At 38.5% G+C, this 72089-nt stretch overlaps 1 protein-coding gene and 1 pseudogene across 7 annotated transcripts; one reads left to right on the top strand and one right to left on the bottom strand.

Moving 5' to 3' along the window:
* The first annotated feature begins 37753 nt into the window (after window positions 1-37753).
* LOC107788046 (acyltransferase Pun1-like) lies at window positions 37754-39073 on the top strand (annotated as a pseudogene).
* Window positions 39074-39437: 364 nt separating this feature from the next.
* LOC107788047 (polycomb group protein EMBRYONIC FLOWER 2) lies at window positions 39438-71625 on the bottom strand. 7 transcript variants are annotated; one of them, XM_016609692.2, is made up of 24 exons: window positions 71411-71623; window positions 71247-71291; window positions 70444-70545; window positions 62637-62719; window positions 62341-62509; window positions 61826-61893; window positions 57289-57406; window positions 57045-57204; window positions 56922-56963; window positions 55706-55845; window positions 55002-55064; window positions 54770-54891; window positions 53902-53966; window positions 53103-53155; window positions 52903-52956; window positions 52758-52817; window positions 52281-52327; window positions 52057-52178; window positions 47799-47985; window positions 46693-46741; window positions 43455-43538; window positions 41493-41572; window positions 40306-40395; window positions 39438-39821 (listed from the first exon to the last, which is right to left on the bottom strand). In XM_016609692.2, exons 4-24 carry the CDS (start codon window positions 62669-62671, stop codon window positions 39698-39700), a joined length of 1932 nt encoding a protein of 643 aa, XP_016465178.1. In that variant the 5' UTR covers window positions 62672-62719; window positions 70444-70545; window positions 71247-71291; window positions 71411-71623; the 3' UTR covers window positions 39438-39697. The 7 variants fall into 7 exon arrangements, 6 of the variants coding, with proteins under 6 accessions (XP_016465178.1, XP_075089645.1, XP_075089644.1 ...); XM_075233544.1 differs by having other exon boundaries at window positions 61826-61881; XM_075233543.1 differs by having other exon boundaries at window positions 71247-71623.
* Between the last annotated feature and the right edge of the window lie 464 nt (window positions 71626-72089).

The following is a 72089-nucleotide window of genomic DNA, read 5'->3' as shown; positions in this document are numbered from 1 at the left end:
AGATCCTCGGCTCAAAAATGCAATAGGAGCCGATATATTAGTACCATAAAATGCATAATAAAATAATAGCAATATAAGAGATATGAAATACAGAATACGAAATACGAAATAGATGGCTGGTATAGTAAAACTAGTAGGTAAAGCCCTGCATCAATAGACGATCAATGCCATTCTTAGTCTAACTTTAACTGGCTAGTCTCACTCTATTGTGTTGTAGAAATATTCACAAGTTTCCCCTAACCTACAACCTTAATGCTCGACCTCCATAATTCCCTGTCAAGGGCCATGTCCTCAGTAATCCTAAGTCGCGTCATGTCCTGTCTGATCACCTCTCCCCAATACTTCTTAGGTCGCCCTCTACCTCTCCGCGTGCCCACTACAGCCAGTCGCTCACACCTCCTCATCGGTGCATCAGTGCTCCTCCTCTGAATGTGTCCAAACCATCTGAGTCTTACTTCCCGCATCTTGTCCTCCATGGGGGCCACGCCCACCTTCTCTCGAATATCTTCATTCCTAATCTTTTCCATCCTTGTATGCCCACACATCCACCTCAACATCCTCATCTCTGCTACTTTCATCTTCTGGATGTGTGAGTTCTTTACCGGCCAACATTCAGTTCCATATAACATGGCAGGCCTAACCACTGCTCTATAAAACTTACCTTTTAGTAACGGTGGCACTTTCTTGTCACACAAGACTCCCAACGCTAACCTCCATTTCATCCACCCCACCCTTATACGGTGTGTGACATCCTCGTCAATCTCCCCGATCCCCTGAATAACCGATCCAAGGTACTTGAAACTACCCCTCTTGGGAATGACTTGAGAGTCAAGCCTCACTTCAACTCCCGCTTCCGTCGGCTCAACTCCAAATTTGCACTCGAGGTATTCCGTCTTCGTCCTGCTCAACTTGAAACCTTTAGACTCAAGAGCATGTCTCCAAATCTCTAGCCTCTCGTTGACGCCGCCTCGTGTCTCGTCAATTAGAATAATGTCATCAGCAAATAGCATGCACCATGGCACCTCCCCTTGAATATGATGAGTCAGTGCATCCATCACCAAGGCAAATAGGAATGGGCTGAGCGCAGACCCTTGGTGCAACCCCGTAATAACTGGAAAGTGTTCAAAGTCGCCTCCTACTGTCCTAACCCGAGTCTTAGCTCCAGCATACATGTCTTTAATCACCCTAATATAGTCAACCGGTACCCCTTTATCCTCTAAGCAGCTCCATAAGACCTCCCTAGGAACCCTATCGTACGCTTTCTCCAGATCAATAAACACCATGTGGAGATCCTTCTTCCTATCCCTGTACTGTTCCACCATCCTCCTAATAAGGTGGATAGCTTCTATGGTAGATCGCCCCGGCATGAACCCGAACTGGTTGTCTGAAATAGACACCGTCCTTCGCACTCTCATTTCTACCACTCTCTCCCAAACTTTCATGGTATGACTTAGTAATTTGATGCCCCTATAGTTGTTACAGCTCTGGACATCACCTTTGTTCTTATACAACGGGACCATTGTACTCCACCTCCACTCTTCAGGCATCCTATTAGTCTTGAATATAACACTAAACAATGCAGTAAGCCATTCCAAGCCTGCTCTACCCACACACCTCCACAGTTCAACCGGAATTTCGTCTGGCCCGGTAGCTCTGCCCCTTCTCATCTTACGCATTGCCTCTATGACTTTATCGATCTCAATGTTCCAATAATTACTTAATTCATGGTGACTGTCGTCATTCCTCAATTCCTCAAGTATAATATCCTGATCCCCTTCTTCACTTAGAAGTTTATGAAAGTAGGTCTGCCACCTCCTCTTAATCTGGTCATCTCCCATCAAAACTTTGTCGTCATCATCTTTTATGCACCTCACTTGGTCCAGATCCCGAGTTGTCCTCTCTCTCTCGCCTTAGCGAGTCGGAATAACTTCTTCTCCCCACCTTTGTTCCTTAGTTACTCATACAGACGAGTAAAAGTTGTCGTCTTAGCCTCCGTCACTGCCATCTTTGCCTTTTTCCTAGATACCTTATACCTTTGACTGTTCTCTCTCTTCTCCTCCTCGTCAGTGCTCCCTACTAACCACAGGTAAGCCGCCTTTTTTTCTTCCACTTTACCTCGGACAACTGCATTCCACCACCAATCTCCTTTGTGGCCACCATTGTGGCCCGTAGATACCCCTAACACCTCTCTCGCCGCCTTTCTTATACAGTCCGCCGTCATCGACCACATTGTGTTTGTGTCCCCACTAGTTTTCCAAGCTCCCATTGTCGATAACCTTCCTTCCAACTCCTTAGCTTTATCCTTAGTTAAAGTGCCCCACTTAATCCTGGGGCGTCCTTGTACTGACCTCTTCTTCCTCCTTATCCTAATACAAATGTCCATCACCAAAAGCCTATGCTGCGTTGAGAGGGTCTCACCTGGGATAACCTTGTTGTCTTCTCACAACCTTCTGTCGCATCTCCTGAGGAGGAGATAGTCAATCTGAGTCTTCGCCACCGAACTTTGGTAAGTAACCAAATGTTCATCCCGCTTCGTAAAACTCGAGTTCGCAATGACTAGATCGAAAGCCTTGGCAAAGTCCAACAGCGAAATGCCCCCTCTGTTCCGCTCCCCGAAACCAAAGCCGCCATGCACCTTAGTGTACCCACCTGCAGATGACCCAATATGACCATTGAAATCTCCTCCTATGAATAACCTCTCAGAAGGCGGTATACTACGAACAATCTCATCCAACCCCTCCTAAAAGCGCCTCTTAATATCCTCATCCAAGCCTGCTTGCGGTGCGTATGCGCTAACGACATTTAAAGTACCCTCACCCACCACCAACTTAATAGTCATTAGTCTATCATTCACCCGCCTGACCTCTACCACGGACTCTCTAAGATGGCTATCTACCAGGATACCCACTCCATTCTTACCCCTCAGGACACCAGAGTACCACAACTTATACCCATCCACGTTTTTCGCCCTCGATCCGACCCACCTAGTCTCCTGGACATACGCTACATTAATCTTCCTCTTCTGCATGATTTTCGCCAACTCTATGGATTTACTCGTTAGTGAACCTATGTTCCTTGACCCGATTCTCAACCTATAGGCTCTCTTGCCCCCTCTACCTCCCCTGCTACCCGACCCACCCCCTGACCCCAGCCCCACACTCTGCCCCACCCGAGGACATGCCCTTATTCTATCATCCCAGACTGTAGCCACTATACCTACAACAATCTAGAGAAGACTCTCTAGTGCACAACGGACAACAAATCAAACTAGAAGGAAACAAGTGGTAACTAGTATCCTAGTTGAAAGTTTTAACTATTGCGAAGTAAAGTAACAGTAATTTAGCTAACACCAAAAGGGAAACAGTAAAACAGGAGGTACCAACTCCCGATAACAAAACCTGTGGCTGATTTGTTGTACTCGATGTAGCTGTACGCTCACGCACCACTTCCTACCGCCCTTTGCTGACACTCGCCCATGTTGCTTTCCTTTGTCAGTGCTCATGCGCCCAACTTGTCTCCAATACTCCGAGAATTCCTGAAAACATAGAAAATACCACGACCCAAAAACCAGAAGGAGCTATCACCGCTACCACAGGTATAGCCCCAACAATATAAAATGTACCAAGAAAGGAGAAGAAAAAAACGAGAATATAAGAATATAATAAGAGAGACAAGTTTAACTTAGGCAAAAATACACGCATTGCCGAACTTTCCAGCTATTAGTTGTGCATTTACTCTTTTAAGGAAAGAATCAGTACGAAAGATGAAGACTTGATAAAAAGAAAAGAACAAAAGAAAAAAGAGAATTCTAACCGGAGAATCAAGAAAAGCCGATCGGCGGCCCGCGATAATGCCGGAGATAAATTGGACTAGTACATGGAAGAAATTAGAAATTGAAAAGAAATCGTAGATCTCGTGAAAGACCCAGAAACGCAAAAGAATGAAATGGGGTAGTGCCAAATTTGCCAAAAATAGCGAAACTGACGGGGCAAATCCAAAATAAACCGATTTGTCCGATAGAAAATTTTGGACTAGAATGGATTTTAATGTTCCGAACACTTCAAAAACACAAAATTAAATCCACCAAAAAATTGAAAAAGAAAGAAAAGAAAAAAAATTGTATTGCTATGAAAAAAATATTCCTTGATAAGTGATAACTCTTGATGTAATTGTGCTTAAAGAAGTATGGAGTTAATATATATTGATGTGAATGTGGAGTTATGGTTTGACATAAGTATGAATTTGAATGTTAAAGTATATGTATTAAAGTGCTTAGAGAGGTGTAGTCACTCTTATAGCCCAATGTATCATACCCGACCCACAACCTACACTACAACTAATTAAAGTCCTACTTGATCCCAAATTGAATGAGCTCGATTAGTAGAGTAGTACACAACGGACAAGCCTATGGAGCATCTTTTGTAGCATATGAATGTTATTTATGAGAATGAGTGAATTCTTTCTATCTTGAGTTCCTAATTGCTCTTACATGTTATTGTGTGTGGAACTAGTCTCTTTTGTTGTGTGAGGGCACTTGATTCATGAAGAAAAGGTAATGTCATTGACCTCTATGTTAGAGTGAGTGAGTGAGTTGTGAATAATGCATGGTACTTGTGAGTCAAATCTTGAGGTGAAGATGTTACACTCTTATGCTTAGTCTATTTTAAAGATTCTTGGTGTAATGAGTTAGGAGAATTGTTTAAAAAGGTCATGTTTACAAAGTGTAGTTTGATTGCTTGAGGACGAGCAACATTTAAGTGTGGGATAGTGATGTTTGGCTATAATTTTATATTTTTAGTACATTGTTTATTTTATATTTAGGTGTTTTAATGCTAAACTATACTATATTTGTACTTAATTGAGTTTATTTTATATATAGGTACTTTGGAGATGAAGTTCGAACAAAATGATGAATTTGGAGTGTATGGTTAATTAATATTAAATAGAATCCTTATGATTGAAGATCAAAATTATTCAAGGTGGAAAAGAAACATTGCAAAGAATTGAAAAAGAAGAGAACAAAAACGTGACTTGGAAGTTAGGCAGCAAATAAATATTGTAAGCTGCAGCAGGCGAGGCAAGCTTTCTTGCTCGTGTTTGAGCATGCGCCGCGAGGCTCACCGCGAGACCAAACGCGTGACAGAGCTTGCGAGGCACAGGCTGCAGCGAGGTGGAGCGCGCTATAGAGGTTACGGGACGAGGCTTATAGCGAGTATGTTTTGAATTTTTAAAGACTATTTTGTCTCCTATTTAGTTTTGGACTTGATTATTTCGTTCGGGTTTTTTCCCTACACATATAAATAGTCATTAAACACCATTTTTAGGGGATTTGACCTAAGGAGGCAAGAACACACTAGGAGCAAGGCGGGGAATTCTTCTACGAGTTTTTCACTTCCTTCTTCCTATTTCCATTATTGGTTATGAATTCTTGTATTGTAGTTATGCATACTATTATGAATAGCTAATTTGTTATCTAGAGTTTTGATAGAACCTTTTGTAAGATAAATTCTTGTTATATTTTTATATAATTGAGCCATTGGATTTGTCTACATGTTCAACTACGTGTTTATTGTTGTTGATTGAATGGTCATCAATTGACTGTACATATTTAGTATGTACTGCTTGGAAATGGATACATACTTAGGTAGTTATTGAACAACATCACTCCTGACGTATGTGAGGAATCAATACGATGGGTTTAAAGGTGGGATTAGGAATCACGAAACCTTGGTGCGATCTTAGTGAGCGGTAAACTAGTGCCAGCTAGCGTAGTTCGGAAGAACATGTCTAGTAAATTGTGGTAGTTGCTCGGAAGAGAATTATGACACCCGAAGTACTCACTATCGGTAGAGAATACTTAGGCGAAATTATAAAGGCATAGCGGGAAGGATTCCGATAATTGGGAAAATCATAACTCTAGACCTCCTTAGGCTTGTCTCGAAGTATCTGAGACGAGCTTTCCGATTGTAATTGTCACAACCCAAACTGAAGGGCCATGACTAGCACCCGACCACACTTGCCGAGCACCAACGTACATTTCATCTAACCTTCATTATTATCTTTTAAGGCTGACGAGATCAATATAAATGGTAGACCTAGATCATGGACAACCAGCAATAAAATATGACGGCATGAACATACATAGCAGGGGATGACCAGACAATCAAGAAACTACGTATAAGGTATGAGCTACCACGCTACTATGAAAGACTATACAACAAAAACTAGCCGACAAGGCATACCAAACTATACATGAGCCGACACCTGTCTATGAGCCTCTAAAAGAACATAAGTGTTGCAACATAGCCGGAACAGGGCCCCGACATACCCATAATGTCTATAACAAAAATTGCATACCAAGACCAAGGCAAGTCCGGAGAAGGGATCTCGCCAATCACCGCTGAACTGGACAGTCTACTGTGGTGGGGGAGCTGCACCTGCCTGTCTATCAGGACCTGCAGCACGACATGCAGCGTCCACAAATAAAAGGACGTCAGTACGAATAAAGTACTGAGTATGTAAGGCAAGGAACCATAAATACGATCAGTAATGTAAGCAAGGATAGAGAATATACAATCTGTAACATCTTAGTACCTCTGAGGGCTACTTACATGAAATGCATGATACATATGTATAAATACATAAACCTTTAAAGCATTCGCCTCTGTGGGCATCATCATCATCATATCGTACCCGGCCATAATAGGCTCGGTAAAATCGTACCCGGCCACGTGGAGCTCGGTAAAACCCAACTGATTAGTGGTTGCACAATAGGTGTCGTACCCGGCCAACTATAGCGTGGCTCGGTAGAGTAAAATAGATACATATATATAATGCATGCTCGACTCATGGAATCACATTCTAAACCTTTCGGAGTGACGTAAGGTCAGTATCCTCTATATACGTTATTAGGACTAACTCTTCACTATGAACCTTATAAGATTTAGGAAGTACGAACAACATTTATAACATAAGAATAAGATAAGTAACATTAACATCAATCGTTCCATAAGAGGGAAAACAATGTAAGTACTGCTAGCTTCTAAGAGTAGAGTATCTTTGGAAGCTCGTTCATTACATTATGTACAATCGGAGTCGTGCAAAAGAAGGAAAGGGATAGCCTCACATACCTTGTATATACTGCCCCAATCTCAAGCTATGCAATTGTCAAAACTCCTTAGTATATAATAAGAGAAACGATACTATCGTTATCATTTAAGCGTCATAACTATTATGTATCGACCACAACCTATTTTACGATGAAACGGACAGCACCTCCCCTATATATATGACCTCACACCATTCAAAACAGTCACCAAACAGCCCAAACAACATCAATAATAAACGTATTGAGCCTCCCAAAATAGTCCACACACAGCCTAATCACTCCATACATACGACGACCACCGTAGTCGTGTCAAACAACCTGGAAATGTTACGAATAACTATCAGCCCATAACCCTACATATATATATGATGTTTCTCCACACCCTTCCTCATCCAAAACTCCACAAGATAGTAGTAAAATACGCAGCCCAACAACAACGCAAAACAGTCCACAAAATAATAACATTACTACCAAACCTTTCGATATATATCTCACAAGTTCTAGCTTCAATGGCTTAGCCGCAACTTGGATAATCTTAAATACATATAGAGTAAGAGGTTCCTTACCTTTATACAGAAAGAACAACTCCAATTTTACCTTAAATTTCCATGAAATATCCCTCCAATGCTGCCACAACAACAAAAGAGCGAAACTAGCGATCAATTAGTGTTTTTCGGCACTAGAATCACTTTAGAAGGCTTGAAATCACCTAGGATTGATATTAAGAACATGAGGGAGTATTTACAGAACATAAACCCTTTAAAACAACCTCCCACACGAGCTGAAACGACACAAAAATGAGCAACAACAAGAAGAACAAGAGACTTACTAGCGCCACGGAATTCCCGACACTTGATTTGTGTTGTTTGCCCTTTTTTGGGTCTTGAATCTTGAGAGAACCTTGAGAGGATGTTCCTAGGGTTCTAAGGTCTGAAAATAGTGAAAATAAATGACTTAAAACGGGTTGGAGGCATCCTATATAGGTCCAAATATCTTAAACCGACTTAGTGGGCCCCATAGAGAGGTGCTTGGCGCAGTCTCGCGAAAACGCGAATATCTCTCTACTCCGAGATCGTATCGATGAACGGTTTAATGAGTTGGAAACTAGACTCATAGATCTTTAATTTTGTTGGTATATCACCCCGTAATTCCTTTTAAATTATGAGAAAAGATTAGAAACATTTGACCTAATGTTTAAGTAAAATTATGAACCTAAGTTGCGACAACTTTTGTCGACTTTTGTTTCATAACTCGTTTGACTTCAAGACTTATGATACGGATATTATATGATTAAAATACCTTCATAAATGACCTCTTGAGTGTATTAAGCACCGCTAGATTACCTGAAAATTCGAGTTACAACATCCTTGATTCGTTTAACTTCTAATACTGGTTAATCACCCTTATACACTCTTGTATCACTTAAGACCAATAGGATAGACTTCTTATCATCTCAAAGATAATTCCTTCTTGGATTTATGTTAACTAATATATGGCATGAACTAACACATGTGGATATGGGTTGTAACAATAATATTTATTAGTTAATTATTTAGAAATAAACATTATAATATTTATAATTAGTAAATTATTTGCACTTGTGTTTCTTATCAATATTGAACAACTGTAGCTAAGCCTTAGTTCTCTGTGAGATTCGAATTTGGACTTGTAAACCAGATTATATTTGCAATGACCGCTTAGTCCTTTTTATAAGGCATAGTTGGGCGTGATCAGATGCTCTTCAAAAGAATTATATTTGTATGTGAAATTTGAAAGTTCTATTAATAAAATAGAAGGCTCTAAGCCTTGATTTTTGTTTTTATGAATTGTCTTATACTCTTATTGAATTACTTAATATAACGACTCTGCCGGTCATTTTGAGAATTTAAGCTCTGTTTAGCGGCATAAGGTCTTGAGTAGCTACATATTATGTGTTATGACTTGCATCCATGGTCGAGTTCAGTTACCGGATGATTCAGAGTCAAATTAGAAGAAGGATTCTAGTTTTGGAAGCTTAAGCTGTGAGAGTTGACCGAGATTTTGACTTTGTGTGAACGGCTCCGAAATGGGTTTTGGATGAATTCAACAGCTTCGTATGGTGATTTGGGACTTGGGCGTGCGTCCAGATTTGGATTTGGAGGTCTGTAGAGTAATTTGAAGCATTTCAGCGAAAGTTGAAAAATATTGAAGTTTTGGAAGGTCGAGATGTTTGACCAAGAGTAGACTTTAGTGATATCGGGGTCATATTCTGATTCTAGAAGTTAAAGAAGGTCCATGATATTGTATATTACTTGTGTGCAAAATTTGGGGTCAATCGGACGCGGTTTGATAGTCGGCATCGGTTGTAGAAATTTCAAGTTTCAAGTTCTTTAAGTTTGATTGGAGGGTGATTAGTATTTTTAGCATTGTTTGATATGATTTGAAGGCTCGACTAAGTTTGTATGGTATTTTAGGACTTGTTGGTATGTTTGGTTGAGGTTTCGGGGGCCTCGGGTGTCTTTTGGGGTGAGTTTTGAGCGAGTTTGGGCATTTTGGCACTCTGATGTTGTTTTGGAACGTTGGAAGTGCGGACCACACAATTCCATGTGCTGAGGCACATTTTTGAGTGTTGTAGCAGATAAAAAAGTGCGGACCGCAGAGGAAAAATGCAGACCGCATGATCTTGTCTGCGGCCGCACTTCTGGTGGTTCCGAAGGTTCGCTGGTCTGACTCCGGAAGATTATATCTTTTGATAGAGAAGGAATTTGGAGATGATTTAAAAATGAAAGTTATAGCCCTTCGTATTTAGTTTCCAGAAAGGTATAGGAATCACCATTTGGATATTTTTAGAGAAAGCTATGGTCAATATACTGAAACATGGTCTGCACAAGTTGCAAAAGTGCGGCCGCAGAAGCTAGGATGTGCGACCGCACTTGGAATTGTGTAGAGCGCACATTGAGAGGTCATATTGGGAATTAACCAAGGTTTAGGGTATTATTTCATTTTTGGACTTTGGGAGCTCGATTTGAGATGATTTTTCGTGGGTTTTTTAAGAAATTCATTAGGGTAAGTGATTTTAACTCGGATTTGGTTAATATACATGAATATATCACTGATTTCATCATTTAATTAGTGTTTTGAGATGGAAATTTGGGAAAACTTGTAGAAACTTCATAAACTGTAAATTGGGGATATGAAGATTTAGATGTCGATTTGGTGTTAGATTTTGGTATGGTTGGACTCGTGGTTGAATGAGTATTCGAATTTTGTGACTTTTACCCGATTCTGAGACATGGGCTCGGGACCCGACCTTTTTGTTGACTTTTTGATTTTTGACTTAAAGCTTAGTATTTTCTTATGGAATTGATTCATTTAGCTCGTGTTGATTGTATCGAATTGTTTGTGGCTAGATTTGGGCCATTCGGATTAGGAAAATAGTGGAAGAAGCATTCTTACTGATTGATTGAGCTTGGTTCGAGGTAAGTATCTTGCCTAACCTTGTGTGAGGGATTTCCCCTTAGGATTTGAGTTTTCTATGTTGATTGTAGCCTGTGTACGCGAGGTGACGAGTGCGTGCTCGGACCTATTTGTAGAAAGTTGGCCTTTTAGGATTCTTATGTCCCTATATTCACGGAGTATGAAGTTGTCCTGATACGATTGAGTTCCTAATTACTAGTTTAACCCCTACATGCTTTAGCGAGAATTAATTGCTTTAGGATTCACTCTTGATGCCTATTTGACCCTTATTTGACTTAATTGAAGATTTTACCTAATCTACTGTCATGCTGTCACGACCCTAAAATGGACCCGATCGTAATGATGCATATCGTGAAACTAGGCCAGCCGACACAAACCCCAAAACAACCAAAAATTTATAATAAGTCATTTAAAACTATTGCATAGATAAAATCTCATAATATAAGTTAAAGTAGATAGTGCGGAAACACAACACAATATGACATCGGAGTGTCACCAGTCATGAGCAACTACAACTCATCTAGGAATAAGAAAAGACAACATAGTCTGAAGGAAAATACTAATACAAAGCTAAATAAGATAAGAAGGAGAAGCACTAGGCTGCGAACACCAAACAACTACCTAGTCAACTTCGGATACCTGCTGGAAAGCTGGTCAACACTCGCTATCGCGACTCGAGACTCCTGGATCTACATAAAGGGTGCAGGGAGTAATGTGAGTACGCCAACTCAGTAAGTAATAAAAGTAAAGGAAGCTGAGTAGTAATAAAACACGTAAACCACATCGTAACGCTATAGAAAAAATAGTATCAGTCCAGAACAATACAGTAAAGCAATAAAACTCATAAAAACATCTCAGTTCAGTAAAACCTTTTTAAAACATCTTTCAATAGTTTCAAACGAGTGATGAAAACAGTGGAAAAAAGGATAGAACCGTAAACAGCCCCTCGGACAAAACATGTACCACAACCGCCCCTCGAGAAAGATGTCAATAGAACTAGCCCCTCGGGCTATCTCACACTCACTCGTAATCATCCCCTAGGGCAATAACATGAAACAACAACAGCCCCTCGGGCAATATCACATTTCACACTAGGTACCCACTCTGACTAGGGGTGTTCAGACTCTGGAGGGGCTCCTACAACCCAAGCGCCATAACAAGCCATCTCGTGGCATAACAAATCAGGCACTCAACCTCTCATATATCACAAATTAGTACACATACTGCGACGCGCAGCCCGATCCCATAATAATCCTCACAATACAGGCCCTCGGCCTCACTCAGTCAGAAACTTCTCAAGCCACTCGGGCAACAGTAAAACATGATGCTCAGCCTAAAATATCATTTAAAATATCAAAACGGAGTAAATACGATTGAGTTATGAAAACAGTAGAATACAGCATGACTGAGTACAAATATGAAGTTAAAATAGTGAGGAATAGTAGTAAAAATCCCCTAAGAATCCAAAACAGTTGGCACGAGGCCCAAATATGGCATTTAGCCCAAAACATGGTGATACTTTCCAAAACACAATGATGTAAAGCAGTTTTCAACCAAATATGCGGCTTAATAGTCATACGGGACGGACTAAGCCACAATCCCCAACGGTGCACGACCCCACACTCGTCATCTAGCGTGTGCGTCACCTCAAAGTAACACAACGATGTGAAATCTGTGGTTTCATACCCTCAGGACAACATTTACAATCATTACTTACCTCAATCAGGTCCAAACTCTAACCCACGATGCTCTTGCCTCTCGACTTGGTCTCCGGATGCTCCAAATCTAACCAAAAACAGATTCATACCATTAAAATATGCTAAGATAACAAAGCCCACTCGAAAATAACCAATTTACACTAAAAATCCCGAAATTGGCCAAACCCGATCCCCGGGCCCACATCTCGAATTCCGATAACAATCACAAAACTAGAATCCTTACACTCTCACGAGTTCATACATATTAAATACATCAAAATCCGACCACAAACGACCCCTCAAATCCTCAAATCTAAGTCTCCAATTTCAAGCCCTAACTCCCCAATTTTAGGCTTAAAATCACATAAATTTCATGTCTAATTAGGTAGAAATCAACATAGAATCGAGTATTGAGTTCAAGAATCTTACTTCCAAGTGTTTCCCTTTGATTCTCTCTTCAATCCTTCTCAAAAAGCTCCAAAATCGCTCAAAAATGGTGGAATATAAACCAAAAATCGCGAACATGGCTATTTAAACATTCTGCCCAGGCATTAAATCCTTAATCGCGATCACGAAAAATGCCTCGTGATCGCGAAGCACAAAAAAACTGACTGCCCTCATTCAACCTTATGCGATCGCAATAAACTCCATGCGATCGCGAAGCTATACCACAAAGACCTACGTGATTGCAATATGCCTAACGCGATCGCATAGAGCAATCACTTCACCCCTCTTCCGATCACTTTCTCCTACGCGAACGCGATTCTGACCACGCGTTCGCGAAGCACTGCCTCATACACATACGCGATCGTGACCCTACCTCTGCGATCACATAGAGAAACTCTACCTCCACCCCCAAATAAGATTACGTCATCGCAGACCCTTCTACGCAATCGTGAAGAACAAAATGTCTGCAACAAACCTGAAGGAAAATCTACAACTTTCAAAACAAGAATTTGATCTGTTTAACCTCCTGTTGATACCCAATTTTTTTCTGTATTTTTATATGCAAAATACCTTTCAAAATAGCATGTATGTGCATATATAAGCATGTCCCAAGGTCCCATTATTTTCCTTTAATTTTTTCAAATATTTTAAAATCAATTTGTTGCCCTATTCTATCAAGAAAACCCCAATAATTGTCCCCAAAACTATCATTTATGATGATTCATTTATTGAGTTCTCATGTTTATACTAAAATATAGCTAACATAAGTTTTTGCATATTTTTACAAATTTATTTGATATTTTAAAGCTAAATTGCATATAATTGCAATAGTATCCTATTTTAGAAACTCATGAGAAGAATATCCTAGACTGATCAGCAAGTGATTGAGCTGCGCACCGAAGCTGATAATTGGAAGGAACAGTTTGAAAGCCTTCAACTTGAAAAGGATGTTCTTGCTGAAGAAAAATGGGCTTTGGAGAAACAACTGAAGATAACCACCACTGAATTAGCGATTTTAAAAGGCCTCTTCCAATCAAGTTGAAAAGGATAAGTGTCACGACCCATTTTCCATAGTAGGTAATGATGGCGCCCAACACCGTTGTCAGGCAAGCCAACACGGAAGTATTAGTGAATTCTTATTTTACTTACCCAAAACAGTTACAACATTTTTCTTAATTTGCAATTAAAAGCTGGTGATAATATGCAACATTCAATAATAATTATACAATCCAAAAGAAACGTCTATTAATGTGTGTGTCAAGACCTGGTGTCACAAGCTATGGGCAACTAGTAAAATATACAAAATAATACATTTATCCTATGTCTGAAATAGAATAGACAGTCAAAAGTAAGGAAGACTCCATCCAGCTGTTGAACGGCACAAGAAGGAAGCAGCTCACCGTGGAAGTCTCGGACTATGATCAAAGATGCTCACTGGTCTGATAGTCAGATGAACCTGCCTCAGATCCTGTACAATTAAGTGCAGAAGTGTAGTATGAGTACATAAACAATATGTACCTAGTAAGTATCATGTCTAATCTCGAAGAAGTAGAGACAAGAAGTCGACTTGACACAAATAATATGAGAGATGAATTATATTGAGCATGGATAAAATAAATAATTAGTAATGTATAGCAAGAACTAACAAGTCCTCTCCTAGATAATGTTACAGCTGGCAACTCTCATTCCAGGACAGATAATAAACTCAAGTTATAGAATAATACTGAGTAAAGCATGCGCAAGTAGTGCTGAGGTCGTACGGCCCGATCCAACATAAAAGTAAATTGTGCACTGCCGATGGTCGAACCGCACGAACCATAGATGCATCTATTACCCCGCTCGCGAATCAACCATGCGACACGGTCAATGTAATTAAACACAGCAACAAGCAGACAAGAATACATAATTGGTGAGAAATTACTCACTGAGCTATCAACTTATCTTTAAAAAAGGCCAAGAAAGATCATGCTCCTCTTAGCTAGTCTCATTTATCATAATCACCATGATTTAAGCAATCCAAATTAAACATAGCATTGCGAGAATACAGCATAAAGCATGCTTCTGGGCCCTAAACTACCCGGACTTAGCATAATAGTAGCTACGCACGGACTCTCATCACCTAGTGCATACGGCCCCCACATTTAATGGCAAATTATTAGATTACATCACCTATGGAATAATTCCCTCTTACAAGGTTAGATAGGAGACTCACCTCGCTCCAAAGTGCACTTCCAATACCAAGAACAAACCCGAACTCTCAATTTGGAGTCGAACGATCCAAAACTAGTTAAATGGGGTAAGAACTAGTCAATACAAGCTCATAAGATCACATCCTAACTATTAAAGCTAGGGGTGGGCATAAAATCCGAAAAACCAAATTCTGAACCGAACCGAATTAATTCGGTATTTCGGTTTCGGATTTTTTCGGTATTTCGGTTCAATTCGGTACTAAATTTTCGGTATTTCGGTTCGGTCCTCGGTATTAGGGTCTTGACAATTCGGTATACCGAAAATTTAATACTTGCAGTGGAATCCCACAGCCCAAGTACCCAAAGCCTGTAGATTGCCCAGTGCCCAGCCTCCCAGCCTAAGTACCCAAAAGCCAAAATTTTAATTTTTGGAGCCCAACCCAATAAGACCAAACCCAATAACCCAAAAGTCTTTCACTTTCTTAATTCCTACCCTAAGTCCTAACATCTGAGAAACCTAAGAACTAATAAGTAAGAACAACTGAGAGCCAAATGCTTTTTTATCCATCTTCGTTCATAGAATGCATATGCCTCTTAATGTTGGAGTCCTCATTTTGATGAACTTAATTTGAATAAGTCGGGACTCCAATATGTATTCCACACTTTGAAGTTTTAATTGTGCACTGTGAAGATATTGCACAGTGTAGGTGCTTTTGCAAACATATTTGCCGAAAAATCTTGTTGAGAAATGTACTTTTGAATGAATACTAAGAAAGCATTCAATTTTTTTGACTTTTCTTTCACTGCCATATTCTGAAGATCTCACGAGGAAATTTTGATGGTCTTCAATGGTAGAATACCATTTCAGCTGCATGCATACCTAGCTGTATATTCATGTTATCAACATTGTTAAAGTGTGGAATACATTGTTAATGTTAATCGATGTGTACAGTGCATTGCACTTGTTTGGTTCTTGCATGAATTCATCTTCATTATATTTGCACGGGTACACAGTTATATTTGCATTGCACGGGTACACAATTATATTTCCCAAGGCTAGAAATGAGAAGAAAGCCACTGGGACAGCGATTTATATTAGCATTTCTTATTTAGCGATTATTAAATCGAAACCATACCGAACCAAAATAAGAAATACCGAACCATACCGAAATACTTTGGCACGGTATTTGGTATACTCAATTGATAAACCGAATACCGAAATACCGAACCAAAATTCTTAAATATCGAACCGAAATACCGAATGTCCACCCCTAATTAAAGCAATTTCTCAACCTTAAACACAAGTTTTCTAAAATCCGACCCTGGGCCCATGTGCCCCGGATTCCGAAATTTTTCGAAGAAAGTTGTTCTTTGTAACATAAGGATCAATAATATATAATTTCTACTTCTCTTCATACCCAATTTCGTGGAAAAATCTAAGTTTTATCAAAACCCTAGGTTTTGCTCTAACCCCATGATTTTACTTAAATTCTAGTGTTTAATCTACCTAAGACACAAGTATAAAACTAAGAATAGGTGGGATAAACTTACCTCAAGATGCTAGGTAGAAGTCTTCTCTCAAAAGCTCCCAAAATCGCCAATGGAGGAGTGAAAAGTGGCAAAAAAGACTTAGAACCCGTATTAAATGAAGCTCACTGCTTCAGCAATTTCCACATCTGCTGTCCCGCTTCTGGGAGAAATTGGGTGCAGCTGCAGAACCAGCCAAGCTGGTTGCGACCACTTCTGCGGTCTTGAAGCCGCTTCTGCGGCTTGGGAGCCGCTTCTGCGATTCTGGGCCTGGCCTACCTTGGCCGCATATGCGATAGACGGACTGCTTTTGCGGTCTCGCACCTGCGGTCGACCAACCGCAGGTGCGGTTATGATAGAAGCAGATGCTTCAGAACTTCTCAACATTTCCAACTTCACTCGAGCCTCTTCCGATTGATGCTCGGGGCTTCCGGGCCCCGCCTGAATATACCAACAAGTCTGAAATCATGAAACGGACCTACTCGAACCTTCGGAATGTCCGAAACAATGCTAAATCTAAGAATCACCCCATAAAACCAATTGAATCAAACTTATAAACTTCAAGTTCTTAATTTTCCTCTAACGAGCCGAAACGCTCTTAAACTACTCAAATTGACACCAAATTTTGCGAGCATGTCTTAAATGTTATATTGGACCTGTACAGAGCTTCGGAACCAACATAAGAGCTCGATACCCATGTGATCAATCATTATTTAGTTTCTTTAAATCCTTAGAATTTCAGTTTAACAATTAGTAATAAAAATTCATTACTCGGTCTAGGGACCTCAGAATTCGATTCCGGGTATACGCCCAGGTCCCATATTTTTCTACGGACCTTCCGGGATCGTCAAAACACAAATCCAAGTCCGTTTGCTCAAAATGTTGACCAAAGTCAAACTTAGCCTTTTAAGAAAATCTTAAGGAATCAAATGAGCATATTTCAACCCAAATTTTCCAATTCCCGAACCAACCATTCCCCCGGGTCATAAATTAGTTAACGCAAGAGCGGGAAGTTTTATTTAGGGGAACGGGGTTCTAAAAAGCAAAACGACCAGTTGGGTCATTACATTCTCCACCTCTTAAACAAACGTTCGTCCTCGAACGGTCATAGAAAAGTACCTGTGGTGCTGAATAAGTATGGGTATCTGCTCTGCATGTCCTCCTCGGACTCCCAGGTCGCCTCCTCGACTGGTTGGCCCTTCCACTAGACTTTTACCGCTGAAATCCTCTTGGATCTTAATTGGCAATCTTGTCTATCAATAATGGCAACGGCTCCTCCTCGTAACTCGGGCTCTCATCCAACTGAATAGTACTGAAGTCCAACACATGGGACAAGTCGGCATGATATCTCTGAAGCATAGACACGTGAAAGACTCGGTGAACTCCCGATAAACTAGGGGGTAAAGTAAGCTCATAAGAAACCTCCCCAACTCGTCTCAACACCTCAAATAGGCCAATAAACCTTGGGCTCAACTTTCCCTTCTTCCCGAACCTCATAACACCCTTCATTTGCGAGACTTTTAAGAGGACCTTCTCGCCAACCATGAATGATACATCGCGCGCCTTCTGATCCGTGTAACTATTCTATCTAGACTGAGCTGTGTGAAGCCTCTCCTAAATCAACTTTACCTTGTCCAAGGCATCCTGCACCAAATCTGTACCATATAACTTAGCCTCACCAGGCTCAAACCACCCGATAGGAGAACGACATCGTCGACTATATAAAACCTCAAATGGAGCCATCTCAATGCTGGACTGATAGCTGTTGTTGTAAGCAAACTCTGCCAAAGGCAAGAACTGATCCCACTACCCTCCAAAGTCAATCACACATGCTCTACGAATGTCCTCCAAGATCTGTACTGTCCGCTCTGACTACCCATCGGTCTGTGGATGAAATGATGTGCTAAGCTCCACGCGGATCCCCAACTCACCCTGAATAGCTCTCCAGAAATGAGAAGTGAACTAAGGACCTCTATCTGATATGATGAAAATAGGCACACCGTACAACCGGACTATCTCCCGAATGTAAATCTAAGCCAGTCTCTCCGAAGTGTAAGTAGTCACAACCGGTATAAAGTGTGTCGACTTGGTCAACCTATCCACGATGACCCACACTGTATCAAACTTCTGCAAGGTCCGGGGCAAGCAACTACAAAACCCATAGTAATGCGCTCTCACTTCCACTCTGGTATAGGCATCTATTGAAGTAGGACACCCGGCCTCTGGTGCTCGTACTTGACCTATTGGCAATTCAAACACCTAGCCATATACTCTACTATGTCTTTCTTCATCCTCTGCCATTAATAATGCTGCCTCAAGTCATGATACATCTTCGTAGCACCCGAATAAATGGAATACCATGAACTGTGTGCCTCCTCTAGTATCCTCTCCCTCAAACCATCAACAGTAGGAACACATAGGCGACCTTGGAGTCACAAAGCACCATCCTCGCCGATAGAAATCTCCTTGGCACTACCCTGTAGCACCGTTTCTCTGAGAACTGCCAAATGTGGATCATCGAATTGTTGGGCCTTGATTTGCCCCAATAATAAAGATTGAGCAACCACACATGCAAGAACTCGGCTGGGCTCTAAAATATCCAACCTTACAAGTCTGTTAGCCAATGACTGAATGTCCAAAGCTAGTGGCCTCTCCTCTGCTGGAATGAATGCCAAGCTACCCATGCTTCTGCCTTCCTGCTTAAGGCATCCGCGACTACATTTGCCTTGCCTGGATGATAAAGAATGGTGATATTGTAATCCTTCAGTAACTCAAGCCATCTACGCTGCCTCAAATTAAGGTCCCTCTACTTGAACAAATTTTGTAAGCTGCGATGATCAGCATAAACCTCACATGATACCCCGTACAGATAATGCCTCCATATCTTAAGAGCATGAACAATCGCAGCCAACTCCAAATCGTGCACAGGATAATTCTTCTCATGGATCTTCAGCTGACGCGAAGCATATGCAATAACTCACCCCTTCTACATCAATACACATCCCAATCCAATACGTAAAGTGTCGCAATATACCGTATACATCCTTGAACCGGAAGGCAACACAAGAACTGGTGTTGTAGTTAAGGTTATCTTAAGTTTATAAAAACTCGCCTTACAATCATCGGACCAACGGAAGGGAGCACCCTTCCAGGTCAATCTAGTTATAGGTGATGCAATAGATGAAAATCCCTACACGAATCATTTGTAATAGCCTGCTAACCCTAGGAAACTCTTGATCTCGATCACCGAAGTAGGACGTGGCCAACTCTGAACTACCTCAATCTTCTTGGGGTCCACCTTAATACCCTCTCCTGACACAATATGCCCTAAGAATGCCACTGACTCTAGCCAGAACTCACACTTGGAGAACTTAGCATATAGCTTCTGCTCTCGCAAGGTCTGAAGTACTACCTTCAAATGTTTCTCGTGCTCCCCCAGGCTACGGGAGTATATCAAGATGTCGTCAATGAAGACGACAACAAATGAATCAATATAAGGCATGAATACCCTATTCATCAAGTCCATGAATGTTGTTATAGCATTAGTCAAGCCAAAGGACATTACCAGGAACTCATAATGGCCATATCTAGTCCGGAAGGCAGTCTTTGGAACATCAGAGTCCCGAATCTTTAGTTGATGATACCCTGACCTCAAGTCCATCTTGGAGAACACCCTAGCACCCTGCAACTGGTCAAACAAATCATCGATACGAGGCAACGGATACTTGTTCTTGATGGTGACTTTGTTCAACTGGCGGTAATCAATGCACATCTGCATAGTCCCATCCTTCTTCTTCACAAATAACACTGGTGCACCCCAAGGCGATACATTGGGTCTAACAAATACCTTTGCTAACAACTCCTCAAGTTGCTCCTTCAACTCCTTTGGGGCCATATGGTACGGTGGGATAGATACAGGCTGGGTTCCTAGAGCCAAATCAATATCACAATCCGGTGGCATGCCAGGAAGATCAGAAGGAAACACATCGACGAACTCTCGAACTACTGGAACTAAATCAATTGTCAAAAACTCTGCAGTGGTGTCCCGAACATAAGCTAGATAAGTCAAACACCCCTTCTCGACCATATGCCGAGCCTTCAAGAAAGAGATAACCCAACTAGATGTATCAATTGTGGAACCCTTCCACTTCAACCTCAACAACCCTAGCATTGCTAATGAAATAGTCTTGGCATGACAATCTAGGACGGCGTGATATAGAGATAACCAACTCATGCCCAGGATGACCTCAAAATCGATCATATCAAGCAACAAGAGATTCTCTCTAGTTTCGAAACCACAGAATGTGACCACGCAGGACCGGTAGATCTAATCCACAACCACAGAATCGCCCACAGGAGTGGACAAATGAACAGGAGTGCCCAAAGGATCAGGAGAAATAACCAAGAAATGAGCAAACAGAGATGATACATATGAATAAGTCAACCCTGGATCAATTAATACCGAAGCATCTCTACTGCCGACAGAAATAATACCTATGATGACGGCATCTGAGGCAAATGCATCTGGCCTAGCCGGAAGGGCATAGAATCTGGCTGGAGCACCAGCTGGCTAGCCTCCACCTGACTGAGCAATGGCTGACTGACCTCTCCCTGCCTGGCCTCCACCTCTAGGGCAGCCTCTAACTATCTGCCCCTCGCGTCTAGAAGGCTGGGCAACCAGTGCTGGAATCATGGGCTGCTGACCCTGCTGTACTACCTTGCCCCAAAGTCTGGGGCAGGTCCTCTTCATGTGACCCAGATCTCCATACTCGTAGCACCCTATCTGAACCATATCTTGCTGCCCTGAAGTCTGAGCCTGCTGACCCGAATACCCACTAGAAGTACCCTAAATGGTTGGTAGGCGATATGAACTCTTTGGCATGGCACTGAAGTGAGCACTGGAAGAACCCTAATAACTAGAATACCCATCGGAGGAACCCTGAATAGCCTGTGGGCGGTAAGAACTCTCTGGCATCGTATTGAAATAAGGTCTCACTGGAGCACCTCTAGGAGGTGGTGGTGGTATTGAATACAGGGGTCTGCTGGGCTGACCCCTCCCGAAGTGACCTCTAGCCCTAGTTGGGGCACCTCTGAACTCTCCTGAGAACTGGGCCCTCTTGTCCTGCTGAATCTACTCTCTACCCCTCTGGCGATATCCCTCAATCCTACGAGCAATCTCTACCACTAGGTGATACTCAGTACCTATCTCTACCTCTGAGGCCATGCTAGCTCGAATATCGGGGTGCAACCCCGCAATAAATCTCCGCACTCTCTCTGCATCTGTGGGAAGTATCATGAGTGCATGGCATGACAACTCAGAAAACCTCGCCTCATAATCGGTTACAGACATCTGACCCTACTCAAGATAATCAAACCGATACCGCAGCTCTTCCCTCTCAGAGGGTGGAATATACCTATCCAAGAATAACCGCGTGAACTGACCCCAAGTGAAGGAGACGGGAACCTGCTGGCCTGCCAATAACATAAGACTGCCACCATCTACGGGCGCTGCCCTCTAGCTGAAAAGTAGTGAAGTCAACCCTATGCGACTCCAATATCCTCATGTTGTGCAGTTTGTCCCTGCACCTGTCTATAAAGTCCTGGGCATCCTCATAACGCTCACCCTCGAAGACAGGAGGGTGAAATCTAGTCCATCTATCCAACAACTTTTGTGGGTCACCATCTGCAGCTGGTCTGGGCTGGGGCGCCATGCAGCAACTAGCTGGGCCCCATAGCGGGTAGTGCACCCGGAGTCTGATACACTACAGCTGCATGACCAGGATCCTGAGCAGTAGGGGTCTGTGCTCCCCCTCCTGCCTGTGATGTAGCTGGATTCACTGGAAATAAACCAGCATGAGTCATGGAATCCATGAACCGTAGCATACGGCCCATGCTCTCCTAGAAACTCGGTGTTGTCATAAAGTCCGTCGGGGTAGGCTCAGTTGCGGGCACCTCACCCTGCTCCTCAATGATAGGATCCTCCACAGGGTCTACTGGTGGTACTACTGGGATAACTCTGGGATGCCCTCGTCCCCTACCTTCGGCCTCTTCCTCCCTCGGCCTCTGGCAATGGGGGGAGCAGCCCCTCTCGGGTCTGGAACATCGACAGTGTGTGTCCTCACCATCTGTGAGAGAATAGAAAAGGGAAATTTAGTATACCAACCACTGCATGATTGAAATGAATAAAGAGTAGTTTTTCCTAACACCTTATAGCCTATCGAAGATAAATACGGACGTCTCTGTATCTATCCGCAAGACTCTATTAGGTTTTCCCATAACTTGTGAGACCTACGTAAACCTAGTGTTCTGATACCATGTTGTCATGACCCATTTTCCATAATAGGTCATGATTGCGCCCAACACCGTTGTTAGGCAAGCCAACGCGGAAGTATTAGTAATTCTTATTTTACTTACCCAAAACAGTTACAACATTTTTCTTAATCTGCAATTAAAATCTAGTGATAATATGCAACATTCAATAATAATTATACAATCCAAAAGAAACATCTACTAATGTGTGTGCCAAGACTTGGTGTCACAAGCTATGGGCAACTAGTAGAATATACAACATAATACATCTATCCTACTGTCTGAAACAGAACAGACAGTCAAAAGTAAGAAAGACTCCATCCAGTTGCTGATCAGCACAAGAAGGGAAACAGCTCACCGTGGAAGTCTCGGACTATAATCAGGGACGCGCACCGGTCTGATAGCCAGATAAACTTGCTTCAGATCCTGTACAATTAAGTACAGAAGTGTAGTATGAGTATATAAACAATATGTACCCAGTAAGTATCTTGTCTAATCTCAAAGAAGTAGAAACGAGAAGTCGACTTGACACTTACTAGGGTCAAATAATATGAGAGATGAATTATATTAAGCATGGATAAAACAAATAATTAGCAGTGTATCGCAAGAACTAACAAGTCCTCTCCTAGATAAAGCTGGCAACTCCCATTCCAGGATAGATAATAAACTCAAGTCATAGAATAATACTGAGTAAAGCATGCGCAAGTAGCGCCGAGGTCGTACATCCCGATCCCAACATAAAAGTAAATTGTGTACTGCCGAGGGTCAAACGGCATGAACCATAGATGTATCTATTACCCCGCTAGCGAATCAACCATACGACGCGGTCAATGTAATTAAACACAGCAACAAGCAGACAAGAACACATAACTAGCAAGAAATTACTCACTGAGTTATCAACTTCTCTTTAAAAAAAAGTTCAAGAAAGATCATGTTCCTATTTACTTGTCTCATTTATCATAATCACTATGATTTAAGCAATCCAAATTAAACATAGCGTTGCAAGAATACAACATAAAGCATGCTTCTGGGCCCTAAACTACCCGGACTTAGCATAATAGTAGCTACACATGGACTCTTGTCACCTAGTGTGTACGTAGCCCCCACATTTAATAGCAAATTATTAGATTACATCACCTATGGGGATAATCCCCTCTTACAAGATTAGATAGAAGACTCACCTCGCTCCAAAGTGCACTTCTAGTACCAAGAATGAGCCCGAACTCTCAATTTGGAGACGAACGATCCAAAACTAGTTAAATGGGGTAAGAACTAGTCAATACAAGCTCATAAGATCACATCCTAACTATTAAAGTAATTTCCCAACCTTAAACTCCTCAAATCCGACCCCGGGCCCATGTGCCCGGATTCCAAAAAATTTCGAACAAAGTTGTTCTTTGTAAGCTAAGGATCAATAATATATAATTTATACTTCGCTTCATACCCAATTTTGTGGAAAAAACTAAGTTTTATCAAAACCAACCCCATGATTTTACCTAAATCCTAGTGTTTAATCTACCTAAGACACAAGTATTAAACTAAGAATAGGTGGGATAAACTTACCTCAAGATGCTAGGTGGAAGTCTTCTCTCAAAAGCTCCCAAAATCACCAATGGAGGAGTGAAAAGTGGAAAAAATGACTTAAAACCCGTATTAAATGAAGCTCACTACTTCAGCGATTTCCGCATCTGCGGTCAGGGGACCGCATCTGTGGTCCCGCTTCTGGGAGAAATTGGGCGCATCTGCGGAATCAGCCAAGCAGGCTGTGACCGCTTCTGCGGTCTTGAAGCCGCTTCTGCGGTTCTAGGCCTGGCCTACCTTGGCCGCATATGCGATAGGCGAACCGCTTCTGCGGTCTTGCACCTGTGGTCGACCAACCGCAGGTGCGGTTATAACAGAAGCAGATGCTTCAGCACTTCTAAACATTTCGAACTTCACTCGAGCCTCGTCCGATTGACGCTTGAGGCTCCCGGGCCCCGCTCGAACATACCGACAAGTCTGAAATCATAAAGCAGACCTACTCGAACTTTTGGAATGCCTGAAACAATGCTAAATCTAAGAATCACCCCCTAAAACTAATTGAATCAAACTTATGAACTTCAAGTTCTTAATTTTCCTCTACCGAGCCGAAACGCCTTTAAACTACTCGAATTGACACCAAATTCTGCGGGCATGTCTTAAATGTTATATTGGACCTATATCAGGCTCCTGAACCAACATAAGAGCCTGATACCCATGTGCATTATTTAGTTTCTTTAAATCCTTAGAATTTCAGATTAACAATTTCTAATAAAAATTCATTATTCGGCCTAGGGACCTCGGAATTCGATTCTGGGCATACGCCCAGGTCCCATATTTTTCTGTGGACCCTCCGGGACCGTCACAATACAAATCCGGGTTCGTTTGCTCAAAATGTTGACCAAAGTCAAGCTTAGCCTTTTAAGAAAATCTTAAGGAATCAAATGAGCATATTTCAACCCAAATTCTTCCAATTCTCAAACCAACCATCCCCGCAGGTCGTAAATTAGTTAAAGCAAGCGCGGGAAGTTTTATTTAGGGGAACGGGGTTCTAAAAAGAAAATCGACCAGTCGGGTCGTTACAATAAGGATAGATTGGAATCTTCATTTGCTGAGCAGCACTCAAAGGCAACTAAAGAGATTAAAAGCTTGAAAGAAATTCTAAATTAGAAGGAGGTGTACGCGGGTGATTTGGTGCAGATGCTCACCCACGCTCAAGAGGATTTTTGTGCCTCTTCTGATAAAATCCAGTTCCTTGAGGGCTCTCTTGAACCTTTGAAGGCATCTTATAAAGCTTCGGAAGCTAAGAAAGAAGACTTGAAGGTTGAGATTGAGCAATTGGAAAAAGATTATGAAGCTCTTAAAGATAAGTTAACACTTGATGTTAACTGGGATTTTTTAAATACCCGTCTCGAGACTTTAACCGAGGCTAACTAGGAAGGTTTTGACCTTAATACTAAAATTGCCAAAGCTAAGGAAGCAATTGAGAAAAATCAATAATGTCAAAGCTTCTCAACACCCGAGGATGAAAGTTCCAAAGGTGATGAAGATGGACTCGCTCTTGGTCAAGTAGATGCCCAACCTTCGTTTTCTCCAGTTAATCCCTCTACCCCCGTTGATGATGCTCCTTAGTATATTTCACCTTTTGTCTTAAACGTGACTTGGTGTTTGTGGAAACTTCTTTTTTTGTTTCAAAGTGGTTTTTGGGAAGTTTTTCCCCCCTTATTTTCGGGATGTTGACATTAATGTCATTTCGCAACATATTATGCTTTTTTGCTCTTTAAGTTTTCGAGCTTATACTTGCATTCAAAAATGCTTTAATAGTCCGTATATTTAATGTGCATGGATTTTTCATAAAAGAGGTCCCTTTTATATTAACAACACTAATTAAGATGACGTCTCACCTTCATATTGGTGCAAATATATGAAATATGACGTAATTCGAAGAAGTTTTATTTTTGAATCTTCAAACAAATATTCATGTACAATATTTTCATAATTGCTTGCTTTATAGCAGGTTTACAAGTAAAGGTGTATTTTCCTGTGACTAAATCTATGGCTTTAACCTAAAAGCTCGTGGGAGTTTCTATAGGTTCTTCAACTTTTTACTGCCTATTCTTTCTGTGAGCTTGAAAATTTAACATTTTCTTCAAGGTTTTTCCTTTGGCTAAACTATGCTTTCGTGGTGTACACAATATTTCCTTGTGTACTTCTTCATATGAATAGTCTCCTAGTGTTTTAGCATTGACGCATGAGAACTTGAACACTGGATCAACTCCTTGCTTTGGTCCTTTTCCTGAAAAAGAAAATACACACAGGACTTGGAGGTAACTTTTTAGATGATGATTGCTTAACCCTAGCCATCAGAATTGTTGTAACCTAGACCGGAAATAATTAAGTATTTCACGTGTCTTTCGGGTCTAATGTCATCATCTGGTATGGGTAAGTTTTTTGCCTACCATTTAAAATGGTTAGTAAAACTTAAACGAACGAAATACAAAATGATGTGATACCTGATCATGGGTATTAGCTTCTTCAAAAGTAATACTTCTTCAAATGAACTGCATTCTAATGGGATGGTAACACCTTTCCATCCATATTTTCCAACTCGTACGCTCCTTTTACAACAATGCCTTTAACCCTGTATGGGCCTTCCCAGTTCGGACTCAGCTTTACTGCATTTGCCGCTTGTGTTGATCGAAACACTTTTTTGATAACAAAGTCACCAAAATTGAAATATCTCAGGTTCGCCTTCCTATTGTAGTACCGTTCAATTCTTTGCTTTTGTGCCACCATCAAAGCTGCCCCCTTTCTCTCTTCCGTCAAATCTAAGTTCGTAAGAAGTTCTTATTCGTTTGACACTTCCTTTATATGAGTGTACCTTGTGCTAGGTTCTCCTATCTCCACTGGAATTAAAGTCTCGATTCCATATACGAGCGACAATGGGGTTTCTCCCGTGCTTATTTTTACGGTGGTTTGTAAGCCCATAATACCCCCGGTAGCACTTCTGGCCACTTGCCTTTTGATCATCTAATAGTTAGGATATCTGACCTTCACCCAAGAGACCCGAGTCCAATTCCCCATAACGGAACCAAACTATTTAACCCAAAAAATAACTTTTAAGGTCAAAGCAACTAATTTTATATGACGGGTCACAAGCAACTTATTCTATCCGAAATATGTAAATTTTTGTTAATACAACGTGATAGAGATGTGTAAACTAAATTTAATGACAGATAATATAGTAAAAGTAAAGCAGAGAAGAAATAATTCTTATTGGATGATCCTTGATAAGATGATGAGTCAAACAGAGCTTGAAGAGCCGAAACATGACTAACTTGGGAGCAAAATGTTATGAATTACAATATATATAATTGTAGAGAAGAAATTAGATGATTACAATGGTGATAAAGTGTGTCTATTTATAGAACTTGTCACGACCCTAAAACGGATCCGGTCGTGATGGCGCCTATCGTAAAACTAGCCAGCGGACACAAATCCCAAACCAACCAAACATTTATAATGAGTCATTTAAAGACATTTAATAAGCTAAAATCCCAAAATGTAAGGTAGAATAGAACAGTGCAGAAACAAAACACAACCCAACATTGGGGTGTCACCAGTCATGAGCATCTACAAATCATCTAGGAATATGAAAAGTCAACATAGTCTAATACAAAGCTAGTACAAAGAGAAATAAAGATAGGAAGGAGAAGCACTGGACTGTGGACGCCAAGCAACTACCTAGTCAACTCCAAAAGCTTGCTAGAAGACAATCAGCACTTGCTAGCGTGATCCGAGACTCTTGAATCTGCATACAGGGTTCAGGGAGTAATGTGAGTACGCCAACTCAGTAAGTAATAAAAGTACAGGCAGCTGAGCGGTAAGAAATATGTAAACCATAGCATAATGCTACAACAAAACAGTATAAATCCAGAATAATATAGTAAAGTAGTAAAACTTGTTAAAAATGTCTCAATTCAGTAAAAGACTTTTTAAAACATCTTTCAGTAGTTCAAACAAGTGATGAAAACAGTGAGAAAAAGGTTAGAAACATAAAACAGCCCTCGGGCAAAATATCAACAGAACCAGCCCTTCGGGCTACCGCACAATCACTCGTATCAGCCCCTCGGGCAATAACATGAAACAACATCAGCCCTTCGGGGAATATCACATCTCACACTGGGTACCCGCACTCACTGGGGGTGTGCAGACTCTGGAGGGGCTCCTACAGCCCAAGGGCTATAACAAACCATCTCGTGGCATAATCAAACTGGCCTTCGGCCTCATAACAAGCCACCTCGTGGCGTAATAAATCAGGCCCTCGGCCTCATAATAAATCAATACAACACTGCTGCGGTGCGCAGCCCAATCCTATAATATCCTCACAACACAGGCCCTCGGCCTCACTCAGTCAGAAATCTCTCAAGCCACTCGGGCAAGAGTAAAACATGATTCTTAGCCCCAAAGTATCATTTAAAATATCAAAACGGAGTAAATATGGTTGAGTTATGAAAACAGTAGAATACATCATGACTGAGCACAAATATGAAATCAAAATAGTGAGGAATAGTAGTAAAATCCACTAAGGGTCCAAAACAGTTGGCACGAGGCCCAAATATGGCATTCAGCCCAAAACATGATAATATTTCCCAAAATAGAATGATAGCAAATAGTTTTCAATCAAATACATGGTTTAACAGTCATACGGGATGGACTAAGTCACAATCCCCAATGGTGAACGACACCACGCTCGTCATCTAGCGTGTGTGTCACCTCAAAGTAGCACAACGATGTGAAATTCGGGGTTTCATACCCTCAGGACAGCATTTACAATCATTACTTACCTCTATCCGGTCCAAACTCTAGCCCACGATGCCTTTGCCTCTCAACTCAGCCTCCGTATGCTCCAAATTTAACCTAAAACAGATTTATACCATCAAAATATTCTAAGGGAACAAAGCCCACTCGAAAATTACCAATTTACATCAAAAATCCCGAAATTGGCCAAACTCGACCCCCGAGATCATGTCTCGGATTCAGATAAAAATCACAAAATAGAATCCTTACACTCTCACGAGTTCACACATATCAAATACATCAAAATCTGACAACAAAAAACCCCTCAAATCAAAGTCTCAAGTTTCAAGCCCTAACTCTCCAATTTTAGGCTTTAGATTCCACAAATTTCATGTTTAATTAGGTAGAAATTATAATAGGTTCAACTATTAAGTCCATAAATCTTACCTCCAAGTGTTTCCCTTTGATTCCCTCTTCAATCCTTCTCAAAAAGCTCCAAAATCGCTCAAAAATGGTGAAAGTTAGACCTAAAATCACGGACAATGGCTATTTAAACATTCTGCCCAAGTGACCTTTTCCTTCTTCGCGAACGCGATCAACGTCTCACGTTCGCGAAGCACAAAATCTGTTGACAACTTAAATCCTTATTCGCGATCGCGACATCCTGAACGTGAACGCATAGCTTCAGCTCCTCAACCCATCGCGAACGCGACCTCTAGCTCACGAACGCGAAGCACAAATGAACCTGGACCCCAGCTGCTCTCATTACTCTACGCGAACGCGGGAACTACATCGCATTCGCGATGAACACAGAACCTAACCCTTCGCGAATGTGGGACCAACATCGCGAACGTGAAGGCTAAACTTCCTGCCTCACCCCACATCCCTTCGCGAATGCGAGAGCCTACTTGCGAACGCGAAGGCCAAATGTCTGAAACACCAACAGCAGAAATCTGCAACTTCTCCAACATGAATTTGATCCGTTTAACCTCCCAAAACTCACCTGAGGCCCTCGGGACCTCAACCAAACATGCTAACATATCCCATAACATCAATAAAACTTGTTCCAACCCTCAGAACTCTCAAAACAACATCAAAACACCAAATCATCATCGGATTCAAGCCTAAGAATTCCAAAAACTTCTAAATTCTGCTTTCGATCAAATAGTCTATCAAACCTCGTCCGAATGACCTGAAATTTTTCACACACGTCAAAAATAACACAATGGACCTACTACAACTTCCGGAATTCCATTCCGACCCCTATATCAAAATCTCACCTATCAACCGTAAGTTATCCGAACCATCGGAATTTACATCCGAGCCCTTTTTTACATAAGTCAACATCTGGTTGACTTTTTCAACCTAAGCTTACTCAAAAATGACTAAGTGTCTCATTCCTTTTCAAAACCTCTCCGAACCGAACCAACCAACCCGATAACACATAATACAGCTGAACAAGACGATAAGAAGCATAAATGGGGGAAACGGAGTGGTAACTCATGAAACGACCGACCGGGTTGTTATAGAACTAGATCTAGGCAACCATTCTCCTTGAATTATGGGACCAATTTGAGCATTTGCTCAATTAATCCATTACTTTTGAAAGACTTGTAACAGCTAAGTAATTGTCACTGATGAGTTAATTCCATAATTGATGAGTCAATCTCGTTCCTGTTGAATCAATCTCGTACCTGTTGAGTCACTTTAATTGATTGCCTTGTTATGCCCGTTACAACTATTTATTGCATTTATTGTATGTTACATAGTTGATTTGTAACTGATGGTGTAATGACGGTAAATCCCACGTAATCCAGAATTAATTGATTCTTTCCTCATTTGTAAGTATGAGCTACACTCTCGTACCTGGTGTGGGGCTATTCTATGATGATCTGTTCCAAGACTAACAGGCACGGTAGGAGTATGTTCAATCCCAATGGTGTTTCTCATATCATCTTTACATGTCATTCTTTACTTTTCTCATAACTTTGCAGACATGTGTCGTCGTTTAATAGACCCATATGGCAAGTCTATTTTTCACTAATACACATGCGAACTGTACCCTTATTTTGTTTGTGTGTCAAAAATCATGCCACAGAACGTACCGATGATTAATGACACTTTATTATTATTTAAAGTTAATTGGTCAAATCACGTAAATGCACACTTGAATTAGGATTTATGCAGGGGCGTATCCAGCCCTTGTACTACTAGATTCATCTGAACCTAGTACCTTCTGCGCGAAATACAAACTTATGTATAAAAATTTATTAAAATTATAATAATAGTATATATGAACACATAACTTTAAAAATATGATAGATTCAACATTAAAAATCTTAAAAGTTGAACCCATAAAATTTAAAACTTGGATCAGTTTCTGATTTTATGTATCATAGTTATACCACGCGAACTATACTCATAACCATGATAATTAGATTAGGCAGGATACATAACTGGACCCTTAAACTTGTTCTTTTTTATCACTTGGACACTTAAACATAGAGTTGTTCCTATCAGACGCTTCAACTAAACCACATTTGTGCCAATTAGACACTTTGTTGACCATCTAAGAAATACTTTTATAAAAATTAAACGTGTGTATTACAGTTGCCTCTAACACCTTAAAATATTCCACTTTATATAATTAATCACCAAAACAAATTGAAACTCATTTTCAGAAAATGGAAAATCTGACCGTCGGCTCTAGCGACTTAGTGCCCTTAAAAGCTCACTGAAAATTTCATCTGTTCAACTTCATCTCACTTCTTCTTGTTTCGATTTCACTGAAATATCACGTTATTCTCTCTATTCCTAATTTAAGTTGGTGTAGATTACAAGTGTCGTGTAAAGAGAACAAGCATGCCAAATGAGAATAGTCAAATCCATGTACGCTAAACTTTCTTTTTAAAAATATTAAGAGGAAAAATGATGGGTTCACAGGAAGAAGAAGAGAAATAGAATGTAGGTTAAAATTTAGCTTTAATTGAATAATATATTAGAATATAATAATAATATTATAACAATATAATAATAATAATAATAATAATAATAATAATAATAATAAAAAACAACCTTTTCTCATGTTCACGCGCCATTTCTCACGCACTCAATCATGTCACTATAAAGTATCTAATTGGCACAAATATAGTTTAGTTGAAGGGCCTGATAGAAACAACTCTATGTTTAGGTGTCCAAGTGACAAAAAAGCCAAGTTTAAGGGTCCAGTAATGTATTCTACCATTAGATTATTAATATATGCCTAAGAGCATACCAATGGTTCTCTCTAGGTTTTGCTCTTCTCATTGAATCTGTCGGGTGAAAAATCCCAACCCCTTTTTCTTAGCCTTTTTCTGCCCCACTCCCACCCCCACACCCCGGGTCCCTTTTTGTCCTTGAGTAACATTTCCAATTACTCGCTTTTTTTATCTTTATTATTGGTCTTTTTCCTAAATAAAGCTTCCTCCCTTTTTCATACGTGATGTCATGGGCTGCTTTCCAGACACGCGCCCATGACCCCTTGGACGCGCCCCATGGCGGCCTAATGAGCCTCACAATACCTAGCGCCATGGTCGGCCTCATGGTCTTGGCTGCGCCAAGTGACAAGCGCGCATGCGCCTCTATCGCCCCACCGATGCCTCTCGCCAGCGCCCAGTGGCTGGCCAATGATAATAGCGTCGCGCGCCCTGGCAATGCCGCGTGCGCAGATTCTGATGCCTTGCCAGCACCCAGCTGCAGGTCCATTCCAACAGCGCCCCGTGCACAGACCCTAATGCCAAGCACCAGCGCCCAGCCTCAGGCAAACACAACAAGTGTCGAGCGCGCCAACAGCACCGCGCGTGCAGACCCTGACCCGCAAGACAAAGTTGCTGCCATCGGACTTGTTTCTACATTGTAATAAACTAAGTCATTTTCATTGTAATTATAGGCAAGTTTACATCATTTTCATTCAGTGTGCTTCTACAGCTTTATTAGGACAAGTCATGTAACTTTGGTTTATTTTTTTTAAGAATTATTAGGGTGGATCAAGCAATCAAACATTTTCAAGCAAACAATTTTCTGTATTGGTGTCTCTCCCCCTCGACACCGCATCTTATCAAATCAGCATTTCATTCATCAATAAAATCATCATCATCATTCAAAACCCAATTCTCTCTCAGCTTCCGCAATTGCTCGTGACATTGGTTCTCCCACACGGCACTGACAATATAGTCTAGCGTGCAGAGGGGACCTCATTGCGGACAGCAACCGCACTAACATTGGTTGCTTAGCCTTATGTTTCCCTTCCAAAGAACATCAGGAAGGCATTGTGTAACAGTTGGTATCAGAGCCTAGGCTCGACATCGGATGAGGGAACACATTTGCCATCATCACCATTTCTTACCATGGTGAATCATGGGGAGCGCCTAGCATCCCTAGAAGAGACGGTTGATCGATTACGACCCATCATGGATACGGTGCCTAATCAAAACAACAACCTAGTGAAAAGGTTGGACGACCTGGATCGCCGAATGCGGCAGGCGGAAAATGACATTGCAAATATCAGTCATGACTCTGAGGATGACCGACAAACGGCAGCCGTTAAAACTGCCAATATTCATGGCAAAATTTGAGGACCTCCAACAGGAGCGTGCCGACGATTTAGCCCATCGACAACAAGAGGTAGACAGACTAACTGCCATGCAGCAAATCATAGACGACTTGACAGGCAAGCTCAATATTGTCAATGCTTCCCTACAGAGCCTACTTCGAGGAGGTGACAACCACATCAAGGGTGTAGCAAACCTCACCCCCATTCCACAAAAGCTTAAGATACCGGAGCCAAAGCCATACGACGGATCCCGGGATGTTAAAGAAGTGGAAAATTTCATCTTCGACATCGAACAATACTTTGATGTTGTGGGCCATTTGGAAGAATCCAAAAAGGTAGCAACTGCTGCCATGTATCTTCAGGGCGATGCCAAACTTTGGTGGCGGGTCAAATACGACGCCATCAAGTCCGGTGAAGATACTCTCCATACATGGGATGAATTGAAGGCAGCCCTACGCCTGCAGTTCTTCCCCGAAAATGTGGAATACAACGCAAGGAGAAAGCTATGGGAGCTCCACCACACCAGATCAGTGCAGGAGTATGTGCGCGAATTCTCTGCACTCATGCTAAACATACGCGACATGGGGGACAAAGACAAACTCTTTGCATTCATAGAAGGTTTGAAACCTCATGCCAGTATGGAACTACAAAGATAATGGGTAGACACCTTGCCCAAGGCCATTCAAGCTGCAAAATGTCTTGGCGATTATCATTTGGGAACTCAGAACGACAAGCCCCAGCCGTCTGTCCAAGGGGGATTCAACGGGAACCATCCTAGCAGTGGTGGCCCAAGCAAAAGTGGGGGAGATCGGAGTGCATCCAAAACTAAGACTCCTCCCTCCAACAGCAACAGTGTTGCATCTATCAACAACAATCAGGGGAGAAAGCCTCCCTCAGAATGCCATCATTGAGGTGGGGCACATTGGAACAATGAATGCCCAAACATAAAGATCAATGCTCATCAGACTGTCGAGGATAAGTCAGATGCATCAGACACATCAGAATCAGAGCAAGTAGGCGCCTTCAATACAATTGTTAGCTCTATCCCACATGCCTTAGCGGGGACCAATGCATGTCCTCCTAAGAAAAGCTCAGGCCCAATCACCAAGAAAGGGAAGGAAAAGATGGACGAGGGGCCTCCTAAGCAAGCGAGGACCCTAATGTTCGTCGAATTGAAAGCGAACGGCAAGCCCATTTACGCATTGATAGACACGGGTGCTACCCACAACTACTTGTCTTCAACTCAGGTAGAGCGTCTCGGTCTAGTTGTGCAAAAGAGCAAAGGCTGTGTCAAGGCTATCAACTCGCCACCCTAGACATTGGGTGGAACAGCTACAAATGTCCTAGTGAAACTTGGCCCATACAAAGGAAGCATCGACCTGCGCATCGCAATCATAGATGACTTCGACATGATAGTGGGGTTGGAGTTCATGAGGAAGACCAACACCATACCAGTGCCATATGCCAACATGCTCCTGATGTTGGGGGGAAACGGGGCCAAGACCTGCACCATACCATGTTTTCCCATAAAGATGGCCGCTGGAAACATCTCAGCCATGCAGTTGGAGAAGGTAGTCAACAGACATGAACCCCTGGTTCCGTCTACCCTTCGCAACAACAATCAACCATCAAGTCATCGGCCTCAAAAGACTGGTGACGCTCCTCAGCGTGTGAAGACTTGTCAGCCATACCACAAGGACAAGTCGGATCACTCATCACAGACGGAACCCTTGCGGCCATTACATGTCCCGCAGAGACCATGGGAAAGTGTTTCCCTCAAATTCATCACGGGATTGTCCCAAGTCGGTAATCTTGCATCCATCTTGGTTGATAGATCAGTTTTCAAACTATGCAACCTTTATAGCAGCCCCGCAGAACATCTCAGCAGAAGATACAGCTCGACTCTTCTTCTCGCACATTGTCAAACATTGGGGCCTGCCCAAAGACATTATTAGTAGGCGCGACTCGTGCTTCACTAGCAACTTTTGGACCTATCTCTTTAGGTGCTTTGGGTCAACATTGAGTCACAACTCAGACATCCATCCACCATCGGATGGCCAGACAGACCGGTTCGATGACATGCTGGAGGAATATCTCCGCAACTTTGCAACCGGATCATAGAAGCATTGGGTGAAGCTCTTGGATGCTACTAAACTGTGTTTCAATTCTCAAAAGAGTCATCATACAAATAAAATCAGCAATTGCTTCTCCCGCAAACAGTGAATGCATCAACCATGCCAAAATCTCCTCGAGCTACCAACTTCTCGAGCGAATGGGAGCGCAACATGGGGATAGTGCGGAGCTATCTCATCAAAGTCCAAGAGCAGGCAAAAAGGTTCACTGAACAAAATTTTTGCTTTGCCCAACATCAAGCAGGGGACAAAGTAATGTTATGCATCCCAAAGAGATACTTGTTTGCAGAGAGGACCCATGACCCTCACCTGCAACAATACATCGGGGCCCTGCCCATTGAAAACGCATTGGGAAGTCCACATACCAGGTGAAAACTCTATCCTGGTGGAAGATCCATCCAGTCTTCCATGTCAGCCGCATGAAATCATTGCATCGCTACAACAGCAAGCTCAAAGAACAGAGGGGCGCAGACCTCCCAACCATCAACCACCAGAACAATCATCATCATCATCATCATAAGGCTCAAGGACGGCGCCAACTCAGGTGGGGGAGAATGTCATGGGCTGCTTTCTAGACACGCCCCATGATCCCTTAGTCGCGCCCCATGGCAGCCTAGCAAGCCTCACAATGCCTAGCGCCATGGTCGGCCCTGTGGTCTTGGCTGCGCCAAGTGACAAGCGCGCATGCGCCTCTATCGCCCCACCGATGCCTCTTGCCGTCGCCTAGTGGCTGGCCAATGACAACAGCGTCGCGTGCCCTGACCATGCCGCTCGCGCAAATTCTGATGCCTCGCCAGCGCCCAGCTACAGGCCCATTCCAATAGCGCCTTACGCACAGACCCTAATGCCAAGCACCAGCTCCCGGCCTCGGGCAAACATAACAAGTGTCGCGCGCGCCAACAGCACTGCACGCGCAGACCCTGACCCGCAAGACAAAGTTGTTGCCATCGGACTTGTTTCTACATTGTAATAAACTAAGTCATTTTCATTGTAATTATAGGCTAGTTTACATCATTTTCATTCAGTGTGCTTATACAGCTTTATTAGGATAAGTCATGTAACTTTGGTTTATTTTTTTAAGCATTATTAGGGGGGATCAAGCAATCAAACATTTTCAAGCAAACAATTTTCTGTACTGGTGTCTCTTCCCCTCGACACTGCATCTTTTGTAATCAGCATTTCATTCATCAATAAAATAATCATCGTCACTCAAAACCCAATTCTCTCTCAGCTTCCGCAATTGCTCGTGACATTGGTTTTCCCGCACGGCACTAACAATCTAGTCTAGCGTGCGGAGGGGACCTCATTGGCGGACAACAACCACACTGACATCGGTTGTTTAGCCTTATGTTGCCCTTCCAAAGAATATCAGGAAGGCGTTGCGTAACAGTGATTGCGTAGTATTTATCTTGGGTAATATTTATAGTGAGCAAGCTATGATTTTTTGTCATGTAGTGAGATGAAAATTGTCAAGAAAGTGGGTGGTGAGTGATTTATGGAGAGGGTAAGAATGATGAAGTGGTAGAATATTATTTAAAAAATGCTATTCTTACTAAATTAAAATTGAAAAATAAAATACTAATTTGCTACTTTTAATTTAAAAATAATAAAAGAATAATTCAAAATAGTTAACTTACTAAAATTAAAGAAAATAATATTTTTTTGGTGATTCTTTTTTCCTTTTGTAAATGAAACAAAACTTACACTAAAAATGACTTTTTTGGTGGTTTTCATTTTCTTAAATAAAACCCACTAAATTGAAATAAAAAGTCTAAAAATCAAGGTAAGAGTCTAAGAAGAAAAAATTTACGCTAAAAGGTTGCAAAAGTCGGGTCGGTCTCAAATTAGGTGCTCACATATAGCAGTGCAGTGTATAAAAGTAGTGTAAGACGATGGCAATTATCGAATATAATTTGTAGCATAACACATTGCTTCCCAACTAATTGATCGAAGTATCAAACGCAGAAAGAAATCATATGATGGCTTCATCATCTCCTAATCCCACCCCTTCTGCATCCATAATCTTAGAGAAGTTCATCAAACCCTCCTCTCTAGCTTCTCCTACTAAAAGATGGCACAAGCTCTCCTATCTTGATCAAGCCTTTAGTAACATATACATTCCCTTTGCACTTTTCTACACCAAAAAACAACTAGATGGTGTTTCAGTGAATCCTACTAAAATATTTTATATTCTTGAAGACTCATTATCCAATACACTATCGTCATATTATCCATACGCTGGAAGACTTGAGGATAATACTATTGTGGATTGTAATGATGCTGGTGCTGAGTTTGTACAAGTACAAATCAATTCCCCTATATCTGAATCACTTCAATGGCATAATAATGCTTTTGAAGAGATGATATTTCCATAAGGGTTGCCTTGGTTTAGTTGTACAAATCGTGCATTAGTTGCAACTCAAATCAGCTACTTCAATTGTGGAGGAATAGTTGTCAGCATGTGTATATCCCACAAAGTTGGAGATAGACACAGTGGTTACAATCTTTTTAAGGACTGGGCTACCACATCTCGCAAGCCAAATCAGTCAACAAAACCTTGTCTGTACAATGTCGAAGAATCCATCTTTCCTCCACCACCTAGTGGTCCTTTCCTATTCCCACGTTGCACATCCAACAAAGATGAAAGCATTCACAGAAGATACACTTTTTCTGGCCAAAAACTTGATGAACTTAAGGCCTCAGTAGCTGCTAAATCAAGTGTCAAACATCCGTCGCGCAATGAAGTTGTCAGTGCACTTCTCTTTAAAAGTTTCGCTGCTGTAGTAAAAGCAAACTCTGGTAATCCATTCCAACCATGGGTTATGACTCAAACATTTGTCTTGCGAGAGAAAATTGGTTTGCAGCCCAATTCTATTGGAAATATTGTGACAGTGGCTTTCATATCCATACTCACTGAGGCAGATATGACATTATCAAATATAGTGACCGAAATGAGAAAGAAAAAGCAACATGTCTGCAGTAGAGATAATGTCAGAAATAATCTACTTCTTAAAGAGTTTCTTGAGCTAGAATCAAAAGAGAGAACTTTCTTCAAAACTCAAGAAAATCCATTTTATTTTAGCAGCTTAGTGAAATTTCCACTTCATGGAATCAATTTTGGCTGCGGGAAACCTGCAAAAGTGAGCATACCAAATGGCCCAAATAACAGATTAATCATCTTGGTGGGTAACCTAAGTGGTGGAATTGATGCATTTGTTTCATTGAGGGAGCAAGATGTGTCCGTCTTTGAAAATGGCGTGGAGCTTCTCAAATTTGCTATTCCAGTTCCAAATTTTTAGAGGGTAAACACCATGTTTGTGTGTGTGTGTGTGTGTGTCGTATTTTTTAATGTAATAAGCTTGTCGCAAATATACTTTTGCTGTTGAGTCCGCTACAGGATCATAGTTGTCCTATATTGATCTTCAATGCATACATCTTCAGGACTACAGAATAAAGGATAGCAAACACTTATTTTTGGGTAAATTCAAAAAGTACTATTGAGAACTGCAAAAGGAGCTCGAACATAATCGCATCTTATGGGGCCAAAAGCTACTCCTTTTGAGGAATATTTACATTTTGGTATCTATATTTGCCGCAGAAGTGAATGGAAACACAGCTGCCTAAGTATGGGTGGGTTGGGGGAGGGGGGAGGGAGAGAGAGACTGAAAAAGAATCAGACTGAAGATATAATAGAGCCCTTTAACAATGTGAATCATTAATTTCTAATTTAGAACGGCAGATGCCACTGTATGACCTCTATAAAACATTAAATTAGCGAATCTTACCCTTAAAAAGACAACAGTCATCTAGCCACGATAACATTAAGAAAACAGACGTTGAAAATTTGGAGATGTAGATCCAGCCACAAAGCTGTATCACTACCAAATCCATTGCTAGATTGTGAAATATTGTCACACGGGTATTCAGCTTCTAGTAGAATCATTGTCTTGGCTTTGGAATTGCTCTAGTATTAGGTTACAATTGTTGATTCCACGCGCATCAATAAGGCCATGGTTCCACAGTTTGATCATGAATAATCTCCAGCACCTGCCATAAAACATTGAATTATACAAAAAAGCTACAGTACAGATGAGGAAAAACAGAGTACATGCTACTGTAGATGATGAGCAATTATCACATATTGAGATAGACCTAAATCAGCAATTTTAAGGGAAAACCAGTACACCCCTAAACTGTCTAGACGTTTGTTGATGGCACTATTACGACTTCATCAGATCTGAGAAAACATGTATTTATGTGACAAAACCAACAATAAATTTGTTTCCATGAGTAAAGAAAAATGAGCCTAAGATAAACAAGCTCAGAAATTCCCAATAAGCATCAGTGAGCATGAAATAGACCAACATTCTAATTTAGTAGTGTTCAACAAAAAACAGAGCAGTTTCTTTCTGGGAAACATACATGATCTCAGGTGAACCAAAGAAAGGCACGATACAGGTGTATGGATTGGATAGCATCGGATAGAAATAACAGTGAAATGTCAACACAGGTAACTAAGAAGATTAATTACCACAGCAAGGCTGGTGCTCGGGCGAACTCCTCACCATGCAGCTTTGAAAAAGCCTCACATGCCCAAGGAATGTGACCATCTGCCAACACCCTGCCACAGTAACAAGAAAGATGTTATACAAATATAAAAATAAAAAGGAAAGGTCGCACTTTAAATAAACCGAGACTCAAAATTAACAAATTTCTGAAACTAAAGGGAAATGAGACAAGAAACAAACTCATCGTAAAGCAACTTGAATTAGAAGCTTCTCTATAGTACTTAAGCTCCTCTTCTCACCCCCAGACCCACACAATCCTCTTGTTCCACCATCAATTCTCCCTCTGTTGCTCTTTACAGCCAGCAAGAAGGGAATTCAGCAACCGAACTTTTCCAACAGGTATCCCATTATCACCAACAAGTATGTAATTCAGCACGAGAAGACCACACTTGTTGCCCTTTGGGGCTTTATACAACTTCTGTTTTTGCTTAATATATTATTACTCTGATAATCTTACCAGTCTACTTGTGCATGAAGCGGGAAGAAAGACAGACCCAACTTCAAAACACATTTACTTCAGTGAGAAGTTCGTGTGACTTAATAAGAACAGAGAAAACAGGTTAGCTGCTTCTCCAAAACCCTTAAATGGCGCAGCATTTTCCAGAAGTTCTCAAAAAATGTCTATTTGAGGGCATCAGATCAAGGACGGCCTTCTCTTTTTCAAGGAACTCTTCTTTTGTCTTTCTCTTTTCCTATTTCCCAGGCAGTAGATGAGGTACAAGGTGATGTCACTCTCGTACAAAAACTAGCAAGTTGGGTGGTAACGAATGGCATTTACTCACTAATATAACACTGTTTTTGGATAAACGAAGATGAAAGGTAGTGGAAGGAAGAGGTGGACTGGTCTATCTACTTCCCTAAAGACGGTTGTCACGCCCTTCTCTTTTGCACAATGGTAAAGAAGTAAATGAGACTTACCTTCTTAACCACTCCACCTATTTCGGGGAAGGTTGGAGCAGCTAATTGCAGATTGTTGCACTTTTAATACATTCCTAAGTTACCCACATCTACTATTACTTCACAGGCCCTCCCTCTTCACCCAAATAAAAATAAGAGCGTACAATACACACGTCTCCATACCCCAACACTCCGGATAATAATAGGAAAAACCATACAAGCAAATCAAACCAGATACTAAATAAGACAGTACCTTTGCTTTCTAACAAATGAGTTCCATAGATGCATCATTTGCTTCTCATCTTTGGTAACATCCACGAAATCATCAAGCATCTGTAATATGTCTGAAGTTAGTTGAATGATTTCTTCAAATAACTTATAGAATCAAAATCTTGCCTCTTGAATTAACAAATTTTGCAGCAGTTCCCAAGGGAAATCAGTTGGAGGGAACAGTTTGGGTAACCTTCCGTAGTTCTCAAACGCATTATATTAGCAGCTTAAGGAGTTCCATGATTCTGCCTAACATTCAAGTTGAGAAAATACAGTTCCTTCAAATGACAAGCTAGTATTGGGCAAAAAACATTTATCATCCAGTTAGAACCAGACATCAAAACACACCTTTCCCTAGTTGGTTTCAGTGGTCGATATTCATCCAAACCATTCAAAATACCATTTTCATTCATTTGAGGCAAAACCAAAGGCGATTTGCCTAGTCTGAATCAGATTTAAGGAAAATGGTGGATCATGAATAAATACATTCTGCAAAATGCCCAGACCTTGATTTTAGTTTTAAGCAATTAGAAGATATATCCTTTAGATCAATGAAATTTACAACTTATCAAAAGTTTACGTCATTAAATGAGATTTTTATTCAATTACTCAGCTGTTAAGAAAATTACAACAGCATCAGCAGCAACCCATATGGACGCTACTGCTTGCTGATAATTTTCAGAACTCTAGTATATATGGGACAATATAACTCACTGATGCAATATAGAGAAATATAATAAATGTCCCTCCAGGATCATGAATAGATAATATTCTGCAAAATGCTCAGACCTTTCTCCTCTACCATTATCCCCTTCCCAAGTGTCCTTCCTCATGTCCTAGCCCCTCAATGACAACGGCCCGCCTCAAGCCCACCACCACCCACCAAAAAAACCTGCATTGATACTGTTGATGGTCTTCCTGCCTCCATTCACCCTCGATGATGACGATCTTCCTCCACTGTCACACAGTGGTAATCTCCACTTCTAAATATCTGATTAAATTTTCTGTAATTCGGTCAGCTTTTCTGGAACTTCTCATCAGCAATCCTTTATTTCTAAATGTCTTATGATTTATAATCGTGCTTTTCTAGCCCTCTTTCTTTTTCTTTGGACGCGCTTTGTAGTATTTTCACCATTCTTACTATGATCTCTTTTTGCAAATTGTTCATTTTCTACATTCTCCTTTATTTATCAGAATTTTATACAAATGTTGTTGCTCTCTCTCTCTCTCTCTTCTTTTTGCTAGATTTTTATTTCTTCTCCTGCTATACGTGTTTTGTTGTAAGTTCTTTTAGTTGGACGATTGAATTGTTAGTGTGTAGGATTTGTGATGATCAAAGTGAGATGCCCATGGAATTATTAGAAGAAATAGATGCAGCACTTTGCAATTAAAATATCAACTTGTGGCACATGGTATTCATAGAGCTAATTGTGATCTGCTTGTGAGGAAAATGTGGAATGCATAACTGCAGGAGAAGTGCAATCCGGTCATTAGCCTGGTATAAAAAAAATGGAAAGTAGTCCAGCTAATAATACTGTCACTGTAACCAAATTACGGTTAGTAAGTGCTGTTTGGCGCACCAAACGACCCTTTATAAATTAATCCTTTTACTTTCAAGCCCAAAATTTGGAAGACCCAATTTGAGAATGAAGAGAGTAATTTTGAATGGCATAATAAGTTCAGTTAATACCCTTTATCAAAAAATAAGTTAAGTTAATACAATATACTTAAGATAATTGTTACAACGAACGAAAGTGGGAAAGTTTAATAAGAGGATATAACAATAAGGCTAATATATAGTTACTTCAAATAAGTTAAGAGAGCAAGTTGTTGCCATTTATTTGAAGGGTCAAGACAATTAGGACAAAACTATCCCAAAAAGTCAGTCAATTAATTTGGATGCAGAGTAAAATAAAGAAGCAAACTATATAATTATGCTGCATACCCTTCGATCTTCAAGATCTGCAACATCATCATCAACTTCATCCTCACTGTCTCGATCTGATAAAACCTGCTCCAGTGCCATGGGCTTCACCCCAATAAAAAATTTCATTAGCAAATATATGGTTTAAAGGACTCCTCATTACTTCCCAGATTTCTATAGACATATATTGGCTATCAGTTCTTGGAAAGATTTTAAGATTCATTACAAGTAGACAAACATTTCAAAATTTATTCAATTTTGTGTCACATTCAGCTAGATAATTCACCTCCAGACCCCAAGAACTGGGGCTATTTCAAATGGAAATCAAAATACAACAGCGGAAGCCAATATCGAACTGTCATTATTTTAGATCTTAAATTTGTTCAGGTGAAATTATATATATATCCAACGAATGATACCCAAACAAGTGAATTTTGCCGCATCTCTGATTCAACGAAAAACATGAAAAGTAAACAGGGATAGATTTTTTATAACTTAACATTGTAGGAAGCTTCCAACAATAAACCCAACATGTCAGTATATCACTACAAACTCTAGCAGTACTTAGGCAGTGACAAAGCCTTCAGTGGTGGGGCTTTTTGATAAGATTGAAACCTAGAGACCGAAGTCTTGATCGTTGAATAATATAGGTTGCTGAATTTTATCTCTCTCCATCGACTGATATGCAGCTAATCTAAAAAGTAAACGACTTGTTAATGTCTACTGTGCTTCTAATTTATTTGAGATTTCTTTTTTTACTTATAATAGGTTTACTTCTGAAAATTCTTAAAATCAGTTGATATAATTGTCAAAGAAATATTATGAACTAAATATCTGAACTACTTGGTTTTAAACATTATCTTTATTTGAGATATGTGACATAATGATTTGCTATTCTTCAAATACAGTAACAACTAACAAGCCAGGTTGCCTTAGATTAAATTTAGTAAAGTATTTACATTGGTACCATTAAGATTTTTCTGATCCCGTAATCAAAGATTTTAAATATCGAATTACTTAGCACAGTGAGTTCCAAGTGCTGATTTAATATTTCATAAGCGTTCACACTAAATACATTAGAAGACAAAATTAGTAGTTTTCCACAGGAATAAGGAGCCAGCTGGTAGCTTCGGATCTTTTGTCACCCATGTAAATCCTTCAGTTCCCTCCAAAACACGATAGGAAAAGAGAACTCAAAACTACAATGTTCCCCATAGATTTCACAAACAGTCAAAACAGCACAAATATTGCTCCGATTCGTCAAATATATAATCCAAAAAACATATCTTCTGATATTATTTTATTTATATAAAATTAAAAAAAATAGCTTCCGATACTGTTTGAAATATTTAAATGCAGTTTTCAAAATATTTCAGGATCACCAAGGCTTCCTGAAATTATGTATCCCCTAAGTTCAACTCTTGTCATTTTTTTTCAAATGCTTCACATCCCAACGTGACAAAAACAATGTAAAAGGCTAGAGTCAATTTTGGATGAAGTAACCTTCTTATAAAGAGAAAAGTATAGATTAGAAGATCTAGCTTGTATAAAATGTTATTGGTTTGATACCAATAATGGTAATCGTTTCAGTATCTTAAAGATACATATATATATCCCCGATTGAAATTTATTGATAGTACAACATACCCTGTCTCGGTGGGCATGGCTCTCGTGAATGACAAGATGCGGGAAGCGCGGCTTAGATGGTTCGGGCACATGCGGAGGAGAAGCCTAGATGCAACGGTTAGGAGGTGTGAGCAGTTGACTTTGGCAGGTACGAGAAGAGGCAGAGGGCGGCCTAAGAAGTATTAGGGTGAGGTGATCAGGCAGGACATGGCGCGGCTTTTGATTTCCGAGGACATGGCTCTTGATAGGAACATGTGGAGGTCGAGCATTAGGGTGGTAGGCTAGGGGGTAGTCAAGAGTTCTTCCCTCTTTGTACCGGGTAGTCTGATAGAGTTTTGTTTAGGTTTGTTAGCGGTCTATGTTGTGTTCACATTGTTGTTTTGCATAGTTTTTGTTAATGTCCTTTCACTTATTCGTTGTTGTTATTTTTTTCTGGAATCTTTTGTTGTTACATGCCTTTTTTTTTGTTGTTGTTATTTTTTATTGTCTCTCCTGTTGAGCCGAGAGTCTCCCGAAACAGCCTCTTTACCCTTCTCGGAGTAGGGGTAAGGTTTGCGTACACTCCACTCTCCCCAGACCCCACTAGTGGAAATTTACTAGGTATGTTGTTGTTATATACAACATACCCTGTCTCGTATAGAGTATCACAAATCCATTTGACCAACTTGGAAACTTACAGGAACTATGTTTTCCTTTTTTGTCCTTCCAAATTCACCATGTGTAATACAAGTTGTACTTCAACTAATTAAGCTGCAGAAATTTTTTCTTCAATTAGGATACAATTAACTAAACAAGCTGCAGAATGTCTGGCTTCCGAGTTACAACTATATGCATGAATCATTCTGTACAGAAGTGATAGGTCAGTACGTTTTTAATGCAAAGAACAAAATAGTTCTCAAGGAATAGGTTCCTTTTTTCAGTCAAGTAAATGTGATAAATAACGAAGCACTCAAGGAGCATGCAACCCATAAACAAAATATGTATGCAATTTCTCAAGGAAAAATACAAGATGGCTACACATTCACCACTTTTTGATTCATTTTTTTGACAGATATTAATGTAGTATGCTACTTCATTTTTCAAATATCACGGATGACACATGATCAAATAGTTCTAACATTAGAAACAAATAATCATTCAAAACTTGACTGTAGCGAATCAGAAAATTATCCCATGTTTCCTTCCGGATAAATGAACACCATCCCGTGTTGTCATATCCACCGCACTCACAAGTTGGTTAACGACTTTGAGATGCCAATTGATCCTCTCATATACCAAGTATAAATTGGTCATCATCTATATTTTTTAAGAAGGCCATTATATATAGTTGCAAAGAGGTAATCCATCATTGACTGATAGGATACTCTGCTTCAGCCTTGGGTCAATTATACAACCTATCAAGCAAGTTGACTTGACCAAAAGCAGACATATTGGCACACTGACTGTGAATTTTTAAGTGCAACGTCCACTCTGTAAGACTCTAAGACAACTGTATACATTGAGAAAATACAAAATAATCCTGATTGTTAAGCATTTCACATTCTAGTCCATCATCAGTAGGAATAGCAGTTGCTTTATGAAGAAGCAAAAACAAATTCCAAGATCCCAGAGCACAAGGTAAGAAATTGATTACCTGGGCTCTATGAGAATGAAAGAATTGCCTTTTTTGCAGGAGTGCACGACTGTAAAAGAAAAAACAACATTGTATTAAAAGCCAGACAATCTTATCTACGAACTATAAAGGTAAACCATAATACAGAAAATTTGTGTAGTCAATTTTCTCCCAACTAGTATCACATCAAAGACATTAAGCAAAATCAAGAAACACAGAAATACAGATAATACAGAAAAGCATCACTGGACAGTCTCAATACAATCAATTTTTAGCATTCTTAACCAAGACAGGAACCAGTCCTAACGCTGTAGCATATAAGCTAAAATACGATTTAACAGCAGACAGAGAGAGAGAGGGAAAGGGTTCGACGTATCCATCAAAAGGGAAGTAAACCGCAGTCAACGAGAAACTCAAAACACAAGTGTACCATCAAACTACAGAATGGATAGTCGAGAACCAGTCCGTCTTGCCAATACTAAAATCGAGATCATGGTCTAGGTTTCTGATAAAGTTAAGATTGAGGCTATCTAAAAGACAGAACAGAAAACCACCATTACTAGGCACTAGACCTAAGGCAAAGACCATATTTGAAGATGGTGGCACCCTTGAATTTTTTGAAACACTAGAGGGCTAGTATATCCTTCATAGATACAACTTCACAACTGCCGTAGGTCCAAGTTGGATACAGCGACCCTATCGGTCACTAAACTCGAGGCCAAGACAGAATTTGAAGGTATGGGGCACCATCGAATTATTGAGAAAAAACTAAAGGGGGAGGAAGTATGTCTTTCACAATAATTTCCAAAAATTCTCAAAATTATAGACATCAAAACCTCAAATTTACAAAACATGGGAGCATGTTACACCCCACCTCCAAAAAACAAGCACCATAACTGCAGTAGGCTCAATGGGGTACAGTCATAAAAGGGAAATAATAGCTCCAAATTAGACAGCCAATAATATAATCCACAGTGAAGTTCAAGCGATTAATGCCAACTGCAGCAAACAAAATCTGCTAATTGATGATTTATTGGACCCGGTACTGAAGATCTGCAGTGAAATCTTTTCCACCCAAAATAATTTGGTTAAAAAAAAATGCTACTCGACACTGCCGTCGAACATACTTTCTGGGATCAGAGCGCTCAACTGATAACTTTCTTGACTTGGCAAACTGAAGCAGTGCTGGGGGTGCAAGGGTGCTTCCTGGTACTGATTGCACAGAGTCAGGATCTGGATACAAGTGACCAGTTGCAGAGGAAACGCCTGCACCATTGGGACTTGATGGATCACACTCTACAGCCTCAGCAACACCTGATATACATTCAACAAAAGTGTCCACAAATGAGCAGAATGGCAGCAGTTATTTCATGAAATTCTTCTCCAATAATCATGCAAAGTGCTAGAGGAATAAGCCTCATTTTACAACTTGCTACAAGTTGTATGAAAAGAAAAGAACACTACCCCCTTACCTCCCTCCTCTCAAATAACACAAATAACAGAAAGTCAATACTGCTGGAACAATAGTTAAACAGAAGTTAATGGCATTCAACAGTTGGGCTGGCAGAAAGACACCAATATTTCAGATTATACCGTTAGATTATGCCACTTCGTAACTTGGTAAATTTTCTCCTCTTCCATCAAGCAATTATGTAATTAACTTTGCAAACCAAGAATCTGAGTTAGCAAATGAGTGGACATTAGGACTAAAATTGACTTGGCAGATATTCAAACCTATGCATTTTGGATTGTGAATTGTGGTTTGAGTCCAGAGTTACTTAGGAATATTTCAAGGGGAAATTGAACAGAACTCAAGTTGTAACGGCCCATGGACCGCTCGCGTTGAACTCAAAAGGGGTTTGCTGTGAAATTTGTCTTAGGCAAACCTCACATCGCCTCATCAAAATGGGAGGGAAAGTTAGGGGCCACGTGAGGGTGAGTTCAAGATTCAACTGTAGAGACGCCTTTTGGGTTAAAGCCCAAAGGGGACAAAACCGTGAGGCCCAAAAGCTTTTGCGATGGCCCAGATGGATCGGGCCAAAGTGGACAATACGTTGTCAGCAGGCCTGGGCCGTTACACATATCATGCATCTGGGACATGCTCGAGCAGTTGGGCCATGCGTCTCATGATACGCCCCACCTATGCCGCAAGATGATTGGCATTCACCTTGCACTGGGGCACGCAACAGTTCCACCGGTTAAACATTGGAACAAATAACTCACATATACATAAATGCAAAAGCAAAAAACCCTCTTCTATATAAGCGCGTTTAGGTACATAAAAGATCATCACTCCCTCGGCAAGTACCATAAGAGAGAAGGAGGCGGTTGATGTAGCTTAAACCTATCCACTACTCCCTTGTAACCCTCCCACCCTAATAACAAGGAGAGAGACTGGGTGTATATGGTCAAAACATTCAATGGTTGATTTTTTTTCCATTTTGCTTTCACCTTCCTACTTTCTTCCCATTACCGAATACTTTTGTTTTCTTTCAACTACTGTTACGCTGATCAGAATTTAATTTTTAATATTACAAATGCACACAAGCATGTGTGCACTTGGTTGAATTTATATAATCATTATTCCACCACGATATTTTTTCATTGATAACTGAGAAATACACGAGGTATGGGTGGCTAATAGGCCGAGTCAAGTCAGCTACGCACACCACTGGCACACAAAAGAACCGGACCAACCCCCCCCCCCCCCCCACATATAGGAAAGGGGGCTAGAGTGCTCTGGTGTAGGTTAGGGGGCTAGAGTGGGCTGGTATACTTTGGCTCAGAACCAGGACCAGCCCACATATAGAAAAATTGGTCACCCCCACACACTAACTCACCAATTTTGTTTCCTTGGTCAAAAATCTGTTCGTTGGAAACGGAGAACTTTCAACGTTGGTCATTGCTTAAGGCCTAAACGGCTAAATCAGCACCTCAACCCCCAAAACATCCCCATCCCTCCCAAAAAATTATATTTTTAACCCCCTATTAAGAAAGTAACACTTTGGCCCTATTGTTAAACAAGATAATAAACCAAACTCTTCTTAACATTTTGAAACGGTAGAAGGATAACTTAAAACAATTTCCTGTTCTTTCGAAAATGGCCCGGGATGTGCTTTTAGTTTCAACCATGGCGTCAGAAAGTGCTTTTAGCCAAACAAGTATGTAGTTTGGAGACAACAAACACTCATTGGTTAGGCCAGCATTGAAAACACTAGTCTGTTTAAGAGATTGGGTTAGAGCGAAAAAATCCAAAAAAATCAAGCATAGAAGAAAAGCAACCGGAGTAAGGGTGCTTATCGGGCGGTTCGATTGGATATATGCGCTAAACGGTTCGGCTTAGCGGTTATCGATTTTCAAATGTATTAAACCGCTAACCGAACACATAAGATATTGGTTGGTTAAGTTTGATTTAGCAGTTATCGGTAATGTAACACAAGATATATATTACATCGACCAAAAATTCAAAAATGAGAAACAATTGGAATGTCATTTTGGATTGAATGATATTCCAAATCGCATTCAAGGTTTAAATTAATTAGCTTTAGATTCTGATTTAGAGTATCCAAGATTTAAAAAACAAATTGAAGAAGAAAAACTAAGAACCTGGCCCTGCTTGGCTAATGGCATTGATAGTGAATCTTCCCTTCCCTTGTTTTAGAATTACAAAAAGTAAGATGTACTCAAGGCAAGTCGAGCTCAATGGAACAAAAGAAGAGGGGATTTTTCTTAACTTGTCACCTTGGTTAATCGTGGACAAAGAAACATATCTGATACTGGAAGCTGGAATGGAGATTGGAGAACATCGGTGGACAGTGGGCTGGAGGCCGGAGGCTGGAGGCTTGGAGAAGTGGAACTGAGCGAAGGGCTTTAAGGTTTTTAAAAATACTTTATATACATGGGGGTAGAAATATAAATCTAATAATTCTTAATGGGTTGACAGCTAAACCAATAAGGAAAACAAGCAAACCGCTACTATAAACCGTTAACTAGAAAATTCGAAACCGTTTCCCAACCGTTTAGCCGATAATCCGATACCAATAAATCGATTTACGGTTCGGTTTTGGACAGCCCTAGACCAGAAGATGAAGCACATGAAAACGTCATGACGATGTCATCTTACCAAAGTGGCAAGAAGCGACAATCAAGATAGTCCGATACCAACTAATCCTCCTCGAATTGATATTGAGGAGATGACTAATTCTTTTAGAAACTTTTGATATTCTTTGTTCATCTATTGTATTTTGAAGTTCCTCTTTATTTCTTTTACTTCAATAGAAACTCTTGAGTCTTGTTGTAATTTGCAAGTTTAATGATCAAAAATCAAAACACAAATTTGCAATTTGTATACTTAAAAAATCTAAGGCTAATTTAGCTTCTGAGGTTTTTTTTTTTCAAATTTGTATCCAAATACAAAATAATACTTTAACTTCAATTTAGTAGTTTCTCATTTTTTTACTTCATCATACTTTAAAGTTTAATTGGAAACTCTTGTGGTAGAATGTAAGTTAGTAAGTAATTTGCAAGTTTAGTTTAAACAATAAAGTTAGTTTGCAATTTGTAAGTTTAAACTTAATAAAATTAAAACTTTGAGCCTTTGAGGAAATGTATCCAAATACCGAAACTCCAAATCCAGTTCTTTAATTCACTCTTTACCTTTTGTATTTAAATTAAAAGGTTGTAAAAAAAAATCCCAACACACATTAACCCGGCCCAGTTAACCCAGACCCCCAACCCACATCCTTAAGAGGCCGTGAATGGAGTGTGCTCAACTTTTGGCCCAAAGAGCTAGCCCACAACCCGGCACACAAAGGGAAGACCAACGCGACTCGGCACACTGGCTCAATGTGCCTTCGCTTAATGTGTTGGGTTGGGCCTGGCCTAGCCCACATGCCAACCATGCCCTAAGGGCCAGTAGCACACAAATTCCATCAAGGTAATTTGCTAAGTCTTCAATGAGTGACGAGTGTATAAAGGGAAATATAGGCAAGACAATTTTAATTTTTTATGGCAAAGTATGCAAGGAAAGATCATCTAGGAAGTTCCTTATGTACAAGAAGTCAAGAACCAAACAAATTTGCGCTTTCAGACAACAACTATGCACCTTTCAACAACAACAACAACAAACCCAGTATAATCCCAGACAGAGGGGCCTGGGGAGGGTAGTATATACGCAGTCTTACCCCCACCTTGTTGAGATAGAGAGGCAGTTTCTAATAGATCAACTATGCACCTTTAACGTACAAAAAAGATGTTGGTGATACTTTGATAAGTAATATTCATTTACATGTATCCATTAAGTAACCATGATCTAGCACATTTACAAAGGAACACAGAATTAACAACAAATTGAATAATCCAACGAATACAATGGGTCATCATTACCATTAATCTTGTCATTGAGCCCATTTGTTGATGTAGGGAAATCTGAATCTAAAACAAGTGGGTGCACATACTTTGAATTTTGAAATAAATCTTGTCGTTTCCTCCGTCTTAGTGGCTTTGAACTGAGAACAAATTACAGGTAAACCAGTAGAATCTCATAACATACTTCTGAAATAACATCAAATAGCTATAAAACAAACTGAAGGAGCATGATAGTTACATACCAAAAGAAGAATGTTTGTTGCTTAGGATCAACGCCATTAGCAACAATCTGAACAGCAGTCCAGAAAGAAAATTAATTCACAGGGTAGAAAAAGCATGACTATAAGATTAGTCAAGCAAGTTCAAGTATCTGAAATGAATTAAATAATAGAGAACTGACTTCTCAAACATTTGCCTAACAAAGTTATAGAGACCGTTAGAATCTAACAAGGTATCATACAAATAAAAGACATGACCTTATGAAGGAAATTCACCATTAAACTCTATCGCTTTCTTTTTCATCAAGAACCCAGTAAAGCTTCCTAGAAGATCAATTGCAGACACGATTACAGAAATCAAAATACCTAAAATAAGAGATAAGCATCCATCTCCTACATTCATATCGAGAAAACTACTTTGCATTGTAGCAGATTTACACTCAGAGCAGATATTACAGACCATATAAGATTCACCTCCGAGTTAAAAGAAAAAGAGCTGACCTCAGATCTCCACATGTCACTTCTCACAGATACATTTACAGCTTGATATTCTTCATTTACCTACAAATGATATGAGGTTAAATTTGACAGCTCTGACAAAACACACAATTAAAATTTAATTTGAAGCTTGCTGAAGTTTACCAACCCAAAATTCAAAGTTGAACAAATCGTGAGATGAGCATAAGTGATATCTCAAACCCTAAAACCAAAAAGGCAAAGATACAAAAATATTAAACTATTTATTTAGTCAATCTAAACCAAATTTCTCGCCCAAACCATTTCAGGGTAGATACAGTATAGCTTAGTTTAGTTAAAGAAACAAAAGAAGATTATCCCTGTCTTTACCTTAAAGCTGGCACATTTTACCAAGCAGAGAGGACAGGTGAAGTCCTCAGTCACTGCAATTTAGAGAAAATAGCAACTAAATAGCTTGAATGTGTACGGAAGGAATTTGATCAATGCAAAGAAAACCGCTCATATAGAAGAAAGTAATGCAAATTTCATCAATTTCACCATTCTAAAATCCATAACTGCACGCAGACCAAGGGCTGAATAAATCTTGATATATGTAGGATGCTGACAATTCAAACAGATCGGTTTGACAAAGGAAAGACTAAAGTCTGACTAGTAAGTTGGAGACCTTTAGTTGCTTGCTCCTACAATTAATTTCAAAACGACATATGATGTCCACTATTTTGCTTTAGTATGCCCCGATTTCTAACGTTGTGACTAAGAGATTGTACTCAAAATTTGATGTTAGCCTGCATTTTACATGACCCAACAACATGAAGATTCATGTCAGTAAAGGAAGGGAGGGTACATCAAAGTAGTGAGACAACAAAATACGATGCAGTTTAGGCAAGAACATTCCATTTTGAAGAGAACAACAAAATGGAGCTGATCTTTTAACCGGAAAAGAAGCCTGCTTTAATCATTTGAAATCCATCAAAATAACAGAAACCCTTTATAAAACAAAACTAACCAACATAGAGTCTGAGCTGAGTTCAAAAGCACAAGAAAATAGAAACAAACCACCGAGAGCACACCAATGATATCAGTGGCAATATCACGATAAATGAAATGAAACCAGTTAAATATGAAGTCAAACAAGCCATAGCTTCACCATAAAATGAAGAATTATTACCTTCTGTTCTCTGCAAGTTGTTGTTATAGTACCTATAGTTGAAGACAACATTTCCTGTCCTCAACCTAAAAAGCGTGATAAATAAAAGGATTAGCTACATGTCTACCTCACAATGCACATGTAAATTTTTGAATCTCTTTAAATTAACAGAGAGCTAAGTCCCCACTTCCAAAATTCTCTATAAACAAAAGGAAAGAAAAGAAAAGAACTGTTTTTTTCTTTTATAGGTAAGGATATGTTGTTTCCTAAGGAGAAAATGAAATTTTGAAAGGGGACATGCAGCAGAAAAGACAAAAATGAGCAATCTTTCAAAACCACAGAGAGCATGGTTTAATATTTAGCATTTTTATGATATTGAGTTTCGTCACAGCATTCACATTGGGAAACAAGATGGATCCACAGGCTTTATCGGTTGAATATGTTGAATCAATTACAAATGAGTGAAGTTAGCAAAGATGGGTAAGAATGACAAGATCTATCAACCATGCACAAAACTTGATGGGAATATAAGAGGAAAAGTTAATCCTGCTCTAACAAGGTAGATATACACCAGTACAATTTTGGGGATCTATCAGTAACTTTTGCTAGAGCAGTATGGCCCTGAATGCTGAAATGAGCTAAAGAGCCAAATCTACCTAGTGGCACAGGCTTAAATAAGCAATAAACTGAATGCAAATAGGTGCAGGGGGGAAGAGTTAACACAATGCTGGACAATGTTGGAAATATCGGTGTCAACAACAGTAGTACTGATAATTTCTTGTACAGCTAGGTAAAAAGAGCATTGCATAAAGAGAAATACAATAAAGGCAATACACATGACAAAATAGAAACACAGTGCAGAAAAGAGACCAGAAATGGGTAACTTCACCGTATTATTCGAGGCAATGAAGTCGTAGGAATGTCATCATAGGAGAATGAATCATAAGCTGATTTATCTCCTGCACCAACTTCTTCTGCAGCAATTTTGACTTGCAGTTGCTGTATTGTTGCCTTTCATAATCCAATCATTATTCAAGAAAATCAATTATATAAGCAAAGAGATGAAAAATCTTTTACTACAATTTTCAAGGACATAAGCACTGAGTGCAAAAATGACCTACCAGAGCCACAGAACTGCGGGGATACTGAAAGGAAATATGTCTGTCTTTGTCCAAACAGCTTGTCTGCAGATGAAGACACAATAGCCATCAGAGAAGATGGTTCCTCTTCTTATTCTTTTTTTCTTCCTTTCAATCAGAAATACTTCAGCAATGCCCTTTCAGCATCATTTGCCCAGAAGAACTAGCCTCTGCATAATATCTTGCAATGCCCACTATGAATGGATTCAACATCATGAAACACTAAGTGAAAACAGTCTACCTAGAAGAAGCAACCTCTCTACCAGATATGTGAAGAACCAATGACTTGGTTATCAAGCCCTATACTTATGATTAAAATAATAGAGGATCAGAAATTGCCCGTTCTCACTTCCAGAATTACTAAATATAATATAAAGGAGCAACATGAGGAAGAGAAAAAATATCTGCCTTAACTAACAAAAGCCAACTCTAAATTTAGTAATGCCTCAGAGAAGGCACTAGACCTCAATTTACTGAGGTGATGTTCTAATGGTATTTGGTTGAAGAAAATTTCCAAAAACACAAGTTTTGTTAAAAAAAAATGCAAATTTTGAATGAGAGAAAAAATTAATTATCAACTTGATCACTCTTCCAGATTGTCAAAGAGATGTTGGTTCACGATTAATCCACTAAGCAATATTAAACTAGCACTACATACTTCTATTTAGAAACTTCTGTTAGTGTACCTTCATAAAACAAGGGCTCAAGTCAACAGTTGACAACATCTCAGCTCTCTCCCCTAAACTCAAATTGGGAGACTTTTCCCACAATAGATGAAGTAATTCCATTGGCATTCTTCCCAACAAACAGTGCCCTTCAAGATTCACTATCACAATTTTGAAAATAAGATTAGAACGAGAAAGAAGATGGACCATGAGAAACTTGAAGAAAAGATCAAAAACTTTGTTTTTAATGGAGGGAAAACATGCAAAAGACAATAAAAATTGCAGAAACCTTAATACAACAGAATTTGACATAGCAACAACCATTATGTGGTTTTTCTTTTCATGCGCTAATGGAGCTAAACAATGAGTGCATGTTTCAAGAGCTGAGAAAAGTCTGTGGAATTTGTTGAGATCCATTTGTTGACAACATTCCAGACATAACATCCAACCTTTGTATTATATATTATAAACATCAAACCACAAACATGAATTCATAGTCATGTTTAGGTTTATGGGTTTTTTTTAAGCTGGCATGTGCTGCCATAAGATTGAGTTATACAAAGTTTCCAGTGTTCCTTTTAAATTTGACTGGTTTCACACACTTGTTGCTGTTTGATTTGACTTTAGGAATAATATCATCAAATCATGTTTCAAGGTCCTAAATGTGCTAGAACCACCAGCATTGAATTAAAAGACGTCCATATCTTGTCAGGTCCACAGAGACAGAAAGAGAAGAAGAGAAAATTAAATAGACGGTGTTAGCGGATGTGAAGGAGAATCACTTTATAAGAGCATAAAGGGACAAGTAGAAGGATACTCTGAAATTCTCTTTCCTCAATCAGTTAAATATGAAGATTCAGAAGGAAATGCTTTCTAAGAAAGACAAGAATAGGAAAGAAATACTATAGACCTAGGTTAACATACTGCAAATACTATGTCATTTCATTATAGTCTTCTTTCTTTTACGTCAGGCTTGTGAAATAGGTCACAAGCTTGTGAAATAATCTTCATTAAATGTTTCTTTTACTGAAGAAACATGTTTCTAGATGTGGCACATTATAGATCGTTAGACTTTCAAATTGTGTATGTTTAACTTATTCTAAAGCATCAAAATGAATACCAAAAGAGATAACAAATTGAAAATTTGCTGAGTTTGACAAATGCTAGCAATCATAAAGCTTATTTGACATCGGTAACTGCACAAAATAAGGATCTTTCCAACTTCCACGCTACTTACATGGAAATGAAGATGTATCCAAATGATCTCTAGCAAGTTCAGCTGCAAAGGAAGAAACCATTTACAGTTGGCCCTCATAACGAATCTCAACAAATAAAGTTTCAGAAAACACTTTATACCTACCAAAACTGACAAACAGGAGGACAAGAGAGCCAGCCCTTATTTCAGCTGAAAGTTTATCCATTTCGGGGAGAAAGAATTTTGCTTGAGCTCGATTTATTCCATCAACTCTAGTGAAAGAAGTTGATATGCATGCCCGCCTAAATTGATAGACAGCAGAATGCTGTAACCAATGGCATTAGCGAGGTACCCAACAGCAAACAAGATTACAACTCACTGGATGTATTTGCACAAAATAAGAACTTACTGCCTCAGCACCTGCGGCATTTGATACTGGCCTTGCCAAAATGACACACAGAGGAAAAACACTCTGGACCTGTGATTCATCGTTCACAGTGGCTGGCACAGATATTGCCATTTGAATCCTAAAAAATTTAGCCACAGTAGTAAACCAAAGCTATCTAATTGCAAGTATATATACATTGATGAAATCAATATCACTAAAAGTCATCGCTTGGTTGGTTAACGCGATGAAGTGATGTGGAGCAAGAGGTTATCGTTTCATGGCGAAGCCATGTGTTTCAGTGAAGCATGGGCCACAAAAAATTACACATAAAGTGATCCCAACAAGAAGCGGCTGATTGTTTGAATTTCACCTTTAAGGACTTAGATTTTTTTGGATAAGTAAGGTATTTTATTAATAGAGGTATTTGAATTTCACCTTCAAGGAGTTGGCTTTATTTCGGGGATAAGTAAGGGTATATTTTATTTTTATAGTTAAAAGAAGTCAAGGTATTGTATATTGGTTGCTCAAACTAGTTATCTATATTATTATAAAAGCATGAATACAATGTCGGTTTACAAAAATAAACTTATAACATTAAGCATAATAACTCACAATAAAAGGACATAACTGGAATTCTAGATATTAGTCTTGTAATCCTATTAGTTTTAGGATATAATTCTACATGTTAGGAATCCTATTAGTATAATTACTTCCACGTTAAAAATTTCTATTGCTAATTTAATTTGAAAAAGTATTGTAATGTCCTATTACTAATTTAATTTGAAAATGTATTATATTGTCCAAATCTATTTAGAAAAAGGAGAGTCTATATTATTATAAAAGCACGAATACAATATTGATAGAGAAAAATAGTCTTAAATATTAAATAGAAGAACTCGTAATTAAATGATATAATAAAATAACCTTTTTTTGGGACTGCAAGACCTTTTATGTTATTTTTTTAATATTATTTAAAGTATGTAAATATTAAATTAATTTTCTAAGAATCCTCCACATTAGCGGTACACACCACTCCATAACATCCAATACCAAGAAAAAATAAAAGTGCTATTAAATGAAATGCATAAAGCATTGAAATTGAGAAAAAAATATATCTCTGTATTATATTTTTATATTATATTTGAACGTTTTCCTACTCAAATGATATATTTTTAATTGGTTTTTCATGTAATATCAACAACTAAGAAAATATTTAAGAATATAAATGTGTGAGAAAGACAAAGAAAAATGGTTGGCAAGAGTCAATATCACTAATGATTCTGCAAACATAAAGATCTAAAAGTGAAATGTCAGATCTATCCTTTTACTCTTTGATAATATTGGATGAAGAGACTAATTGTCAAATGAACAAAATAATTGCCCGGGGTTTCTGGAGATATATTGAATATCAACGAACCGTTTGGTGAAAAATTAATGATTTGGAAGGGGATTTCTATCAAGTACTACCAATAATTTCAAAATCGATGAAAGCAAAGACTGTAAAAACTAGCTTGCCAAAATTATACTTATAGCCTCAAATGAAAAAAATTCAACTGACAAGAAATATAAAATAAGATCAGATCGAGTATTTAGTGACTTCTTGCTTCGTGTCGGAAATGAAGGGGAGCATCTAATAAAAGATGATTTCGAAATAATAGTGCATTATAAGGGAAATATTTCTATCATTATATTAAAACGCAATTTGTGGAAATTGCATGATAGAAATTAAAAAGCTATCTTAGCTAGCATAAATGAATATATTGATCAACTAAATAAAAGGTTAATTGCGAAATTTTATGGTAAAAATAAAATATTTTTCAGTTTTTGACTCAGCAGAAGATGATACCAACAATTACTACCAAAAAAAATACTTAAATACTTTAATACCAAATGGCCTTCTACCACACAGGTTTGTTGTCAAGTTTATTAATTCTTACATATGTGAGTGTCATCGTATATATAATATACTAAGTTAAAATTGATCTTCCATTGCATATATATTGGTTTTGGAAAAAAATATGCCCTTCATGCTACTGAAAAACTTAGATCCGCCGAATAGCTTATGTAATAGCACGTACATAGAAAAATTATGATACTGGTCAATGTACTTTTAAGTATATTTTTATCCCTGAATTCAACTTTCGTCTTCCGAAATTAAAGAATATCCTTCTAAATTTGTGTGAAAATAATTTTAGGTATGTTTATATTTTGCAATTATAATAAATAAAGCACAAGGACAAACATCTTAAATATTAGACTATATTTATTGCAATATGTTTTCTTGCACGAACAACTATATGTTACACTTTCAAGAGGAATCTTGTTGTCTAGTAAGCAACCAAAGCATTAGAAAGAAATTAACATATACAAAAAAAAAACATCATTTAGAAAAAAGTGTTCGGTAAGACATCATCACATCAAATACTTTTAAACTATAATACATAATTATCTAACCAACATGACTAAATTGATCATTTGTGTAAGTTCTAATGATATCCTTTTATTTTTGAATCATGTATTATGCTAATGTAATAATATTTTTTGGCTTTCAAGAGATGGACTAATATTAAGATCTGAATAACTATAGAATAAATTATTTTTTATGTTAAAACCAAATAATTAAATCTTTTAATTAATTATTTAGCAAAAGAATCCAATTCAATTATTTTTTAAATTCATCATATGGGTAAAATTCTTATTCAAGTTAAAATAAAAATCTTAGTGTATATAAATTTACTCCATAAAAAGAGCGTTAGAACACAAAGTAAAAAGGTTTATTAAGAATCAAATGCTATACAAGTGTCTGAGGAAGCACAATCAAAGTTAAATCCTAAACAAGAATAAGTTTTCAATACTATGTTATAAAGAGTCGACTCAGGTATAACGGAATTATTCTTTGTAGATGTCTCCGACGAAATCATAATATTTTTTTATGTCACGCATTACTTGCAAATATCATATCAAGAGGCAAAACATTGTTAGCAATAATAGCAAGTGGTGTACAAACAACGATTTTATTGTGAGACCACCCACTTTAGATTTGATATACCTCTTCAAATAATTTAAATAATCATCACAAATATATCAAAGCAGAGCAATGGTGCTAAATTTATAAGGAGAGCAAATATAATAATAATGCGGGATGAAGCACTTATGGCTAAGTGTCAAACAATCGAAATAATTGCCCGGAGTTCTAGAGATATACTGGATATTAATGAACCGTTTAGTGAAAAATTAATGGTTTGGGAGGTGATTTATGTCAAGTACTATCAGTAGTTCCAAAATCGACAAAAGCAGCGACAGTAAAAGCTAGCTTGCCAAAGCTATACTTCTGGCTTCAAAGAAAAAGATTCAACTAACAAGAAACTATAATGTAAGACAGATACAGTATTCAATATCTTCTTGCTTCGTGTCGAAAACGAAGAAGAGCATCCAATAAAAGAACCAACACAATAGGAGGAAACATACACAAAAAAATATTGTCCACAAATAAATGTTCGTTAAGATACCATCACATTAAATACTTTTAAACTTTAATATATAATTATCTAACTAACCTGACAAAAATGATCATTTGCGTAAGTTTTGATGATGTCCTTTTATTTTAAATTCATGTATTATACTAATGTAATAATATTTTTCGGCATTTAGGTGATTGTTGTATTATACATAAAATTTATCTCATTAATTAAATTTTATTGTTCCTTCAAATAAATAAATATTTAAATCATCACGTGTCATTATTAACGTGCAAAATTATAGTACAAAATTAATATACATTTTAATTGAAATCATATATACTAGTTTTAATTGAAATTCGCTTATTATAGTACAAAATTAATATACATTTTGCATTTTTTAATTTAATGAAAATTGTGTGTTTCACTTAAAAAAAGTGTGCACTTCCCTTCGCTTTTCGCCTCAAACCTTGTGGAACTCGTCGCTTTTTGCTTTAAAACAATGGATGATATTATAGGATGATATGATCAATAACACGTATAATATTTGATCACCAACTACAGACTGAACGAAATTGTGTTTCATCAGCTATTTCAAACAGTAGTCAGTAGACTTTGCCTTCGACTTAGACAAACTTGGCAACAGTAATTGGGTCTGTCTTCTAATATTACTTTGCACCTATATGGTGTAAGTACCCATGAACAAATGTTTGAAAGAAAAATGTTTACGAAAGAGTCAAAGTGTAGTGCTATGAAGTATGAACACTGAATCAGATTGTGAAGACCTATATTATCACTTGGGACTTGTTTGATTTAGACCACTGAATCATTTCCTGATCATCTCTATACAAATTCTTTAAATTTAATACAATAATAATGACTAAGCAGCAACTATAATTGTGAAATAATTCAAACAAACCCAAGAGAATAGAGTAAAGGAAGCATGTCTCCCCACATATTTAGAGCTTCACTTCCGAATCAGCATAGACTATATTATGGGACAATCAGAAGTACCTCAGAGTCTCTAGTATAGAGCATATGAGACATAACCTTGCATATGGGGAAATTTGGGAGTGAAAGCAATCACAATCAAAATATACCTCTTTTTGTGCTTTGCTTGAATTTTGTAATGTAAACATCTTTGAAGGAAGGAAGGCTGCATGATATTCTGCATTCTGTTAGAAACATCTTGCAGGAAATGCCAATGATGAATGTATAATTAACACATCAAAAAAGTGACGAGACCAATTACATTAAAACTCGTAACAGTTGGCAGCCAGAAAAATGGGAGGGAGTCAGGACCAAAAACATCCTCTCAAAATCGTGGTTGAGAGAAAGATAATAATCTTGAGTATGCTTTTATCAAAAATGCTTGAACTCACAAAAGATGCGTATATATAAGACATCAGCGCTGAGAATAAGGATAATAGTCTTGAGTTTTACCGGAAACACTTCAACTTAAACAAGATGTGCTTATTTAAAATGAATGTTTGATGCATGTAAGCAAAAACGATAAAATCAGCAATCTTTCCAAGATCATTAATATCAACAAGGAAACTAATGCCAAAATGTTAGCCTTGAGGAATAGGTAAAAAGTGGTCTTTAAGCATATTACATTTCTAACGGCACGACGTTGGAGAATGTTGTAGAGTTCAACAGGTTTGCAATAAGTTGAAAGGCTTTCTTCAGCAGCAATCTTCTCCTCTGCTGACAAATGTGTAGCAAAATCTTGCCTGCACATTGAGTCCGTAACTGTAGAATAACTGCAGTAGCAAGTGTAATGCCTGTTCCACAAATTATAATATAACAATCAATATCCTTGTTTCAGTAAGTGCATTGCAGTATTTTAAAATGTAATTATTGACAAACATAATTATAAGACCTCAAATGCAGGCACAGGGAATATCTTACGTGGTTTCACGAGCCACTAAAGGTATGCCTGGCATCCTTGTCACACAGTATTCAAATGTATATTCATAGTTCTTTCAACTTCACTAAATTCAGAAATTAAAAACATGTGAGAAAAGAATCATAAAGCACATGACATAATGGGCAAAAGGAAAGGAAAGATAATGGTAATATCTGATTCAGATTTCTCCTTCAGATTGTACATGAGTCTTATTTTACTTCTCTCTTTTCTTCGAATGGGAGCGGGGGAGGGAAAGAGAGGATATCCAGAACAATTGTTCTCATTTCATTTGAAAAAACATAACCATGAAGTCTCACTATACCATTTTATGGAAACAAATAGCCACAATTCAAATGCAACCTAATAACCATATTAAGAAAACGATACAATGAAGAATATGAGATTACATGTTAGGAACCTTGAAGCAAAGAACCAAGAGGAACCTACTGGAACTTAACATTTGAATGGAGCTTAACATGGCAACTGGTGTGCAGTTACTTCATCAAGCGAAAGGGACTACACTTGTGGCTATAGCAAGATAAAACTTTGTTCTTTGGTTTTATAAAGAAAGGGGGAACCACAGCAATACACCATTGGAACTCATGTGCAAATGCTTTAAGCGAAATACAGGAGTCATCAAAAAGTAGTGTTCCCGAAGGAAGAATAAGTTGCTCATAATGGTCAACTGCAATGAATTAGCAAATAAATGTGATACTTCAACAGTATTAATTACTCAAAAAGATCAGGAATCATTCTCTCCCTAAGAATCAAGACCGATTCACAAGAGAGAGGGAGGGAGAGAGATTGATCCGCAACATTTTTGTCCTTATGTAGAATATGAATGAGTCTCCCATATAGTGACTTGTCAAAAAGAGGGTGTCTCTCATATAGTGATCCAAGACCAAAAGGGAGGAAAAGAAAATTATGGAGATCACAAAGATGTTCCCGCAATGTTGATTCATGGGTTAATGAAACTATCTTTTTTCGTCGAGGTCACAGTTCAAACAAATTTTAATTTTTTGCATCTGATAACCAGTCAACTCTTCTAACCTTCCAAATTTCTGTTTCCCTCTCCCTCCCACCCCAAATATTCTTCCTAAACTAATGCAAATATGGCCATTCACTCTCTCCCCTGCTTAGTCCCCACCACCTTTCTTGAAAGAAGAGTCTGCCAGTGATGTCCCGCCCCCACCTGACACCAGACCAAATTTCTCAACAGTGAGCAATTCCATTTCCTTGAAGCAGAGCAAACTACTTCTGCGCAAACTTAACCCAATGGAATTATCAATCTAGCGTAAATCAATCAATAGCTCATCACATAAATCAATTCCAGCACAAATAATTGCTGAATTCGTTGAAAAACTTGGATCAAACTGAACTATAACTTCGCCTAGCTCAGGTCAGCCTCCAAAACATGCTCTCTGTAACATCTAATACTTTTCTAGATTCCCTGCTTCTCAATTAGTTCCTGATTTAACGATGAGTTTCTGAATTCATATAACGAAGCTGGTTTTGACCCTTCACTCACATGAACTACATAGAGATACTTTATTCTTCATCACTAGAGACTATTTCTTCAAATTTTGCAAATCAATCGAAAGCTATAATCAATTTGCTGTTGAACAGTTGCTAAAGTGCTTAACAGGTTCGATAAAGAAACATTAATTATCAATAAAAAAGTTATCTTTTTTTCACATAAAACCTAGGACTGTCTTTAACTTTTTTCTTCTTTATATTGGTGGTGTTCGAGCCAGCTAGCGCGCACCTCCAATTCTTGCTTCCCCTACAAGCACACCCACCCAGTAACTTAGCTCACCAAAGCTTAGCATATGCAAAGAATTCACCAATCAATGATAGTTCCTAGGAAAATAATGATATATAAATATATATATTTGATGGAAATGTCTAGAACAATTAGATAAAGGAATTAGGGATTAGAGACAAAGAAGAGGGTCTCCTGGAAACAGCCTCTCTACCCTTCGGGGTAGGGGTAAGGTTTGCGTACATATTACCCTTCCCAGACCCCACTTATGGGATATAACTGGGTCGTTGTTGTTGTTGTTGTTGTTGACAAAGAAGAGAAAATGTGGAGAGGAGAGAATGAAACTTACTGTTCGATTTCGCTGGAGAAAACGAGTTGGCAGCTGGTGGTGGACGGTGGCTCTGTTCAATCGAATCGCCGAGAAGAAGGAACGGTGGCGTCGTTTGAAATTGGCGGACCAAAAATCGGTCGGATAATTTTAGATCCGTATTCTGTTTCGATTTGTGTGACCACTCAACTAGAGGCGTTTTTGGGCATGGATCAAACTTTTAACATGGAGCAAAGAACAATGTGCAAGTTGTGACTAATTTGACCACCCCGAAAATAAAGCGGCACATTTTCTAATTGTTGTATTATTTAATACTAGTAATCAAAAGTGTTAATTGACTACATTGTTCACTGTCTGTGCTTAAATTCTGAAAATCGATAGATTGGTAAGAATTTTTAATAAATTGTATAGATCAAATATTTGACAAAGAAAGAATTAATGTCTTAAATTTTTTAAAGCGATAATTATTTTTAATCAAATTTGTCGGCCAAAGCAACAATTAAATAAATAGATATATACATATTATCTTTATCAATTCTTTTCTAAAAGAATCTTATAATGATGATGTCCTATCAAATTAGATGAATCTCAATATCTTATAGGGTAGCTTGTTCTTCACAAGTACAAATTATCAAATTAGTCATGCCAAGTGCCAACTAATTGGACTGGGCATTGGGGCATAAAGGCTCACACCAGGGGTTGCAATTAGAACTGAACCTACCAAGAATTGCTATTAGAACTAGAACTTTAATATTTTCTAGTACATTATCTACTTCTATTAATGATCACATTTGTATCTACCTAATATTACGAAAATACACTATAAAATTGCCTTACAGTGCGACTCTAGAACGAGGGATAGGAGCTTTTTTTTTAATAGCACGTTTGGCCAAAATGCAGAGTTATAATTTTAAGTGTATGGGTTTAAATTTTAGAAAGGATCGAGACCTAGAATCAAAGATTAAAAGTTAAATTTTATATAAATTGTCAAATATGAAATATGAGGAAAACATGGGGAAAAAAAAGAAAAGAAGAACCGAAGAAAGAAGAAGAGTATACACACCGGAGAGTTCACGGCGTCCGGCAGACGGTGACAGTGAAGGCAGAACCCTAAGTTTTTTTTTATTTGGAAATTGTGAAGAAAAGGGCGCCTGTTTTAATTTAGAGTAGGATGTGTTTTTCTTCAAGTTGATTTGTGTTTATTTATTAGAAAGGAAAAAATTTATGTTTTCTTTATTAAAAAGGAAAAATTCTAATTCTAATTCTAATGATTCTAACTATTTAGAAGCGAGTGTTAGGGCCTCTCCGTCGCCCTACTTTGGGTATCTTCGGAATACGCCATCTTGTTTATTTCTGTTTATTTTTTTAAAATTGTGAAAATAAATAATTGGACTGTTTTACTTAGCTCGTCACTACTGCTCAGTTCCTTAGTTATTTCTGTTACTACTGAGTCGGTTGTACTCATACTACACCCTACACTTTATGTGCAGATCCAGGTGAGTTAGCGCGTGGTGATCGTTGAGTTCAGGCCGGCTATCTGTGGAGATTGCAAGGTAGATGCTAATTCCGCAGGACCTTGTTACTCCTTTTGTCATTTCTTCTTTTGGACAGTTAGACAGTTTATATATCTTAGTTTATAGTTTTAGACGCTCATAACTCAGTGACACCCCGATATTTGGGGCTCGTTTCCGTATTTTATATTAACTAGTAGTCGTACCCGCGCGATGCGCGATCAATATTAAAAAAATATTAATTAAATTAAATTATGATCGGGCTTGTTTGATTCTATTAGACGTATTGCTTTAAAAAGTTTCAATTGTCATCTTATTTGTCAATACGATATACGCAATAATAAAATCTCTATTACATTAAAGGTACTTATGTAGTCAGTGAATAACTTTTTTGTTACATATTTTTCTTTATTATATTATCCGTTGTTTAGTATTATTACATTTTTAATAGAAATTTTTATTAGTATATTATATTGTTTGCTATTTTTGTCTGCTCGCTTTCTTTTTGTAATATAAGAGAAGGTATGTAATTTTATTAATGTTTAAATATTTTTTATTTTAAATTTTATACTGTTGTTCTTAATAATATATTATCTAAATTTTAATGAATAAAATCTCTATTAAACTAAGGGGCTTATACAGACAGTGAATAACTTTTATATCATCCAATATTTAGTATTATTACATTGTTAATAGAAAATTTTATTAGCATATTACTTTATTTAATAGTTTTCTCTGCTACTTGTTTTTGTAATATAATAGAAGATATATAGTTTATTACTCTAGAAATAATTTTATTTTAAACTTTATTCTATTGTTTTCAATAATATTGTCTGAATTTTAATAAACAAATTCTCGATTAAATTAAAGGGACTTATGTAGTCATCGAATAAATTTTTTGTTATGTATTTATCTTTATTATATCACCCATGTTTGAGTAGCTAAATTTTTGGTAGTTAATTTCGTTGTGTCTTTTTTTATCATTTGTTTTGTAAATAATTTTTGAATCTCCAAATTTGTTGGAGCTTTGTCCTCAAATTTGTCACTTTGTTAATTTTTTGATGTTACATTTGGAATTATCAGAATGATTTGCTTCTCGTATTCTATATAAATAGAGTAGATATCGTCTGATTGGTGTAATTTTACTTTTTATTTCTCTCTCTTTTGGTGATTTATAGTCTTTCAGAAAGTTAGCATCTCTGCTTATGATGTGTCCTCATTAACCAACATGTAATTCTCAAAATTTCATGTAAGGACCTTTTACGGTTAAAAGAATGACAATTTCTTAAAGAGATTTGCAAATTTCTTCGGTTTCAATCATTATTCAAAAGTACTTGTAGTGGTGCCTGTTGCATTTGCAATTTGATTTGTTTCCATAGGCTGAAAGCAGATTGATTGTGTTTTTCTTTTTGTGCCTGCTCTGGGAGGTCGAGAGGTGCTTCATTATTATGTTTTATCATAGTCATCCGACACGTGGCTAACATCATTAAATAGTGTAACCAGCTGATCTCTAATTAGAAATTTCACTAAGATGGCCCATAAAGTAAACAATTTTTTCTTAATACATTCTCTTCACTTGCTATTGTATTCATTCTCAAATACAGAACTTCCTTCTTATTAACACTTGGATAACTCATGATATGGTAAGATATATGCTGTTTACTCTTTATTATGTCATGTTGGGTAACACTTCATTTAAATTATTTAGACATAGCAGTGATACTAAGGGCTCATTTGTTTCTTTTAAGATTAAGACGTCTGAATCTGAATACACATCTGAATATCAAGATGTGTATTAAGATTAAGACATCTGAATCTGAATATATTAAGATGTGTATTAAAATCTGAATACTAAATAATTAAGACTGTTTGATTTTTAACATCTAAATATCTTTATTTGAAAATTAATAAACATAAAATTCAAATAAAATACTAACTAATCTAATATTCTATCAATAAAATATATAGTTTTTTTTAAAATATGATAGTTATTAGTGGTGATGGCTAACAGGTGAATGCCGACTAGAGGCGGTGGTTGGTGGTAGTTTTGGTTGATGATGGTGGTTCATGCTAGTAGCTAGTAGTGATTGGTAGTGATGGCGATTATGATTGAGGATGGTGATGGTGGGTGGTGATAGTTAATAATGGCGGGTGGTGGTAGTAGTTGTGACTGAGGAAGGTGGTGGGTGGGTGGTGGCAGGTTATGATGATGGGCAGTGCCGGCTGTGGTTGTTGATGATGATAGGGTGGCCAAGTCTATCCTCGAAAATAGTATTTTCCCTAAAATTTGTCTCCACGCGACTCAAACCTAACAAAAAATGACTTAATATCATCAATGGCGCCTATGATTGAGGATGATGGTGGCATGGTGGTGCTGGTGGTGGTGGCATGGTGGTAGTTGATAATGGTAGGCGGTGGTGGCAGTTAATAATGAATATGTGATAGCATCTTAATGAAATTAAGTCTCCGTTATAGATCTTAATCATACAGACCTATTCAGACCCATTAAGTGGTTGTGAAGTAAAAAAAACAAACACACTTAATGAATAAGATCTAAATAATTAAGATTCAGACTTTAAAAACAAACGCACTTAATGTCTCAGATCTGATAATTAAGATTCAGACCTCCATTAAGTGCAAACATATGAGGCCTAAGTGTTTTGGAGACTTCAACCAGCAGTAAGATTTTTGTTTATACTCTCGAGTAACTGAGATAGGCCGTAACATCAATCAAATAGTAAGATTTCAAGTTGATAGTAGTGGTAGTGAATATAGTAAGGGATATAGATATCAAAAAGTGTGAAGAAATTTCTTAGAGGGAGGAGTGAGAGACATTTAAAAATAACAAGTTCTGAAGTTTAAAAGTGGAGATGAATACCCAATCCTTGTAAGAACGGACACCCATCTCTACCTTTGTGATTTGTACAAGATAATACTAAATGAAGAAAACTTCCTTTAGAAATTCCAGATCTTCTTTTGTGTTTCAAGCTTTTGGGATTTTTAGATCTTCATTTAACTTCTCCCAGCTTTTGTTCCAGCTGAGAGGGAGTGTGTATTTTCTGCTGAGAATAGTGTGGAGGTCTGTGAGAGTGAAGAAGGAGGAGGAGAGGCGGCTCGGTTTCGATCATAGTTTTAATCGATCGGAAATTTTTGGACGAAAAAAGTCATTTTTCTAGTAGCGTATATAGCACACCCTTGTATTGAAGTTAGCACGGCATTATCCTCAAAGGGATGGTCTTGGCAAAATATTTTCTAGTTTTTACGGTTTTAACAAAATATTTCCCTTTTTTACTTGAACATCATAGTTCTTCAACCTTTAAAGCTTGAAATTCTTGTTTGAGGGTAGAAAATAAAATTTAATAATCGATTATTGCTAAAACCATTTGAATATTGATAATTTGTGCTTAAACTTTTAGTTCAAATACAAATTTTGGTGATTTACTCTAAAAATATCAAAACACAGATAAATAGAGAAAATATAGCATCAACTCCACAGACCCGCAGGTAGAAAATTCCTGAAGAGCAAAAGTATGACAATCCGATAGACTTCAATGAACAACTTAACAGATAGGCAGAGTAATTGTTGGGTTTTCAAGCATTAATATGGCTTAAAAGAGGATGATTGGGAAATGGAGGGAGATGAAATTTTTAAGGGAAAATTTAAGTTTCCCCTCTTGACAAAGGGTCATTGTCCCATATTGGAAGAGGAAGAGGTTTTTGATGGGTATATAAGCAATTGCTTTTCTTTTAGCTCTTAAAGAGTTGAGAAGAAAGCAAGTCTCGGCCGTCGTCATCGCTCGCTCGGCTTCGGCTTCAAGATTCATATACTCAATTGATTAATTATTGAATATGACCTAAAATCAACACCCACAAGATGGCTAACTCGAACATATAGACGACTGAGCTAAGAATCACCGAGAGAAGACTAGCATCACTGATTCACAACTAACAAACAACTAACTAATACCGCTAACTCAAACAAACGAGTAACCAAATTAACAAGTGATTATGCCGAAAAGCTAAAACTTTAGTTAATTATCACGACGAGCTAAACATGAACTAATAGAAACTATACTTGAAGTTTACAAACTTGAATCTATAACTAATTTCAAACCACTAGCAGAAGAAAGACATAAAATTGATGAACAATCTCAAAATCAATCAACAAAGAAAGACATAAAATTGATGAACAATGGATAGGATTTTACCTAAACGCTCGGGCTTCAAACCAGTAGTACAACACGACTAGATGGCGAATCGATCTCCACGCCTATCTATCCCTTAATTTTCCTGTCTTCCTTCAATTTAACCTAAAACGGTAAGTAGCATAATGAAGATTGAAACTTTAACAAAACTCCAGTACTAAAACTGCATACTCAACAGTTTCATAAAACGAACAGTTTGTTTGCTGGTGGAGAGACAGAAGCCTACAAAGTACTACTCTCATATTTTTATTAATTGGAAAACTATATCAAAATTTAAGGTTTTTTTGGTTAAAAAAATTAATGTTAAATAATGCTTGGCTCTGCTACAGAAACAAATACACTCGGAACTACAGGGACTTAGTTGTGGTGCAACAGAAACCAACAAAGATGAACAAAGGTGTAAAGATTTAATTCAGAAAACTATATAACAGTCCATTACTCATGACGTTAATTAGGGCAAGACATTTGGATACGGTGGTCAGTTGATTAGGGCAGCCCAAATTTAGTAGACCATAAACACAAGAATCTGGAGAAAAATAAACCTATATGGTGTTGTTTCATTCCTAGACATATATGATATTCCTGAACATATTTAGGTACAATTGCATACTCGTTTGCACCCATCTAAACTCTAAAAATGGTACATAGAGAAAGCAATTCAAGCAAAAATTTCCAATCTAATTCGGTCAAATAGAGAAGGCACTACAAGCAAAATTTCTTCAGTCTGATTCGGTTTACAAGTGCATAATTCTTTTAAGTTTAGGGAGCAAATTTATACAGAAAAGTGTAGTTTTACAGTTGTGTACCTCTCAATAAGGCAAACAAGGAAGATGAACCGAATAAGGCAAACACTGCAATGGTCGAAGCATCAGCGGCGACAGATTCGAACTCGGCAAAACAGCTAGGAACTCGACTTCTACTGCTTGTGCAAACCAGAAAAAAAAAGTAGAGTTTTGAAATCGATTCTTACTTCCTTTAGAAATTCCAGTTCTTCTTTTGTGTTTCAAGCTTTTGGGATCTTTATATCTTCATTTAACTTATCCCATATTTTGTTCCAGCTGAGAGGGAGTGTGTATTTTCTGCTGAGAATAGTGTGTATGTCTGTGAGGGCGAAGAAGGAGGAGGAGAGGCGGCTCGGTTTCCAGCGGAGAGGGGGGAGGCGTTGCGGCTAGGTTTCCAGAGTGGAGAAGATGGAAGAGTCCCAAAACGTAGTTTTAATGTTAAACTACGTCGTTTGGGTGGTTGTTGAACCGGGTCAGGGATTGGGCTTTAGCATAATTATTTATCTATTTTACCTAAGAATTGACTAATAACTTAATTAATAATTAACTAACCTAAGAATGCATATTTGGTTTTTATATATTTAAATAATGCATGTCATATAGCATATGTAATTAACATATGTTATATTCATATATTGTTGTTGCTAAAACTTAAACAATATTAATATAGCACTACATTTTATATTAAGTGTGTATATAGTATATAAGCTATATTCGATATAACATTAACTATATATATATATACACACACTTGACCACCAACCCAACGGTCTCATGTATTTATCTTTTTATTATTCTATACTTTTACTGTTATTTAGCCTAAATGATAGGCTAAAAATCTGTGTATTAAACTTAGCCATCATATGT

Source organism: Nicotiana tabacum, chromosome 16 (genome assembly GCF_000715075.1).
Source record: "Nicotiana tabacum cultivar K326 chromosome 16, ASM71507v2, whole genome shotgun sequence".
NCBI lineage: Eukaryota > Viridiplantae > Streptophyta > Magnoliopsida > Solanales > Solanaceae > Nicotiana > Nicotiana tabacum.
This window is presented reverse-complemented; position numbering and strand designations above follow the sequence as displayed.

What these genes read in the sequence shown, in the direction of transcription:
- LOC107788047 (XM_075233543.1), bottom strand. Translation starts at nt 62,671, where the DNA reads ATGCCAGGCATACCTTTAGTGGCTCGTGAAACCAC. An exon ending in ATGCCGCAGGTGCTGAGGCA is followed by an intron (nt 57,205 to 57,288) that starts GTAAGTTCTTAT and finishes CATTGGTTACAG; the next exon opens with CATTCTGCTGTCTATCAATT. An exon ending in CAACTTGCAGAGAACAGAAG is followed by an intron (nt 53,156 to 53,901) that starts GTAATAATTCTT and finishes TCTAAATTGCAG; the next exon opens with TGACTGAGGACTTCACCTGT.